This window comes from Schistocerca cancellata, chromosome 1, assembly GCF_023864275.1.
Source record: "Schistocerca cancellata isolate TAMUIC-IGC-003103 chromosome 1, iqSchCanc2.1, whole genome shotgun sequence".
Taxonomy (NCBI): Eukaryota; Metazoa; Arthropoda; class Insecta; order Orthoptera; family Acrididae; genus Schistocerca; species Schistocerca cancellata.
The window spans coordinates 136,239,207-136,311,295 of record NC_064626.1 but is presented as its reverse complement, the minus strand read 5'-3'; the positions used below and the strand labels follow the sequence as shown (position 1 = coordinate 136,311,295).

At 43.2% G+C, this 72,089-nt stretch overlaps 1 non-coding gene across 1 annotated transcript; it reads right to left on the bottom strand.

Moving 5' to 3' along the window:
• Positions 1-18,411: 18,411 nt before the first annotated feature.
• On the bottom strand, positions 18,412-18,530 carry LOC126101122 (5S ribosomal RNA). Its single transcript, XR_007522269.1, has one exon. It is a non-coding gene; the product is annotated as a 5S ribosomal RNA (ribosomal RNA).
• Positions 18,531-72,089: the final 53,559 nt, after the last annotated feature.

Here is a 72,089-nt window from a genome sequence, read left to right as displayed (position 1 = left end):
TCCATAAAGACAGCCCTGATCATTCATCATAAGAGTAAACCTGCAGTTTGTTTTCTCAAAGTCGGAGCAGTAAAAGACAATGCACACGGAAGTAGTGGATTTCCATGCAGTCGTGAAGAAGTAGTGTTGTCCTTCCAACGGAAAGACTGTGCTGACTCTTGACATGCAGACAGGTAATGGGCCACAACAGAGCAAACCCACAGCAGAGTCATTCGAAGTTTTGAAGAAGATTGGTAGGTAGGTCATCACAGAGCAGACCCACTGTAGTCCTGGTAGAGAGTATGGTATTGGTGGGTCATCAGAGATGCAGACCCACTGCAGTCCTTGTAGAAATTGTGGACAGGCCTACTGTAATCCTGGTAGAGATTGTGGTATTGGTGGGCCACCAGAGGTGCAGACCCACTGTAGTCCTTGTAGAAATAATGGTATTGGTGGGTCATCAAAGGTGTAGACCCACTTCAGTCCTTGTAGAGATAGCTAGCAGCCATCTGTTGCGACTGTGCAGGTGCACAATCACCATCGAAGAGTCTTGCAGAGAATATAGCAAGTCCATAACCACCACTTGTGCACTCACAAAGTTTTTGGAATTGTCCTTAGAAGTCTTGCAGACAATATAGCAAGTCCATAAACCACCACTTGTATACTCATGAAGTTTTTGGAATTGTCCTTAGAACCAGCAATGCTGTTATCCAGTCCCTTGCTGAATTATTGACACACATGTAAACACTATCAGTCCCTACTTCTCACATAGTGTCCATATAGTATGACCAACAGAAACGTGTGCAGTGAAATGGAACTGACAAGTTACTTAATTTGATGAACTGGTGTCAATTACAATTTTATAACATAAGAATACAATTACAAAGGTACAAAATACATAATTAAAGAACATAACAATACAGATAACATTTGTAGTACAGGCTTTACAAAAGAATCAAAATAACATATACATCAGTGTTACAGGAATTATGACATGAGTACATACATAAAAGATCAGAATAACTTTCGAAACATCAACTTCACACATGAGCATTAAAACAAAACAGAATAAATAATGTCTACACATCTTTACAATGTAAATAACATATTATTAATGCAAATTATATTCGAGGATAACAGTATTCCTCATCATTGTGAATGTAGCTTATTATTAGAAGAAGAAAAAATTCTCTGAAACTACACAGAGACAGGAAGAAAACAAATACACAAGGGTACACAAACACATAGTGGGATAACACAAAGAAAAGGACAGGGTTCGTTTTCAGTGTAACATTTGGTACTGCAGTCCAACCCAAAACTTCATTCCATAGATCTTTCGTCTTATTTCGATATTTTCTCCAGCCAAAAAAATCCTATCCAAGCATGCTTTCTGTATTTTTCTCGTACAACCTCTCAGTACATTGCTTCAAATTCATCGCAACTCATTCTCTTATAGGCTACCCCCTCTTAAGCTAACTTAAATCTACTGAGCTCAGATGCTAAACTAAGGGACGAGGCAATGCAGCAGCACAAAATAATTAACACAAACATCAATGACAAAAAATTCAAATTGGCAAAGTAAGCAACAATATTACAACTAATATGCAATGAGCAGCAAACAAGAAAAATAAATCAGTAATAAACTGGCTTAGCAGAGTAACACAAAGTCAAATTCAGTAACACTATGCCTGGCAAACAGCAGTAACTTATACCTAAACATGACATAGCTCAAGCAGAAAAAATATTACAGTAAAAATGGCCATGTTTAATAACTATGTCACATCTTAACACTAGAGTGATGCATCAAAATTGATTCTACAAAAGAAATTACCAAGTAGTTGAAAAGAAAATTCCGTATGCAATTCCTGTGAAGGGAAACGTCTTTTTATGCTCCTTCGTTTTTTTGAATAGATCATAAAATTATTTACTGGATCTGTAGGCATAAAATATTTATATTAGTACATCTATTAAATTTTATTTTAACCAATGTTGCTGCAGCTAGAAATATGATATTAAACAAAACGAGTAAATAAATACATAAAGCAAGCCATATGGCATTTTTCTCAACTAGCAAGACAATAGCCGTGAAATGTTTCTCATCGTTTCATCAGGCATTTTAGTAAATATCATAAATTAAGAGCTCCACAGTATGCTTTCAACAAGGAAATGTCAATAGCGAGGATAATGGCCTCCCCTTTCTTTTTTTCTACCTGTGCCTCTGAAATGCACACCCTAATGGCATTTTCTCAAGGCGGCTGGCACAGCTGGGTGCCCACGACACATTACGTGCAGGTGGTCCCTTAACTTTCTTACGGAAATATTTACGACAGCAGTTTCCGCTACAGTGACAGTCTCATATAAAAATATTTCACAGGTCAAGAATTTGCGTTGCAAATGTGTAGAAACAAAATCTTATGAATATAATAGTGTCCAAAAAATTTTCGCCGGCATTGTGATACATTCATGCATTTACACACATTTCATAACTCTTAAGGTACGATTCTTGGTTTCCAACAACCTTTTTCACAAACCGGAGTCCCTAACCACTACTCATTATTCCTTACCTCATTCATTGACACTTCTTCAATAATTCATCTTAATAAATATGTAGCATAATCAAATTCCTCATATAACATCGGCTTATTGATCATAAACATACCTCAACAGCATCATACACATCGTCGTCGTAAAAATATCATAACATCTCAGTCAATTCTCAAAATCGTTGTAGCTTCCTCCAATAATTTCAAAACCTAAAAAAATTCTCTGCTCATGTCAAAAGTGTCATCTGCCTCAAACGTACTTTAAAAATCGTGATCCCATACCAAATATATCATTCAAAGCTCTCATAATATCACAATGGGTCCGAAAAAATATGAACAGTTCACACAGTACAGACAAAATACAATTTCGTAAGTGTGAAGTTATCCAACTCTGTAATTGTGTAAACATGTGTCACTGATGTAGTAAAAAAATGTTTATCTCTCAGTTAAATGATCAGATAGCTGTGTAATTTATGTGTTAGAGAAATATGGTACCGATGTGTAAAGTTTGAAACGTCCCCTTTGAAATATTGTACATGACTGTGGTTAAACTGACACAATATTTTTAGCGCAACGCAATCTGACTATCAAAGATCCCTGCAAAAGAATGGCCCTGAGTAACATTAAACTACACCTTTCAGAAATCACTTACCTCACAAAAATCTTCATTACTCGAACTACTGCAATACAGCGAGCACCACTACTGCCAGCTAAATAAAAGATTCAAACTATGGAAGGCACTAACTACTGATAGGGATAGTTAGCAAATGAAAGATATTAATAGAGAACAAACAATGTATTTACCTTAATAGTAATAATATATATACAGCAGTTCATGACAAATTACAAAACTCCGCCATCTCTCTCCCCACATCCACCACTGCTGGCGGCTCACCTCCAACTGTGCAACGCTACGCGCTGTTCACATCCAGCTGCCGCTGTCTAACACTACAATGGCAGACAACAATGCAAACTAGACACAGACTGCACACAGCACAGCCAGTGATTTCATATAGAGCGCTACGTAACGTTGCCAATAAGAAAACATAAACAGCCTACTTACATAAAGAAAACATAAACAGCCTACTTACATAGCCCCCATGCTCCCCACAAAAAATTTTACAAAATATTTTTGGGCAGTGGTCAATAATGATTTGATAAAATTTTTCATAATTACAATAACAAAGAAATCAAATGCACACACTTATTGATACAATGTTGGTCAAAAGCTAAAATTTTCTCACAGTCCATAAAGATAGTCCTGATCAGTCATCATAATAGTAATTACAGTTTTTTTCACAAAGTCTCATTAGTAAATGAAATTGCACACAGAAGTAGTGGATTTCCATGCAGTCTTGAAGAAGTAGTGTTGTCCTTCCAACAGAAAGACAGTGCTGACTCTTGACATGCTGACAGGTAATGGGCCACAATGGAGCAAACGCACAGCAGAGTCATTCGAAGTTCTGAAGAATATTGGTAGGTAGGTCATCACAGAGCAGACCCACTGTAGTCCTGGTAGAGAGTATGGTATTGGTGGGCCACCAGAGGTGGAGACCCACTGCAGTCCTTGTAGAAATAATGGTATTGGTGGGTCATCAGAGATGCAGACCCACTGTAGTCCTTGTAGAGATGGCCAGCAGCCATCTGCCGTGACTGTGCGGGTGCACAATCACCATTGAAAAGTCTTGCAGAGAATATAGCAAGTCATTAATCACCACTTGTGCACTCACAAAGTTTTTTGGAATTGTCCTTAGAACGAGCAATGCTGTTATCCAGTCCCTTGCTGAATTAGTAACACACGTGCAAACACTAACAGCCACAACTTCTCACATTTTGTGCATACTGTGACCAACAGAAACGTGTGCAGTGAAATGTAACGTACAAGTTACTTAATTTGATGAACTGCTGTCAAACTGCTTATAACATAAGAATACAATTACAAAGGTACAAAATACATCATTAAAGAACATAACAATACAGATAAATTTGTAGTAGTACAGGCTGTACAAAAGAATGGAACTAACATATACATCAGTGTTACAGGAATTATGACATGAGTACATACATAAAAGATCAGAAGAACGTTTGAACCATCACCTTCACACGTGAGCAATAAAACAGAATACATTATGTCTAAACATCTTTACAAAGAAAATACCATATTATTAATGCCAAGTATATTTGAGGATAACAGTATTCCTCATCATAGTGAATGTAGCTGAGTATTAGAAAAATTCTACAACATAAGTCTTATCAGATAAACATATAAAGACAGGAAGAACATAAATACACACGGGTACCCAAACACATACTGGGATAACACCAAAAGGAAAGGACAACACACAATTACATATTGGGAAAAAGCAGCAAAGAGGAAAGGACAGGATTTGTTTTACTGCAGTATTTTGCATGGAGATCTCCCTTGGTTCATCATTATTTCCAAAAGTCCTATCTAAGCCTGCTTTCTGTATTCTGTTCACATCCTCTGTCAAAAATAGTTTTTCTCCACTGTACAGTATCCTTTTTTTTTTTTTTTTTTTTTTGCCCAAACCATTTTCATATAGCTTCTCAATACATTTCTTCCAAGTCATCATAGTTAGTTTCTTATATAGTCCACCCCTCTTAAGCTAACTTAAATCTACTGAGCTCAGATATATATACCAAGGGACAAGGCAATACAGCATCACATAAAACAATTAATATAAACAGCAATGAAAAAAAACGCAGATTTGCGAAGCAAGCAGCATTAAGAAATTAGCAAAGCAATTGTAATATTACAACTAATCTAAGGCAATGTGCAGCAAACAATAAAAATAAATCATTAGTAAAACTGGCTTAACAGAATAATACAAAGTCAAATTCAATAACACTATGCCTGGCAAACAGCAGCAACTTATACCTAAACATGACATAGCTCAAGCAGGAAAAATATTACAGTAAAAACAACAATGCAGAAAAGGAAAACGTATATTCACATCTTAATGTCTATGTAATTAAAGTGGTGCACCACAACAACTTATTGTAAAAAAAATATTACCATGCACTTGAAAAGAAAATTATGTGTCCAGTTACTGTTACTAGTCCCTTCTTATTGTTCTTTCCATTCCAAGTGCTCCTTTTTTAAAGAATGTCGATTACAAAATTATTATTTAATAGATCTGTTGACAGAAAGTGTTCACATTAGCAAATGCATTTAATTTTATTTTATGAAACCAATGCTGCAAGACAGCTGGAAACCAGATATCAAATGAAATAAGCAACTATGTACAAAGTAAAGCATAAGAACATCATAAAATCTCTCAACTAGAGAGACTATGGAACATCCCCTTAGAACAATTATACACGACTGTGCTGATAAACCTCTTACACTATTTGCTTTTCAAACAGCTGAGCAAAACTGAACGTACTCAAACATTCACTAAAGTGACACACAATATTTTTAGCGCAACGCAATCTGACTATCAAAGATCCCTGCGAAAGAATGGCCCTGAGTAACATTAAACTATACCTTTCACAAATCACTTACCTCACAAAATCTTCATTACTCGAACTACTGCAATACAGCGATCGCCACTATTGCCAGCTAAATAAAAGATTCAAACTACAGAAGGCACTAACTACTGATAGGGATAGTTAGCAAATGAAAGATTTTAATAGAGAACAAACACTGTATTTACCTTAATATCATCAAAAGTCATAATATATGTAATTTCAAAACTCCGCCATTTCCTTCCACACATCCACCACTGTTGGCGGCTCTCCTCTAACTGTGCAACGCTACGCGCTGTTCACATCCAGCTGCCGCAGCCAAACACTACAATGGCAGACAACAATGCAAACTAGCCACAGACTGCACACAGCACAGCCAGTGATTTTCGTATAGAGCGCTACGTAACGTTGCCAATAAGAAAATATAAACAGCCTACTTACATAAAGAAAACATAAACAGCCTACGTTGCGTTGTGCAGTTGGAGGTGAGCCGCCAGCAGTGGTGGATGTGGGGAGAGAGATGGCGGAAGTTTTGAAATTGAACTGCTATATATATTATGATTATTAAGGTAAATACATTGTTTGTTCTCTACAAAAATCTTTCATTTGCTAACTGTGCCTATCAGTAGTTAGTGCCTTCAGTAGTTTGAATCTTTTATTTAGCTGGCAATAGTGGCGCTCGCTGTATTGTAGTGTAGTTCGAGTAACGAAGATTTTTGTGAGGTAAGTGATTTGTGAAAGGTATAGGTTAAAGTTAGTCAGGGCCATTGTTTTGTAGGGATTATTGAAAGTCAGATTGCGTTGCGCTAAAAAATATTGTGTCAGTTTAACCACAGTCGTGTACAATTGTTCTAAGGGGACGTTTCAAGTTGTATAAGCAAATACCATATTAGCTAGGGCTCCTTGTGCTTGCCAAACACATGGTACACAAAGTAAGCGTGGACCCCCCTGAGGATTATTGTAATTATACCCTCAGGTGTTACAGATTACAGCAATGGAATGAAATGTATCACGGAAAACTTTCTTTGTAATTCAAAAATCTTTAAAAATAAATGTTTTAAGTACAAAATTAATCACTCAAATACGTGTCCTGTAGCGCTAAATGTGCGTCTTGCTGTAAGATAATCTCTGTGGGAGTGTCGTAGTTATCGTCCTCCGAAAGCTAAGTTCTGCAGAAGCCAATGTACTTACCTCATGATAAACAAAAGTGAAATGCTTTGCGTATAGATATCTTAGTTATTACGCTTATTGTTGTGATGAAGAAATTACTGTGCTGTAACGTATTGTTGTGCTACGGAAAAGGCTGTCTCATTGTAGCTATACCACACAAGTTACTATTAAACATGTTTTACTTTCCAGAAGAATTCAGAAAAACTGTGCAGATATAAAACAGATACACCGCAAAAGCAACATTGTAAATTGTCACTCATTAGTAACATCGTGATATAATCTTGTAGCTGTCACATAAACTAACCACTGTGTCTGGTATCTCTCAGAAAGTACTTTAATTCAGAATGTATTTTCAAGAGCACCAAAATGTTGCATTAAAATCTCATTAGCAGTACTGGTAAATGTTTTAAGTATGTGAGCCTTATAGTCGTTATGTAATCGTGCAACTAACAAGCAAGAATGTACACACACAATAACACTGTGTCGTCTGTTCGCAATAACAATGCATTCGTAATTTCTGTTTAAATAAGTTCTCTTGGTTCTTGACTGGATATTTAACTTCAAACATTGTTGCATGGTAACAGTTTCTAAAGCATACTAGTAACGTGAAGTGAAACGTTTTATGGCAAAGACAAAGTTAAAAAGCAGATTATCTTCAATAAATGGTTATACATGTGAAATGTGGTGTAAACCTTTGCTCTTTCTTCTCAGTCCGCAGAGTTTCAACTTGAATGCAATTATCATGCAGTATTCGTCCGTAAAGAATACTGGAATTTTGCTCAAGGTTAGCGTCAATGTTATTTTTCCCTGAGCCAGCGGGCGCAAGTGGCTGCCTGCGATGCGAGTCATTGCCTGTTTCTTTGTTAGCGCACGTCGTTATTGGGATTTGGAGACCTAACTTCTACAAATTCACCTTGCCGAGAGGCTCTGTTTAAATCCCGCCAGTTCTGATGCAATTCAGGTCTGTCGTTACGATCACATCGTCTGTCGTCATGTCGGTAGTTCATGTAGTTTCTTTGTTGTCGGTTAAGTGGTGGAGACTTTCTCCCTGAATCGAAACTGCGCGCTGGACCGTTGCGTCTGAAGTTATTCTGTCTCCCGTGATAATAATTGTTCTGGTTGCCAAATTGTCTGTTTCTATGAGTGTCTCTGTCATATTCATTACTACGGAAATGCGATCTCTCTCTGTAACTATTACTCTGCCAGTGGTTGTCATACGGGTGGTGTCTCTTTTGGTCACGATTTACGTTGTAAGAATAGAATTGTCATGTCCAGTTATTGTTTCTGTCGTCACGGAATTGTGACGGATGTGACCTGTAGTGATTGTTTTCCTGTTTTCGCATCCCGCGACTGTCTGTGTCAATTTCTAATTCTTGTAAGAGTCCCTGAAAAGCTTCAATGTCGTCTTTGGAACGTCCTGCCAAAATAATATGTCGTAAATGTTCAGGCAATTTGATTAAGCAAATGCGGATGAGCTCTGAGGGGCTGTATGGGTTTGAAAGATATTGATTCTTATGCAACATGTCTTCAAAATATTTCATAAGACTGGAAAATTCAGATTGTTCGAAATGTTTCATCATTATGATGCTACAGGGTGTTTCAAAAAGACCGGTATATTTGAAACGGCAATAAAAACTAAACGAGCAGCGATAGAAATACACTGTTTGTTGCAATATGCTTGGGACAACAGTACATTTTCAGGCAGACAAACTTTCGAAATTACAGTAGTTACAATTTTCAACAACAGATGGCGCTGCGGTCTGGGAAACTCTATAGATCCACGAAGAATGTCCAAATAGCGTGATGCAGTAATGGTTTCGGATCTGAAAAATGGGCCAATTATTCCTTTGAAAGAAATGGCGGCCCAGACCAGTACTTTTTGAGGATGCAGGGATGATGGGACTGCAACATGGAGCTTTTCAGTTCCCCATATGCGCCAGTTCTGTTTATTGACGAAGCCGTCCAGGTAAAAATAAGCTTCGTCAGTAAACCAAATGCTGCCCACATGCATATCGCCGTCATCAATCCTGTGCACTATATCGTTAGCGAATGTCTCTAGTGCAGCAATGGTAGTGGCGCTGAGGGGTTGCCGCGTTTGAATTTTGTATGGATAGAGGTGTAAACTCTGGCGCATGAGACGATACGTGGACGTTGGCGTCATTTGGACCGCAGCTGCAACACGGGGAATGGAAACCCGAGGCCGCTGTTGGATCACCTGCTGCACTAGCTGCACGTTGCCCTCTGTGGTTGCCGTACGCGGTCGCCCTACCTTTCCAGCACGTTCATCTGTCACGTTCCCAGTCCGTTGAAATTTTTCAAACAGATCCTTTATTGTATCGCTTTTTGGTCCTTTGGTTACATTAAACCTCCGTTGAAAACTTCGTCTTGTTGCAACAACACTGTGTTCTAGGCGGTGGAATTCCAACACCAGAAAAATCCTCTGTTCTAAGGAATAAACCATGTTGTCCACAGCACACTTGCACGTTGTGAACAGCACACGCTTACAGCAGAAAGACGATGTACAGAATGGCGCACCCACAGACTGCGTTGTGTTCTATATCTTTCACATCACTTGCAGCGCCATCTGTTGTTGAAAATTGTAACTACTGTAATTTCGAAAGTTTGTCCGCCTGAAAATGTACTGTTGTCCCAAGCATATTGCAACAAACGGTGTATTTCTATCGCTGCTCGTTTAGTTTTTATTGCCGTTTCAAATATACCGGTCATTTTTGAAACACCCTGTATGTTTTACTTGGTCTTGTGTAGCTTGAGACCAATATGCTGAGAGGAACGCATGGTAAATTTCTCCTTCACTGTGACAATCGTGGATGACCGATCGCATTCTTACAGCTGGTTCATTCTCCAAGTAGCCACACATAAATTCTAACCTGTGCTTCAATGACCAGTTGGGAGGAAAACAATGAGAGAATTGATGGAGCCACGCTTGTGGATGAATGTCGTTGGCAGAATTCTTAAACGTTTTGAATTTACGTGTAGTAATGAACAGCTTATAGTCAAAATTATCATGTCGGCGAGTCGCATGTCGCTCATTGTTACGTCGCTTCGGCGGTTCCATCTCAAAATTCGGTGCACATTGCCAATTTCTTTCATAACTTCCGAAATGTTATTATTTTGTGGCTGTTCCGTATTTCTATGTCCCTCTTCCCGTATTGGGGCGCGAGTGTCCTCTGAAATACGTAATTCTTGTATTACCTGTGTCAGCTGATCTTGTACTTCCCGGATTTCTCTTTGGTGTTGCGTATTAATTTGATTCTGATTTTGTTTGAATTTCCTAATGTGTTCGCACTCTTCTGTGTCATTAAAGACTACTGGTTTTGTGTCATTCAGATTATCATCTACCTTCGTAGATAAATTATTTAGCTGATCCGAAAGTTCAACTACTTTCTCTGATAATGAATTAATTTCCTCCATGTGTCTTTCTGAACCAATTTTCAGTGTATCTACTGTGTCCTTTAAGTTTTCTTGAGTTTTTGAAAGTTGCGTAACCAAATCGGTAGATGCAACTGAGTCAATTTTAGCTTGCAAGGTCTCATGATTTTCATGAACAATAGTTTGCAGTTCTTTTATGGCTGCTTCATGATTCTGTAATGCATTTTCACGACGCGAAAAAATAGGTTGGAAATGCTCACAAATTTGTGTTTTTACGTCATTACAGACTTTCTGACATTTCGATTCAATGTTATGTAACTCAGCAGTTAAATCTTCACGTGTTTGTTCGAGAGTTTGTTCCAATGAGTCTAACTTTTGAAGCTTTTGCTTTGTTTGCCTCTGATTTTGTTCAATTGTGTGTAACTGTTGCTGTGTTTGTCTCTGGTGTTGTTACATTGTGTCTAACTGTTGCTGTGTTTGTTTCTGATTTTGTTCCATTTGTTGCATTAATTGCAATAATAACGTATTAGTGTCTGGAATCTGTTTCTCTATGCTTTTTGGCAGTGCATTTTCACCGGCAACATTCACATTTTGACAAGCAGAAAATGTGTCTAGACTCATTTGAGAAAACGGTGAGGACCCAAAACCTAAGTCTACAGTATTTGCAATATTGTGTTCTGTCATTTCGGATTCCTGAGGCGAACTGTTGCCGACCGATCGATCGATAATGCTTCCCTGTTCACTAATTGTTTCACCGTCTACACCATTATTTGCCGCCCGCTCCATTTCCCTATGCACAGTTACCAAATTACTACTTTGAATGTATGTTAATTGACTACACAGTGGTGCTGATAAGCTACGCTCGTCGTCACTATTATTTCTCAGTTTACTTTGGAGCCTAGTGTTACGTTTTTCACACGCCATTATTGTCACAATATTTCACACGATAACACAGAAAAGCACAATTTGAAGAGCAAAAATAAGAGAACACATTAACATAGCACTGAAAATAATATGTAGTTAATTGCAAGCGCAGCTGCGAAATACTTGGTGCAAATCTACATGCATGCCACAACTGTTTTACAGTACAACAATGAAAGCCTGCAACTACAAAGGAGATTCTCTCTACAATTACGCGCTAACAATAAACAAAATCTACACTATTTACACAAACTACAAGAAAAAATCAGAAGATTCCAGTGAGGTATCCTCGGCTAAGGGTCGACATATGAAACGTCCCCTTTGAACAATTTATACACGACTGTGCTTAAACTGACACACAATATTTTTTAGCGCAACGCAATCTGACTTTCAGAAATCCCTACAAAGGAATGGCCCTAACTACTCACCAAAAATCTTCGTTACTCGAACTACTGCAATACAGCGAGCGCCACTACTGCCAGCTAAATAAAAGATTCAAACTACAGAAGGCACTAACTACTGATAGGCATAGTTAGCAATTGAAAGATGATAATAGAGAACGAACAATGTATTTACCTTAACAGTCATAATATATATAGCACTTCATGACATCCATTTTTACAAATTTCAAAACTCCGCCATTTCTCTCCCCACATCCACCACTGCTGGCGGCTCACCTCCAACTGCGCAACGCTACGCGCTGTTCACATCCAGCTGTCGCTGCCCAACACTACAATGGCAGACAACAATGCAAACTAGCCACAGACTGCACACAGCACAGCCAGTGATTTTCATACAGAGCGCTACGTAACATTGCCAATAAGAAAACATAAACAGCCTACTTACAATTATTCTACACCTGCATTTACATCTACATGGTTGCTCTGCAATTCACACTTAAGTGCCTGGCAGAGGGTTCATGGCGTGTGGGAAAAAGGAACACCTAAATCTTTCCGTTCGAGCTCTGATTTCTCTTATTTTATTATGATGATTTTTTCTCCCTACGTAGGTGGGTGTCAACAAAATATTTTCGCATTATGAAGAGAAAGTTGGTGATTGAAATTTAGTAAATAGATCTCGCCGCAGAGAAAACTGCCTTTGTTTCAATGACTGTCACCCCAACTCGCGTATCATATCAGTGACACTCTTACCCCTATTGCGCGGTAACACGAAACGAGCTACCCTTCTTTCCACGTTTTCGATGTTCTCCGTCAATCCTACCTGGTAAGGATCCCACACAGCGCAGCAATATGCCAGCAGAGGACGGACAAGTGTAATGTAGGCTGTCTCTTTAGTGGGTTTGTCGCATCTTCTAATTGTTCTGCCAACAAAGCGGTCCTTGTTTCGCGTTCCCCACAATATTATCTATGTGGTCTTTCCAATTTAAGTTGCTCGTAATTGTAGTTCCTAGGTGTTTAGTAGAATTGACAGCCCGTAGATTTGTGCGATTTATCGTATACCCAAAATTTATCGGATTTCTTTTAGTACCCACGTGGATGACCTCGCACTTATCTTTGTTTAGTGCCAATTGCCGCTTTTCGCACCATATAGAAATTCTCTCTAGATCATTTTGTAATTGGAATTGGTCGTCTGATGCTTTTACTAGATGGTAAATTATAGCGTCATCTGCAAACATTCTAAGGGAGCTGCTCAGATTATCACCTAGATCATTTATGTAAATCAGGAACATCAGAGGACCTGAGACACTACCTTGTGGAACGCCAGGTATCACTTCTGTTCTACTTTATGATTTACCGTCTATCACTACGAACTGTGACCTCTCTGAGAGGAAATCACGAATCCAGTCACACAACTGAGACGATACTCCGTATGCACGCAAGTTGATTAATAGTCGCTTGTGAGGAACGGTATCAAAAGCCTTCTGGAAATTTTGGAATATGGAATCGATCTGAGATCCCTCGTCGACAGTACTCACTAATTTAAGGGAATAAAGAGCTAGCTGTATTGCACAAGAACGATATTTTCTGAATCCGTGTTGGTTATGTATCAATAAGTCATTTTCTTCAACGTGATTGATAATGTTCGAGTACACTATATGCTCCATAATCCTACAGCAAATTGAGGTCAGTGATATGGGTCTGTAGTTTATTGGGTTACTCCTATTTCCTTTCTTGAATATTGGTGTGACTTGTGCTGTTTTCCAGTCTTCGGGAACAGACCTTTCGTCAAGTGAGCGGATGTGTATGATTGCTAGGAAAGGCGCTATTGTGTCTGCATACTCTGAAAGGAACCTGATTGGTGTACCATCTCGACCGAAAGACTTGCCTTTCTTAGGTGAATTGAGTTGTTTCGCTACACCTTGTAAGTAGGCTGTTTATATTTTCTTATGGGCAACGTTACGTAGCGCTCTGTATGAAAATCACTGGCTGTGCTGTGTGCAGTCTGTGGCTAGTTTGCATTGTTGTCTGCCATTGTAGTGTTGGGCAGCTGGATGTGAACAGCGCGTAGCGTTGCGCAGTTAAGAGGTGAGCCGCCAACAGTGGTGGATGTGTGGAAGGAAATGGCGGAGTTTTGAAATTATATATATTATGACTTTTGATGATATTAATGTAAATACATTGTTTGTTCTCTATTAAAATCTTTCATTTGCTAACTATCCCTATCAGTAGTTAGTGCCTTCCGTAGTTTGAATCTTTTATTTAGCTGGCACTAGTGGCGCACGCTGCATTGCAGTAGTTCGAGTAACTGAGATTTTTGGTGAGGTAAGTGATTTGTGAAAGGTATAGGTTAATATTAGTCAGGGCCATTCTTTTGTAGGGATTTTTGAAAGTCAGATTGCGTTGCGCTAAAAATATTGTGTGTCAGTTTAAGCACAGTCATGTATAAATTTTTCTAAGGGGACGTTTCAACCTAAGATATCTACTTTTATGTCACTCATGTTATCAGCTGTTATTATTTGTATTCTTGATTCACTGGATAAAATACTTTTGATATATTTTAGCAATAAATCAGATTGTTATAATGACCCATAGTTTGTTTTCATAGTTTGATGGACTGCATTATCAGCACGTCTGTGTGGAGTGTGTTAAATATATTTCATACTTAAATGGGCCACCACTGGTAATTTAATTAGAGAAGCTGTCTTCTGAAGTGCAACTTTGTTTTCTTTCGATTTGTATGATCTTAGTCATATATAACTGTAGGTCACTAAGGACGGAGGACGTAGCATCGCAGGGGTTTTCTAAATGTTCATCGGACATCTCACAGTGTGTGTTGATCTATAGGGTGAGTGCTCCTTAGCGATTTATTGAGAACATAGTTCCATAAAGATGAAAGGTCAATGCATATCTAGTCGTATCTTACATCGTGTCCTACAGTGTGTTACTTCGTAGCAAATGTCCCAATAGGAAAGATTAGAATTGTAGTTAGAATGCGCACTCTTACAGTTGATAAATCCACCAGGCTTTGTCTGAAGCACTTTGGCTCCCCTCCAAGGTTTATGTGGTGTCACCGCCAGACACCACACTTGCTAGGTGGTAGCCTATAAATCGGCCGCGGTCCGGTAGTATACGTCGGACCGGCGTGTCGCTACTATCAGTGATTGCAGACCGAGCGCCGCCACACGGCAGGTCTAGAGAGACTTCCTAGCACTCGCCCCAGTTGTACAACCGACTTTGCTAGCGATGGTTCACTGACAAAATACGCTCTCATTTGCCGAGACGATAGTTTAGCATAGCCTTCAGCTACGTCATTTGCTACGACCTAGCAAGGCGCCATGTTCAGTTACTATTGATATTGTGAATCATGTACCATCAAGAGTGACGTTCATCATTAATGGATTAAAGTTAAGTATTCCACCAGCTACGTCCGTTTTTTCTAAATTTTAATTTCCTTGTCCTGTTCCAGACCTCACACCAGCCTGCGTGAGCTAAAACGCGTGCCTTTCGGCCTCCTCTAGTAACTCGGTGTTGGCTCTCCTGCCAACCACAGCATTGGCGACGAGGCAAAACCACGTTCTTATCGATATTGCCCTGATTTACTTGTGTAATGGCTTCACCACAATCTCCAGATGTACTGTCCGAATTTTATCGCTTACAGAATCAGCAGACGCAGGCCTTATTGGATGCCCTTGGACAGCTCATCCAGGGTCAACGTGCGATGCAAAACGATGCGACAGCAGCCGCTCCACCGCTAACGCAGCCACAACACGCAGTTGCACCAACTTTTCGACCTTTTGATGCTGCACTGCAAAGCTGGACAGAGTGGTCACGCCAATTTGGATTCCATCTCGCCGCCTGCAGAATTCAAGGTAACGAGCAGCAGCCTTTTTTGTTATCATCAGTCGGGGTGAACACATACTGTGTGATAGTCAAATTATTTCCCTGACGCGACGTAGCAACTCTGTCCTACGAAGAAATTTTGTCTGCATTACATGCATATTTCAAAGAATCAGTCAATGTAGTTGCGAAAAGGTATACCTTCTTTCATACAAAACGTACGTGAGGTCAGACTAATTGGGAGTGGGTTGCAACGTTGCAAGGCCTTACTAGGGATTGTGCTTTTGAGTGTCAATGTGGACTCCCTTATTCAGATACTATGGTACGTGATGCAATTTCACAGAACGTTTCTGATGTTCGTATAAGGGAACAGATTTTGAAACTAGTCAATCCCTCCCTTCAACAAGTGATGGACATATTGGACCGGCAGGACACACTTGACTTTGCTCAGGACTCATCTGAAACTTCACCACCCGTGTGTCAGGTTAACCGGCCCGCCGGGCGAGCTGCACGGAACAGTAAACAGTCCTCGCGCCCAGCCGCACTGCTGCTGCCAGGCTCTCAGCCACGGGTGCTGCGGCGTAAAGCAAATGCAGTGCTAAAATCATGCCCGCGGTGCGCTACTGGACATTCGCGTGAGAATTGTCCGTCACACCAAACTATTTGCTTTTTCTGTAATAAAAAAGGACATGTTCAGAGTGTTTGCCAGAAAAAGTTCAGATCGAAAACTTACAACCATTCCAGGCCCTTTGCTTTGCGCCGAAATCGAAACTTCGCCGATGGAAATTCATGTAGTTCATTCCACTCCACCCAGTGCCACTCTCTCTAACAGTGACTGTGTTCGTCCCACAAATAGTGTGCGTCGACATCGCCGGGACTCCCGTCAAGTCGCAAGTGATTTTGTACCATTGTCAGTTCACGTTGCATGAGACAATCGCTCTTGTCGTCAGCAGGACAATAAACTTTTTGTGGACTTGGACATTAACGGCAAAGTGATACCATTCCAGCTCGATACCGGGGCTGCAGTTTCACTGATCAATCAAGACACTTACAAACTGCTGGGCACACCTCCGTTGCGTGCCGCAAATGTTAAGTTAACTAGCTATTCAGGTCAAGAGATCCCTGTGTTAGGACAGTGCAGCCTTCTTGCAACATACAAAGGACAAACAAAACTTGTCATTTTACGTCCTTCGTTCTTCTTCTGCAGTGAACTTGTTTGGTTTCGATTTATTTCAGTTGTTTAACTTGTCTATAGTAAATCAGGTCCTATCAGTGACCCAGACTGTGCCTTCAGACAGTGTTTCTCGTCTCTGTGAAGAATTTGCAGATATTTTTGCACCAGGCCTCAGTTGCGCTAAGAACTATAAAGCACATTTGGAACTGAAAGTAAACACACAATGTTCCCCACGCATTGCGTGATGAGGTCGCAAAAAACATTACATGATTTGGAATCACAAGGTGTAATTGAACGTGTGCAGGCTTCTCTCTGGTCAGCGCCCTTAGTAATTTTGCCAAAACCTTCCGAAAAATGGAGACTTTGTGTGGACTTCAAGGCAGCAGTGAAGCCACAACTAGTGATTCCAACTTTTCCTTTACCCCTTGTAATGTCCCCACAGAAAATACCCTCTACCACGCAACAGTCAATCATAGCCAATCAAACCATCCACATTCATTCACTATGGAAAAGTATCTGATCTGATTTTCTAGTAATATATGCGCCGACAGCTCGTCGACGCCAAAGTATTTTCTAGTGCGTTTATTCTTTGGAATAACAGAGATACATATATGTATTCTCCGTGGTTGTTAGACTGGTAACTAGGTCAGCTTCGGAAGTATCTGTTGAAAGATTGACGGGTTTCTAAAAGAGACATATTTGCTTTTCTTCTCGCTAAAGCGAGCTATTAACATTTGTGCCGCTAGCGGGTTGTTTGAAGAGAAAGAAACTGTAACGGAAAATAATTAAGACTTGGAACCAACAGAGATCTGGACATGTAATGGAGATAGATTGAATATACAATTTCCTTCATAAATAAGGTTTGTGACCCCTTTTATTCTGGAGTGAATGAACGAATGAGTTCGGTGTCTGAATCATTGATGATCGCGTTGGCCCTGTAATTAGTGGGGAAGTTTCAGCTGTGTCGAAGAGAGCCTGCAATCACCGAGTCTTTGTTAAATCGTCCAAAAAGGCTTCGTACACATCTGGAATTCGAAATCTTTCGTAAAAGGAACGAATTGTTCAAACGATTGATTTTCCCAACTGAATGCAGCGCTTAACAATAATAATAAGTGTAAAGATCTCTTACAGCAAGCCAGCCGCTGAATACTAAGACGAAGGGCTCCACCAGAGATTCTATTTGGCTGATTTCAAGTAATGAAATATTATATTAAAAACTGTACATAGATAAAGGAGAGATAGAGAGAGAGAGAGAGCGAATGAAAATTAGAGAAAATACTAATAATCCTCCATTAGTTTAATTTTTCGCCTGTCTTATCACGGATCAGCCTAAAGACAAAACGGGAGGCCCTTACTTACTGTATAGGTTTATGTGTGAAGGTAAAGGGATCTTAAAAGCAACAGATACACGTCGATACAGACAAGACATTACACAAAGTTAGCGGCTAGCTGCATTCATTCATCATATCATCTATTCTTACACGAGAGAAAGATTATAATGATTTAGAGCCAACAGCACCCGGTGTTCCCAGGCGGTCACCCATCCAAGTACTAACCGGGCCCGATGTTGCTTAACTTCGGTGATCGGACGAGAACCGGTGTATTCAACATAGTATGGCCGTTGGCCCCTCCCAGAAGATCTTTTTGACAAACTGTGCCTGGGTAAATATTTTTCAAAGTTGGACCTAGCAGATGTGTACTTGCAAATACCGGTGGACGAAGAATCCCAGCGCGTTTTGGTGGTTAACACGCATCTTGGGTTGTATCAATTCAAACGACTGCCATTCGGGTGTGCATCCGCCCCTGCATTGTTTCAGCAATATCTACAAACTGTGCGTCGGTCCCTACTGCAGCAAACTATCTGGACGATATTGTGATCTCCGGAAAGACGGAAGAAGAACATTTAGCCAATCTCAGAACATTACTTCAGGTCTTGCGACAAAATGGTCTTCGCTTGCGGAAGGACAAATGTGTGTTTTTTGCTCGTTACTTGCCATACCTGGGACATGTACTCAATGCCCAAGGCATACATCCCAGTCCCACGCACCTTCGTGCCATACAAGACTTGCCTTCACCACAGAATTTGAAGCAGCTACAGAGTGTGCTGGGAAAAATAAATTACTATAACAGATATGTGCCACATGCCTCTTCCATTTCAGCTCCGCTTCATCACTTACGCCGTAAAGGTGTTCCGTTCGTCTGGACGACGGAATGCGAACGTGCCTTTCGCCAGTTGAAATCGGCGTTGCTTTCCAATACTTGCCTTACGCCATTCGATCCCCAGAAGCCCCTTTTGTTGATGGTGGATGCATCGGATTTCGGGATCGGTGCTGTGCTTGCGCACAAAGATGGTTCGCACGATCGCCCTATTGCCTTTGCGTCCAAATTGCTCTCGTCTGGGCCAAGAAATTATTCACAGATCGAGAAAGAAGCATTGGCTCTCGGGCATTCGATTCCTCCGAACTTGCTTGCATGTTCATTGATGCGGAAACCGATGACGTGGTCGAATCGTTTCCGATCTATTTTCGTCGTGTAGCTACAGCCACAGCTGCCGATCCTGTCCTTGCTACCGTTCTGCGTTTTGTTGCTACGCAATGGCCCTTGTCAAAGTCACGGATCGGGGATCCGTTGGTTCGCCGATTTTTTGCTCACAAGGAGAGACTTTTTGTTCGACGTAGTGTTTTGCTGTTGCGTTCTGATAATGATCAGTCCAGGGTCGTGGTCCCACGTTCGTTACAGTCCTCTGTCTTACAGCTTCTCCACCAAGGACATTGGTGTATAGTGAGAACGAAACAACTTGCTCGTCAGCACTGTACTTGGTTCGGAATCGATGCTGCGATTACGAATATGTGCTCTTCTTGCATGGTGTGTGCCGAACAAGAATCAGCACCACCGCGGAAATTCGTTGCATGGCCAAAAGCCACTTCCCCTAGCAACGATTTTGCTGGTCCATTCTGGAATGCTCGATGGTTGGTTGTGGTAGATTCATTCAGTAATTTTGCTTTTGTTGTCCAGATGTCTTCCACGACGTCATCTGCTACCATCCAAGCGTTATCTGCTATCTTTTGCGTTGAAGGTCTTCCACAGACTATTGTTTCCGACAATTGCCCACAATTCATGTCCGCAAAATTTCTGCAAGGCCAATGGTATTCAACATCTGACGTCCGCGCCGTTTTCGCCACAGTCAAACGGTGCCGCTGGACGACTGGTCAGGACTTTCAAGTCACAGATTTGAAGTTGAAAGAGTCGCATTCTTGGGAGGACGCGTTATTGCTCTTTTTGTCCTCGTATCGCTCTCAGCCCCGAGATGGTCGCTCGCCGACTGAGTTGCTCCACGGTCGCCCTCATCGAACCTTGATGTCTTTGCTACATCCGCCGCATCAGGTTCCTGTGCAGCGGCAGACACCTGCTTTTGCTCCAGGCGACGTTGTCTACTATCGCCACTATCGAGATTCACGGCGTTGGCGCGAAGGGCGCATTCTTCGCTGCCTCGGCCGCGCTATGTATCTGGTTTTGGGGGCCTCTGGTGAAGTGCGTCGGCATCACAATCAGCTGCGCCTCTGTCGTCGCACGGGATCTGCCGCTCCCCGTCTGCTTTCAGCGACGGTGCCGTCCGGTCAGCGCCCTGGGGACCCATCTACTGGCTCGCCTCAGCCCCAGGTGTTACCGACGCTGCCTTCCATTTTGCCCCATGGCGACGCGCCGCTGCCGCCGCCGCCGCCGCTGCCTGTTCTCCCGCCGGCGATGCCCGCAGTGGACGCGTCGCTGATGCCGCCGGGCGCCTCCCTGGGTCACGCGCCACCGATCGCTTCCCGTGACCAGTTGTCCTCCGACATGGAACTCTTGCCCGCTCCGGACCATATGTCGTCTTCGCCCGTTGGGTGCCCCGGCCCGATGGAGGTCGACCCTTCGGCCCCTCCTGTCCCTCTGCGGGCGCATACACCGTATGTTGGCGTGCACCCTGGAGCAGGTTTTCAGGCGTTTCCTAGCTCCCAGCGGTCCAAATGGTAGGGTGCGGGTGGCACAGCCTCGCCTGTTGTTAGGCCCCCCACCTCGTCGCATACGTCAGCATGGGGTCCTCCCCACGGCGGGCGGAAGCCTTATGCCACAACCGTACGCCGATTTGCGGGGGAGGAATGTGGTGTCACCGCCAGACACCACACTTGCTAGGTGGTAGCCTTTAAATCGGCCGCGGTCCGGTAGTATACGTCGGACCGGCGTGTCGCTACTATCAGTGATTGCAGACCGAGCGCCGCCACAGGGCAGGTCTAGAGAGACTTCCTAGCACTCGCCCCAGTTGTACAACCGACTTTGCTAGCGATGGTTCACTGACAAAATACGCTCTCATTTGCCGAGACGATAGTTTAGCATAGCCTTCAGCTACGTCATTTGCTACGACCTAGCAAGGCGCCATGTTCAGTTACTATTGATATTGTGAATCATGTACCGTCAAGAGCGACGTTCATCATTAATAGATTAAAGTTAAGTATTCCACCAGCTACGTCCGTTTTTTCTAAATTCTAATTTCCTTGACCTGTTCCAGACCTCACGCCGGGCTGCGTGAGCTAAAACGCGTGCCTTTCGGCCTCCTCTAGTAACTCGGTGTTGGCTCTCCTGCCAACCACATCAGTTTACACAGTAGCGAAATTTTCCCTCGAATTGCTGCCCTTTGGACATTATGGGCCACCAAGTTTCGATCAGTCTGCACGCACAGTGAGGTGTCTGTGACTAATGCATGAGTTGATTGAGACAGTCAGTCATCAGTCTCACTGTGCAGTGGTTAATGCTAGTCGCATATGCAAAATCGTGCGTGGGCGGCGTAAGTACCTACTTGAAGCATAAAGCTTCCTGTATTTCTCCAACCAATTCAAATCATACAGTAATTTTTGTCATCAGTTTAAGATTTGTAATTATTTTGAGTTGATTAGGCCTTATTAGTATATAGTGGAACATCTTTTAGGTGTCCTGTTTGACATGGCTACAAAGAAAAACGAAATCAGTGACTTTAAAGCTAAATGGATCCAAATTTTCTCGCTTATTGAAAACTTAAATGGCCTTCCGGCTTGCCTGATTCCTCAGGAAAAACTGACTCATAAAAGAAACTTGGAGAGACTCTTTACAACTAAACAGACGTCATTTAGTACTAAACATCCTGTCAGTGAAGTACGGAATGATGTATTTAAGGAAATTCAGAAGAGTCAAGAAAAATGTTAATATTACAAGCTTAGTGGTTAGTCAAGGGATTGTAAAGAAATGAAAAGACATACATTAAAAGTTGTTTTATATGTGCATCTGAATAGCTATTTCAGGTTTCTGACGACAATGTATGTGTTCTAAAAAATTGTAGAGGTAGCATTTTCTGCTAAATCGGTGAAAGACAGCACAGTCCAAATGTCTTAGAATGTAGACAACCAACAAGTGGAAGACCTTAAATTCGTTTCAGCTCTATCAGCAGCAGCTGACGAGTCTTTTCATATAAATGATAAAGTGCAAATTTAATTTTTTGCACTATTTATTTCATCAGTAGGTCCTGAAGAAGAGCCTTTAGGATTAACTCTCAAAAATCAAAAACATAGAGACGATGTTGCAGATGCTGCAACTGAATGCATTGAAAAGCATTATATTCAAATGGTTCAAATGGCTCTGAGCACTATGGGACTTAACATCTATGGTCATAAGTCCCCTAGAACTCAGAAATACTTAAACCTAACTAACCTAAGGACATCACACAACACCCAGCATTATATTCCACTCAATAAAATTATTTGAGTTTCAACAGATGGGATGAAAACTATAAGTAGTGGAAGAAACTGCTTTGTTGCTACTTGGAAGAAAAAACTTAATTACGAGATATTTACTTAACATTGCATCATTAATCAAGAAGCATTTTGAATGTAGACATTTCCAGAAGAAATTTACAATGTTATGGAATTAATGATTCAGATTATTAACCTAATTACAGTCAAATATCTTAATCATCACCAGTTTCAAGGACTTTTAATTGAACTGGAAAGTGAGTACGATGATCTTCTGGTACAGAACAAGGAACGTTAGTTCTGAAGACAAAACGTTTTGAAACTTTTCACTTCCTTGTCAACAGAAGCTAAAGCTTCTCTTCCCAAGAAGGGTGTTCAGTATCCAGTACTAATGAAATACACTAACGAAATACCACTGACTCCAAGAATTTATTTCATATAGACGCTATGACTCATCCATATGAGCTTAATCGTAAATTACAAGAGAAATGGAACAATTTTTTCGATGTTAGAAGAAATTATTTAACTCAAAACCAAATTGTCTTCTTTCGCTTGGCATCTGAAACAGAAACTTGGATTCACTTTCCACGACCGTTGAAAATTCGTCGACAAAATAATTTACTATTTAAAAACAACACTTTTAAAAATGAGGAAAGGTTTCAGGAATATAGAAACAGCAGAGAGATGTCAGGCTTTGTTTTAAAAAAAAAACCCTTAATGTCATTGTAACAAAATCCAATTTTTCTCCATTAACAGTAGATACTGGCAACTTTGAAATGCAATTGCTGGATTTTGAAAACAAAGAACTATGGAGCACAAAATTTAAACATCTTTTGCTGATACTCCAATACTGGAGAAATACGAATGTGAACTTAGTTCACAGCTCAAGTGGTCTGGTTTGAAAGACCCCTACTTTTGTTACATTCCGATTTCTACAGAGAACTGTACCTCCATGGACGTGTCTCACGCTGGTCTAGCGGTGCTTCTGTTCCAAGTGGTGGAACAAAATGGAGTAATAATCAAACAGATGATCGCGTTTGGCAGACACATCCTGCATAAGGCCGAGAGAAACTACTCAGTAACTAAATTTGGGGCACTGGCTGTGGTCTGGTGATTTATTAAACTCAGAAACATTTTAATGGGTGGAATAGCAAAAATCTGTAGTGTCCACTAAGCTTTGGAATCCTTGATGAGTGCAGAACACACACTTGGACAGCTCTCTTGCTAGGCACCATGCCTTCAGGAATCCTGGCAAGGACAATGTTGTGACAGACGGCCTTGTTTGGAGCACACTCCGGGTTAACGCGAGAGAAAGACAATGAACATGAGGCAAACTTTGATATACTGTATATGAAGGGCGCAACATTCGAGAAATACGTAGAGATCATGCTTGCTGACATTGGCACAGAACAAGATAAAGATTCGATCTTGAAAGAAAACGAATTGAATTGGCAAGGTGGTGATGTGGCCAGTGTCAGGCTGTGCTAACCGATTAGCCACAATTTACTGTTCAAGAAGACCAGTCTGACTGAAAACAGTTTATTAGTGTATGTGCAAGATGAGTTTGTCAATAAGCATGTGTATACACTCACTTGAGCCTCATGTGTTATGGACCAAGTAAATCGTTAACAAGTTACAGGGATTTGTATATTTCAACAACATGGAGAGATATGTCCACCAATTCTAAATCAAAGCACTTGACGACTTCACCTACTTTTTTGCTGCAAATCAGTTACATTACTCTTCCTCTCGAAGCAACCGTGTCCCTGCGTAACATTGCTATCTATAAGACTGTTGTCTGCTTTTATAGTTTGTGGCAAGTCAATAGAGAGAATAGGTTCCCGACAACATTATTAATGCTACCCCTTTTATCTAACAACTCCTCCTCCTCAGATCCTTGCAAAACTGATTCTAATTCCCCTACGGACACTTTAGTCTTCAGAGTGCCATTTTTGTATATGATGTAAGCCTTTACTTCATCTTTGTTCTCATCTAATTTGAATTCGTTAACTTGTTCTTCCCTATTACCTCAAGCGTTTTCTTTCTCCTTCTTGACCCATCTTCCTATTGGGTCCAAAATGCTGTCAGCTAGATAATGAGCATGATTTAGCGCTTTACTGGTACTGTCTGTTCCTATTACATCATCCCTGTTGTCGGTTTGCGTGTGCTGACTGACTGTGGTCTGCGTTTTTGTTACTAACTATGTTACTGTTTACTCCAGGTGAGCGCCACAGATGGGACTTAGTTTCTCAAACGTGGCCTTTGGTGTTTATTCGATTCAGAATCAGATCGGGTAGCATTCGAACCTCCGTCTTGCCTCAACGGTACATTACTTATATTTTTGCCTTTGTCATAGTAATTAATACGAAAGCACGGTGGCTGTGTACCTCCTCTTCCTCTACCACAGCCTTGACCACGGTAATTAGATCGTGTATTGTGAACTTACATATTCTAATATTCACGTTCCCACTGTCATAGTTTCGATTGTTTATATCACTGTTACAGGACCTATTATTGTTTTGCACCTGCTCCTCGATAGCTGCTACTCTTTCCACAAGCTCCAGGTTCTTAGTGATCCTATACACATTATCTCTAGATGCAGAAATGATATTTTCCTGCCAATATCAAGGCAGCTTATCTTATTGTTCCACGACCATCATTTCCGGTTTCATCTTTTCTGTCAGATGTGACAGCTGTGAAATCAACTTTTAAGAGAACTCTTCAACTGATTCGCCGGCCGAAGTGACCGAGCGGTTCTGGGCTCTACAGTCTGGAACCGCGCGACCGCATTAAGCCTCTAGCCACAACAGTTAGATACATCTACCTCATATATTCCAAAACGCCGCGCTTAAAAACGGGATTTTTCCAGTGCCCTAACCTCGGGTTGTGTTGGTGAAGGAAAGATAGTCAAGTGTTCTGAATAGTCTTTGGGCTGGGGACCATTGGTATATCCAACAGAAGATCGTATAACTGTAACTATCCCACGATACAGAAGTTTGAATATTACACACTTCATCCAACTTAGGCAAAGGGAGCAAATCGATTGGTTCTTTTTGCATTAGATTTGATCTGAAGTGCACCGTTTAGTTTACGAGCGGTTTCTGAGAAAACCAGAAAATTATAGTTTCTGGACACCAAAACAGAGCAATGGCTTCCAAGACGGCTATACACAGCAAATGGCTGATCTAAGATCCCGATATCGAATAATCTTTAAAATTTTCATGATATATTTATCGGTTTCCGAGATACAGAGGTTTAATTTTACCCTACTTTTACACGTAAAATACGCACGTAAAATCTGATATGAGGCGAAAACCTAGTTTAAAAAATGACATAGCTGGAGAAATATGCTACGAAGTGTTCTCGGAGCGCTATGATACTGAAGCACATGCAAAACTTTTGTTCTCATAAAATCCGGTCTCAGGAGTAAAATTAGTCTTACACATATCAAAATATTACTGAGCCATGAAGTACTTTTCATACCAGTGACATGTCCTGCTGTAGCAGGAAAAAGAAGAGAACCAGCGAAAAAATTCTCCTAATGCGACAGAAAAATGGCTAATATGCTTCTCTTTACTAAGACTCTGTCTGAAAAGTGAGGTACGGATGCATCGTTCCACCTTCCTCAGCATTTTTAAAAAAGTTTCCAAAAATCTTGATCTGCGAATATATTCATATTTTTTATGCTTAGAGAGAAGAAGACAGCGGTAGTGAGAAAGAGTCGCAAAAGTAATAAATAATGGAAGATAGTAGACACAGTTGTGGTATAGGAAGAGCGACGAGCCGGCCGGGGTGGCCGAGCGGTTCTAGGCGCTACAGTCTGGAACCGCGCTACCGCTACGGTCGCAGGTTTGAATCCTGCCTCGGGCATGGATGTGTGTGATGTGCTTAGGTTAGTTAGGTTTAAGTAGTTCTAGGTTCTAGGGGACTGGTGGCCTCAGAAGTTGAGTCCCATAGTGCTCAGAGCCATTTGAAGAGCGAAGAAGACAATGGCAGTGTGAGCGAAGGGGAGGGGCTCACAAGCAACCGAATCACAGCTGAAAGTGACAGAAAAGTGCTAGGAAAAAAGGCGACAGTGACAATGGGAGAAGGATAAATAGAAGGAGAATGTGAAAGTGGGTGAGGACCAGTGATCCTGGGAGACAGTCTGTGACAATGATAGCAAGGAAGAGAGACGTAGTGACAATGAGAAGAGACCACAGCAGTGGGAAGCAATGACTGAGATAGCAGCAGTAAGAGATAACAAGACCGAGACAGTAACATTAAGAGGAGAATTAGTAGGACAGAACAAAGAAGACTGTCGTTGTGAGACGGGGGGCAGTGGCAGAGAGAGACACAAAGAGATAATAACAATGATCTGGGCCGAATGAGTGAGTGAGAAAGGGCAAGTGGGTATGGATTGATATGAGCGACTCACAGCGATGGATTAGTGGGTGTGAGCCAGTTACAGTTAGGGGAGCTTGTGGATGTGAGAGGTGATCTGAATGTTAAAAAGAGCGTGAATTCGTTCGCATGCAAAAATTTTTAGGAAAATTTTTAAAGGTGCCGAGCAAGGCAGAATGAGGGAGCTGGTACCACACTTTTCAGTCAAAGTCTTGTAATAAACAGAGCACATTCGCTTTTTTTAGCTCCGATAGGAGCATTTGCCTCTGGCCGATAAATACATGTCCTGTATGGTTTTCAAGGGAAACTTACGTCATTCATCCTGAAAAATAGGCGCAATCTTAAGTAACGATGATCGTGTTACATAATGATCACACATCATTCTCTCCAAAGTAGATATGTACTGAGTTTGATGAATGCGGTGGTCAGAAGATATGCGAAAATCCAAGCTCGTGGTCACAAAACCGGTCCTGGAAGACACGCGCTGCCTGACCATGGGCTCTGCCGTCTTGCAACAGAGCGTCATCACTGTGGAACAAATCCGGAACAATGAGATGGATCTGATCAGTTAAAATGGTCACATAATCGTTGCCAGTAATGTGACCTTGCAGAGTAACCATGGGGCCGATGGACTACCACGATATGGCTGCCCAAATCGTACCGAACACTGGTCACGTAAACTCGGCCAGAAGTTGGAAACAGTGTGAAACAAGACTCGTCCGACCAAAGGACATTCTTCCATTGCTTCATAGTCCAGGTTTTATGACTTCGGCACCAACGTTTCTCAGTTACGTGCATTTGCGTCACTGACGTGTCGTTTCCGATTTCAAGCTCGTCTAGAAATTTCCAGCTTCTGGAGCTCGCTTCGTGTTGTTTTGGCGCTGACAGTGTTTCCGAGAGCGACATTCGGTTCTGCAGTGACTTTCGCAGCTGCCGTCTTTTTGCTTTTCGTCACAGTCCCCTTCAATGACTGTCCGTTAAGATCATTCAACACACACTTTCATCTGCATTTTGACTTAGATGATGTTGAATCTTCTTTGTGTGAATCTACTGAAATAACTGAGTAGGTGAAACTTCTTAGTGTTTACTTAAACTGCTGAGTGAAACTGCTGCTACTGTCTTGTTACTTATTTTTATCAATTCGACGCTGACCTTCGTAATTTTCCCTGAGAAAGACAACACAACCTATTCATTTATTACCCACAATATACAAGTCAAACGCAATCTGACTGCTCTACAGTGACAACATGACTTCAAATAATTGACACAAAAAATGGCCCTGAATTGGAAAAAATCGTAACAGTAACTCATACTTTTCACAAGTCACCTACCTCAGAGAAAATCTTCAGAACACGAACTACAGCAATTACAGCAAGCAGCAACTACAGCCAGCTAAATAAAAGTATTCTAACTAGTATAGGCTCTAGCTACTAGGAGGCACTTGTTTAGCAAAAGAAAGTTTTTGTTGAAAGGGTAAACAATGTATTTAGCAAAAATGTTCAAATGTGTGTGAAATCTTATAGGACTTAACTGCTAGGGTCATCACTCTCTAAGCTTACACACTACTTGACCTAAATTATCCTAAGGACAAACATACACACCCATGCCCGAGGGAGGACTCGAACCTCCGCCTAGACCAGCCGCACAGTCCATGACTGCAGCGCCCCAGACCGCTCGGCTAATCCCGCGCAGCTGTATTTAGCAGATTTTACCTTATTCATTTGACATTCAATTCCAAAAATTATATAGTCGTCACTAATTCCACTACCCAAACAGCACCAACTACATCCATCCCCATTTCACAATGTATGTGCTACGAACACTTAGTCTCCCCAAAGAACACACGTAACAACTCGTCCACTCGCTAACTGCTAGTCCGTCCAACCACAGAGTCTCTTACTTAGGGCGCAGAACACTGTCAGCGATATTAATTACAGTCTACAGCGCTGCCAACATATAAATAGGCTACTTACAATGTTTTCCCGCTTTGGCTGTATGCGGTATAACTATTCGATACGGTGCCCAATGAAACACCAGTCACTTTGGATCCGTCGATTGCAGAATGTGAATGTAGCGGCCAAGGCAGAAATTCCTCAACTGGCGCGCGGGCGAAGAGCAGTCAGCACGAAGGGCCGAGTTCGTGTATGCCAGAGTTGTAAAACACGCGCTCCGCCTACGCCCCCACCCCCGCGCTGCGCAGAGCCCTCTGTCGGCAGCTACCAGCCTTCGCCCCGCGGTCGCCGTATGAACGTGTGGGTACCAGTTCCGCGTAGTCGTCGGCTGCAGCTGTCGCTGAAATTGTCTGGCGGACGTCGTGGCTGGAATCCTACTTCACGGTTGAACCTGCACATCTGGTACAACGCAGGGTATGACTTGAGACACTCGCAGTATCAGAAACTGCGCTCAGTAGTTCTACACATCTGTTCAGTAGCAGAGTTTCGCCATCTTCTTCGAATTCACCCATTTAACTATCATCTTAAGACTTATTGTCATCATTCATCTTACGGGTTTGATTGTTTGATAAGAGACGTCGGATTTCCTATTCTGGGCAGTCTCTTCACGCCAGAATAGTCATTACACTCTGAGCCGTGTCGGCTCGTTTTCCGAGCTGTTACATCGTTGCTTATTGGCGCGATCCATTTTCTGTCACGTCACCGGGTTGCGCTTCGGTCATCTTGTAGTAGACTCTTTGGTTGGAGGAAGCTGGAGGCAGAGTGTTGACGGACGGTGAGGCAGTGAGAGAGAGAGAGTAGCGGCTGACGAAGGATGAGCGTGCGATTACGAGGCCTGGTCAGAGGTCGTTCGTCCAAGTGTGCTACTTGTATGTGGCTGTGTTGGTGTGGACTGTTGGTCTCTAAGTTATTGGGCCCGGTTGACTACATGGGTTTGCGAGTGACCACCTGTTGATGTGGGTGTTGTGATCACGTTGATTTTCCCTGGTTACAGTCCGTCCTACTTCTGTTTGTGGATTTTGGCACCTAGACTTGCTTCCGTTAGTGTGGTTTGCCCGCTTGTCTCTGTCACTCCGTACTCAAGCTACTAAATTCGCCCTCCCTCTCTCTGTGTGGACTCCCCTTCTGCATAACATATGCTGAAGCGTCAAAGAAACTGGTGTAGGCATGCGTATTCAAATACAGAGATATGAAAACGTTGTCTTATGCAGGCGTTGCCGACCACAGCACCATATTCTGCCTAAGTGTCTGGCGCAGTTGTTAGATTGGTTACTGCCGCTACAATGGCAGGTTATCAACATTTATGTGAATTTGGACGTGGTGGTATAGTCGCCACGTGAAGTAATGGTACATACCATCTCCGAGGTAGCGATGAAACGGGGATTTTCCAGTACGAATATTTCACTAGTGTTCCGTGAATATCAGGAATCCGATAAAACATCAAAACTCCTTCATCGCTGCTGCCGGAAAAAAAAGATCCTGCAAAGACGGGACCAACGACGGCTGACGAGAATTATCCAACGTGACAGAAGTCCTACTGTTCCACAAATTTCTGCAGATTTCAATGCTGGGCCATCAACAAGCATCAGCGCGTGAACCATTCAACGAAACATCATCGATATGGGTTCGTCTACCTTTGATGACTGCACGACGCAAAGCCTTACGCCACGTCTGGGACCGTCAACGGTGACATTGGACTGTTGATGACCGGAAACAAGTTGCCTGGTCAGACGAGTCTCGTTTCAAATTGTATCGAGCGGATGGGACTGTATGGGTATGGAGACAACCTCATTAATCCATGGACCCTGCATGTCAGTCAACCTGGTGGAGGGTCTGTCTGTAATGGTGTGGGGCGCGTGCACTCAGAGTGATGTGGGGCCCCTGGTACGTCTATAAACGACTCTGACAGGTGACACGTACGTAAGCATCCTGTCTGATCACCTGCATCCATTTATGTCCACTGCACATTCCGACGGACTTCGGGAATTCCAGAAGAACAACGCGACATCTCACATGTCCATAATTGCTAGAGAGTGGCTGGTCTCCAGACACGAACATTATTGAGCATGTCTGGGATGCCTAGCAACGTGCTGTTCAGAAGAGATCTCCACCACCTCATTCTCTTACGGATTTATGGAAAGCCCAACAGGATTCATGGTGTTCATTCCCTCCAGGACTACTTATGACATTATTTGTGTACATTGCACGTCATGTCGCGGCACTTCTGCGTGCTTGCCGGAGCCCTACACGATACGAGGCAGGTCTATCAGTTTCTTCGGCTCTTCATTGTATTTGACTGTATTTAAACTGTATTTTCGTTTTATTGAAATTTGTTCAAGTGTTTGATGATTTTGTCCCTATTGCTTGCGTGTGTAATTATTTTGGTAGTAATGTGTTCTGTGGCATGTATTAGTGACCAATGAGATCGAATATCGAGCCTCACCTTTAAGGTGGTAAGTTCCTCCTTGCCCACCTTCCGCACCAATTGTAACATCGGGTATGGTTGTGAAAGGAAAACTCTAGCGGCCCGATGAATGTTGGCTCGTTTATACACTCACGCTGTGAGATCCAGCACCTCTCTTAATAGAAGGAATTCACTTTTTTACCCTTGTATATTTATTACTACTGTGACATCGTGCTTAGGTATTAGCGTTTAAGCAATTCTTCTTACTTTTGAGCTTGCTTAAGTGAATTTGTCTTTTTGGGGGTCTTCTTAACAACTAGCTGTTTAATCACATGAATTCCTGTGTTTGGTCATTACTGTTAAACGATTAACCTCTTAGTCTTTGTTTTAATTATGCAGCCATTGTAACACTTAGATTTTGGTCGGCGTCTGGGGCAGAGTCTGCATTTGCTATTGTTGTGCCTGGAAGTGGGAATTTACTTACTAAATGCTCAGTTTTGCATGAATTACACTGAAGCGCCAAAGACATTGGTATAGTCATGCGTATTCAAATACAGAGATATGTAAGCAGGCAGAATACGACGCTGCGGTCAGCAACGCTTACATAAGACAAGTGTCTGGCGCAGTTGTTAGATCGGTTACTGCTGCTACAATGGCGGGTTATCAAGATTTAAGTGAGTTTGAACGTGGTGTTATAGTTGGCGCACGAGCGATGGTAAACAGCATCTCCGAAACAGCGATGAAGCAGGATTTTGCCGTACGACCATTTCAAGAGTGAACCGTGAATATCAGGAATTCGGTAAAATATCAAATCTACGACATCTCTGCGGCCGGAAAAAGATCCTGCAAGAGCGGGACCAACGACGACTGAAGAGAATCGTTGAGCGTGACTGAAGGGCAACCCTTCCGCAAATTGTTGCAAATGTCAACGCTGGGATGAACTTGCGAACCGTTCAACGAAACATCATCGATATGGGCGTTCGGAACCGAAGGCCCACTCCTCTACCATTGATGAAAGCACGACACAGAGCTTTGCTCCTCACCTGGGCCCGTCAACACCGATGTTGGACTGTTGCCTGGTCGGACGAGTCTCCGTTCAAATTGTATAGAGCGGATGGACGTGTACAGATATGGTGACAATCTCATGAATCCATGGACACTGCATGTGAGCAGGGCACTGTTCAAGCTGGTGGAGTCTCTGTAATGGTGTGGGCATGTGCAGTTGGAGTGATGTCGGACCCCTGATACATCTAGATACAACTCTGACATGTCACACGCACGTACGCATCTTGTCTGATCACTTGCATCCATTCATGTCCATTGTGAACTCCGGCGGAGTTGGGCAATTCCAGCAGGATAATGTGACACCCCACACGTCCAGAATTGCTACAGAGTGGCTCGAGGAACACTCTTCTGAGTTTCAACACGTCCGCTGGCCACCAAATTCCCCGGACATAAACATATTGAGCATATCTGGGGTGCCTTGCAATGTGCTGTTCAGAAGAGATCTCCACCCCCTCTTACGGATTCATGGTGTCAGTTCCCTAACACTTCTTCAAACATTAGTCTTTCCATGCCACTTCATGTTGCGGCACTTCTGCTTGCTCGCAGGAGTCCTACACGATATTATGCACGTGTTCCAGATTCTTTGATTCTTCAGTGTATTCGACTGTATTTAAACTGTATTTTCCTTTCATTGTAATTTGTTCAGCATTTTGATGATCGTGTCCCTATTGCTTTACTGTTAAATTAATTTGGTTGTAATACGTTCTAGGGCATGTATTAATGACCACTAAGGTCGAATATCGAGCCTGACTTTCAAGGTGGCAAGATCCTGCTTGCCCAACTTGTACATGAATTGTAACATCGGGTATGGTCGTGAAAAGCAAATGCCAGCGGGCCTATGAATGTTGGCTCGTTTTCCGTACTCACGATGGAAGCTCCTCGTGAGATCCAGCACTTCTCTTGAAATTTATCATTTTACTGTTGTATATTTATTAGTACTGTGATCTCGTACTTAGATATTAGTGCTTAAGCATTTCTTCTTACTTTTCAGCTTACTTAAGTGCAGGCGTTTAGCTCACGCAGGCTGGCGTGAAGAGGGAAGAACTATACTGACGTGAGGTCTGGAACATGACAAGGAATGAGAATTCAGAAAGCGGACGTAATTAGTTTCATACTTAACTTTAATCCATTGGCTCTGAGCACTATGCGACTTAACTTCTGAGGTCATCAGTCGCTTAGAACTTAGAACTAATCAAACCTAACTAACCTAAGGACCACACACATCCATGCCCGAGGCAGCATTCGAACCTGCGACCGTAGCGGTCGCTCGGCTCCAGACTGTAGCGCCCAGAACCGCACGGCCACTCCGGCCGGCGGTCTGCTTAACAGGTAGCTGTTTAATCAAATTGATTTCTGTGTTTGGTCATTACTGTTAAACGATTAACCTGTTAGTCTTTGTTTTAATGATGCTCTCATAACAGTTAGATTTTGCTCGGCGTCTGGGGCAGAGTTTGCATTTGGTATTCTTGTCTGGCCGTGGGAATTTACTTATTAGATGCTCAGTCTTGCATGAATTATATGCCTGTTTGTTTACCCTCGACTTCCCAAATTGTTCGTAGCGTTGGAACCGTTGGCTCCGGCGTGTTATCCACTACCTGCCGATTCACCGGGGATGGCTAGTCCACGTCGGTTGTGTACGTGTGCGATATGGTGTTCCGCCTCCTGTATTGCGGTAGCCGTTGAGGCGGCGCGGCCTCCTCGCTTACCACGGCCTCTGTCCACAAGTTAAGTTCTTAATTTTATGTCACTCGAACTTACGTTTACATCAAGATGTCCGCTACGCTAAGCTATCCTAGCCAAGCCTTTCCTCCCCCAGCCCAGCCTTGTATTGCTGCTTGATTTGTAGTTCTTTCAATTCTTAAATGCGGATTGCTGTAAATTTTAAAATCCTTATTACCTTCTGTTCCAAGATTGTTACTGCCCAGAGGGTGTTCCAAATCATTAGTGTAATCCTGGACCTGTAAATTTTAAAATATTGTCAAATGGCGAACTTGTAAAATTTTGAATATTGTTACCTTCCTGTCTGAAAAGTTGCTGAACTACTAGCGCCAAAAGCTCCCTCATGTTATTTTAATAGTAACCCTGCACTTGTAAAATTTTTCTAAATAAGGGCCACCTTCCTTGTCTGAAGTTTGCTATTTAAGAGTGGTTTTCAAGTAGTTATGCTAATACTCTTTCTATAATTGTAGTGAAGTCAGATATGCCTGGTTGAAATCCTACGGATGCCTAAAGAGTTCTCGAGCTGTATTTCAATGAATGTTGAACTCGTTATTTTGAAGAGATATTACTTGTCTTATATAAGAAAAAAGTCATTATAAGTTTGGTCCATTTAGTTCGCCATCCTGAAATCAATCTGACAGTTTCTATCGATTTAGATGTTATTGATGTTTTTAAATATACATTGTTAAATAACGGATTCCCAACTATTGTGAAGCAACAAATGGCCTTCCGTAAACGCAGCCTACACCTTCCTCCCAGCCGTTAAGTTGTTGTCACATACTGGGGCGTCGACTGAGATTTCACACTCAACGTTCTCAGTTATTTCTTGGATATATTCAAATCTCTGTCCTCCCCACCAATTTTCGTCGTTTGCGGCTCTCTCTAGGACAGTGAAAATTATTCTTTGCTGTTTTAACACATATCTTCTCCCTTCTTCTAGACCAGGAGTGATCATTTGTTTCACCCACAGCCCACTTTTGCAATTCTGTTGGTAGTAAAATTCTCTAACTATCCACCGCTTCCACAGTAGTGGTGACTTATATAAAGTGTGGAAGTAACTTTACTTTAATAAATTTATAAAGCAGAGACAAAGGAAGCTAAAGCATATAATAAGTTACTTACTAATACTTTTGAGCCGTAGTTGTGTCCAGCTCTTCGAAAAGCGCGCCAGGCGGAGTGCTTTCGCTTCATGTCTAGTGTTTGTGGTGGCGCTTTCGGTTTGGCGCGCTGTTTGGATCGCTACAGCCCTCTGGCGGGAGGTGGAGCAAGTGTACGGTCGCGTGACGATCGAGGATTACGTACTGGGCTGTGACCGAGAGAGGTGGTGGCGCGAAAGGGGCCCTGCTGTTGGGAGTCGTCAACTGCTCGCCACGTGCTTTGGCCGACCTCTTGGCTGTCAGGGGCTAAGTCTGCCTCACCCGCATGTACGTGGCTTATGAAGCTTAGAAGCCGTGGTGCAGGAGATCAGCACGTGGGACCGTACGTCTTCTTATCGGCCGTTGAAACCACTGTCATTTTGGAAGTGCAACGTGTTCCCAGTGCTGTGGTGGAGTGTGAGGAGTACTGTTTTTATGTAATGCAAGTTTTGGGGCTGATTTGCTGTGACCCTGTAGACCACCAATACTATTCCGACTGTTGTGATCTGAGTCCCTTTAGACGTGTCACTCCCTCACTGAGCTAAGGAAATTTTTTTTTGGGAACTGCCTTTAATGTGAAAGTTTGTGTCCTGGCTTATTTACATTTATCTTGTAACAACTGATAGGTGTAATGTAAGTTATTTAATTGTCAAGAGACAACTATTTTAACTTAAGGACAAACTAGCTACTTAAAAGTTTTTTTAAGGAATTGTTCTCTTATATATACAGGGTGTCCCAGCTATCTTGTCCACCCAAAATATCTCTGGAACAATAACAGCTATTGGAAAACGACTTTCACCGGTATCAATGCAGGGCTAGGGCCCATGAATGTACATATTTGGAAACATTCTAAAACGAAAGCATATGTGTTTTTTAACACAAACTTATGTTTTTTTAAATGGACCTCCTATATTTTTTCTTCAGCAATCCATAGCATGAGAAATCACATACACAATGGCGTTGATTGCATTGCAATATTACCATTACATCCCGAGATATTAAGACGCGAAGTTGACGCTTGAAACACCCGACATGCGCTGCTAGCGCACGTCCTGAGGCTCAGGCGTGAACCCCATGCTGCCCGTAATCGCGATGTGATTGACATGCGTAATCACACTTCCATAGTTATCAAGAGGTCCGAAACGAATAATACGGTCTGCTGCCATCCTGCATTAACGTCGTACATTCCAGCAGGTATTTATCCCATAGGCTAGGGGTGATGCGGTTCTGTAACCTATCTGTGTACCGCAACGTTAGTCACAAAGTTAACTTCGCTTATCGTTAATCCGTTACTAAAAAGGTAATGCCGTTCATGGTTAAAACTTTACTTTACTGTAGATCTAGCGCAAGTGACAGTTAATCATTCACTCGTAATAGTAAAATTCATGTTGATGGTTTTAGTGAAACGAGCAAGTGGACTAAAAGTTTCATCGTTGTTTAGGTAAAAATGTTTTGATTTGGGAAGTTCAGGTAGGACATAGATGTTTCTTGACATCACTGGGTAAAATGGACCTTTGTAGAAACTTACACCGTGATACCAGCACTAGATACTAAACACAGCGTTCACATCTCATGCTCAAATTGATGCCCATTGGCTTGCATACATAGGGTCACTCTGCGGATGAAGGATGTCTTACTTCGTGCTACTGTTTCCTCTTTGATGGCTGTACAAGCTTCAATAATGCGTTGCTTCATGTCCTCTGGTGTTGTTGGTTCATGTTGGTAAACAGCATCCTTCACTGCTCCCCAAAGAAAATAATCCAGCGGTGTAAGGTCCAGAGATCGGGCAGGCCACGTAACTGGGCCACCTCGTCCAATCCACCTACCAGGGAACTTACGGTTCAGAAGTCGTCGTGCTCGTATAGCGTTAAGTGCAGGGCATCCGTCATGCTGATACCACATGACCATTCTCCGGTTCAGAGGTACGGTGTCCAAGAGAACAGGAAGATTGTGTCGTATAAATCTGGAGTATTGTCTGCCATTTTGGATGCCATTTATAAAGAAATGTCCGATAATGGTATCTCCAATAATCCCACACCAAACATTAACTTTCCACGGACGTTGATGCTCTACCTGACATTTTGGATTGTCTGCGGACCAATAATGCATATTCCTCATATTGACAATTACTTTGTTGGAGAATGATGCCTCGTCGGTAAAGAGAACATCTGCAAAAAATTTGGATTAGTCAGAAGTTTTTGCTGAGCCCACCGACAAAATGTTACCCTATTGCGGAAGTCATTTCCGTGAAGATCCTGGTGTAAATGAACATGGTAAGGATGAAATTTATGACTTTTAAGAATACGCTGTGCACTTGATTTCGACACACCAATTTCGCATTCAATTTGACGTGTGCTGATTTGAGGATTCACAGCTATGGTAGCGAACACAGCAACTTCAGCACGTTCATCTGTGCGTGTTCCAGGACGATGTCGAGGTCTTGGATTTAAGCTTCCCGTTTCACGTAGACGAGCTGTGAGACGACCAAACATCCGGCGCGAAGGCGATGGCTTGTCAGGGAATCGTCTTCTGTATGGTCGTTCTGCCTGAACAGCATTTCGTCCACCTACAACAGGGTACAGTACAGGTATGTAGAGTAGGGTAGAAAACAGACATATTAACTTAATAATTATAATGTTCGCTAACAGTATTATCAACAAACAAGCAATCTCATAACGTATTTCCCGTCGACGTACATTCTCCATAGATCAGCAGCATTTCTACCGTATCTTCATGTGTGTACACTATACTGTACAGTATAAGTTCCACAACACAACGTTTATTCACAGTGTACTACCTCCGTGCCGTCACTAGATTACTCTGATGCACGACTACACTGGCAAGCGGTGTACTGCACGCCAAAGCAACAACAAATGGGATGCTCGGAGGGTGGTGGAGTACAGGAGTTTGCATGGGTCGCAAATCATAAACAAGGCGAAGTGGTAACTGTGGCAGTAGTGGGAACTACGTTGGACACTTGACTAGGTAGAGCCAGGCCCTGCGCGACAGGCACAATGGGTCATATAATGCATTAGATAAACCTTATTTTGGGTGTGCAGGATAAATAAGACAACCTGACGAGTGTACACCGATCGGTACTGGTTCATATTGTGTACGTAGATACGTAAAACGTGCAAGAGGGAAACCATTATGTGCTTATGAGAGTTGATGGCAGCAGACCGTATTATTCGTTTCGGACCTATTGATAAATATGGCGGTGTGATTACGCATGTCAATAACATCGCGATTATGGGCAGCATGGGATTCACGCCTGAGCCTCAGGACGTGCGCTAGCAGCGCATGTCGGGTGTTTCAAGCGTCAACTTTGCGTCTCAATATCTCGGGATGTAATGGGGATATTGCGATGCAATCAACGCCATTGTGTATGTGCTTTCTCATGCTATGGATTGCTGAAGAAAAAATATAGGAGGTCCATTTAAAAAAATATAAGTTTGTGTTAAAAAACACATATGCTTTCGTTTTAGAATGTTTCCAAATATGTACATTCATGGGTCCTAGCCCTACATTGATACCGGTGAAAGTCGTTTTCCAATAGCTGTTATTGTTCCAGAGATATTTTGGGTGGACAAGATAGCTGGGACACCCTGTATATACAGGGTAAGTCACCTAACATTACCGCTGGATATATTTCGTAAACCACATCAAATACTGACGAATCGATTCCACAGACCGAACGTGAGGAGAGGGGCTAATGTAATTGGTTAATACAATCCATAAAAAAATGCACGGAAGTATGTTTTTTAACACAAACCTACTTTTTTAAAAAATAGAACCCCGTTAGTTTTGTTAGCATATCTGAACATATAAATACGTAATCAGTGCCGTTTGTTGCACTGTAAAATGTTAATTACATCCGGAGATATTGTAACCTAAAGTTGACGCTTGAGTACCACTCCTCCGCTGTTCGATCATGTGTATCGGAAAGCACCGAATTACGTAGGGATCCAAAGGGAACGGTGATGGACCTTAGGCATGTTAACACCTGTTTATTGGTCTTTTCCACTGACGCACATGTACATTACCATGAGGGGTGAGGTACACGTACACACGTGGTTTCCGTTTTCAATTACGGAGTGGAATAGTGTGTCCCGACATGTCAGCCCAATAGATGTTCAATGTGGTGGCCATCATTTGCTGCACACAATTGCAATCTCTGGCGTAATGAATGTCGTACACGCCGCAGTACATCTGGTGTAACGTCGCCGCAGGCTGCCACAATACGTTGTTTCATATCCTCTGGGGTTGTAGGCACATCACTGTACACATTCTCCTTTAAAGTACCCCACAGAAAGCAGTCCAGAGGTGTAAGATCAGGAGCCCGCATCTCGTGGTCGTGCGGTAGCGTTCTCGCTTCCCACGCCCGGGTTCCCGGATTCGATTCCCGGCGGGGTCAGGGATTTTATCTGCCTCGTGATGGCTGGGTGTTGTGTGCTGTCCTTAGGTTAGTTAGGTTTAAGTAGTTCTAAGTTCTAGGGGACTTATGACCACAGCAGTTGAGTCCCATAGTGCTCAGAGCCATTTGAACCATTTGTAAGATCAGGAGAACGGGCTGGCCAATTTATGCGTCCTCCACGTCCTATGAAACGCCCGTCGAACTTCCTGTCAAGGGTCAGCCTAGTGTTAATTGCGGAATGTGCAGGTGCACCATCATGCTGATACCACATACGTCGACGCGTTTCCAGTGGGACATTTTCGAGCAACGTTGGCAGATCATTCTGTAGAAACGCGATGTATGTTGCAGCTGTTTGGGCCCCTGCAATGAAGTGAGGACCAATGAGGTGGTCGCCAATGATTTCGCACCTGTCCGAGCCAGCGAGGATTGTCCACGGACCAGTAATGCATGTTCCGTAGATTCACTGCCCCGTGGTTTGTGAAACCCGCTTTATCGGTAAACAGGTAGAACTGCAACGCTTTCTCTGTTAATGCCCACTTGATGTTTGTCATCACCATGTAATTGCTGATGTAGCGACACATGAAACGGGTGAAAGCGGTGACGATGCAGTATGCGCATGACACTACTTTGACTCAGTCCACCGGCTCTCCCAATGTCCCGTGTACTCATGTGAGGGTTCATGGCAACAGCAGCTAACACAACAACTGCACCCGCTTCTCCTGTGACGGGCCTGTTACGGACCCGTTTGCGTGCTACGACCATACCTGTTGCATACAGTTGGAGGTAGATGTTTTGCAATGTGCGGCACGTTGGATGCTCTCTGTCCGGGTACCGTTCTGCATACACCCTGCAGGCTTCAGCTGAATTTCATCGACACTCGCCATAGATGAGTATCAGCTCCGTCTTTTCAGAGTTCGAATACACCATGGTCACAGTTCCTACAACACTACACTATCACAGACGTCTGCTAACACGGTGTACTGCAGTTGGTCTGCGTGCGGAGACGAATGCAGAATAACAATAGCAGCAAGCACTACATGCGGACACTGCAACAGCTAGACCAAACCACAACAGTGCACTACAGCCACACTCGTAAACACAGTCGTCATCGTAAATATGTCCCTGCAGATGCTGCTCGCCGACTGTGGCCCGTGTTTGTTACAACACGCAACTGAACGTCGGAGGTTTCAAGCGTCAACTTTAGGTTACAATATCTCCGGATGTAATTAACATTTTACAATGCAACAAACGGCACTGATTACGTATTTGTTTATAAGTTCTGATGTGCTAACAAAACTAACGTGGTTCCATTTTAAAAAACGTAGGTTTGTGTTGAAAAACGTACTTCCGTGCATTTTTGTATGGTTTGTATTAAACAATTACACTAGCCCCTCTCCTCACGTTCGGTCTGTGGAATCGGTTCGTCAGTATTTGATGTGGTTTACGAAATATATCCAGCGGTAACGCTAGGTGACTCACCCTGCATATATATATATATATATATATATATATATATATATATATATATATATATATATATATGATAAGTTTAAAATCTTACTATTGGGAAATTATCATACCTTGCAATATCCTTTACATAGAGAAAATTTTCCAGCTATTTAAGAGTTTTTTTTTTTGGGAAGTTGTTAACGTCTTACCTTGCAATCTCCTTTTCATAAGGAAAATTTGTCAGCTATTGGAAATTGTTTTGAATTTTTTTTTTTAAAAAGCTAGACTTAAAAATTTATTATTGAGAAAGTCTTTAAAACAAAAAAAGGTATCTTTAGCAGTTGTGTTATTTCACCAGCACCTCCTGGCCCCTACTTCCACGATAATGCTTTGGAATAATATGTGTACTTGCGTTGTTGTTTGTGAACCGCCCTAATTGATGGTTCAACTTTACTTCAAAATTTTATGAAAACTTAATCAAAATGTTTTTAAAATCCCTATCGCCTACGGCCCACCATGAGAGCTTGAACACCCACTAGTGGAGAGTGGAGAACAGGTTGACTGCCACTGTCCCACTCACTGTTTTCCACATACTTCTTTATTAGCCGAATATACCGAGAACCACCTCGTTTCTCTTTTCTCGTCTCCTCACAATCCATGATTCCCTTATATACACTGATCTGCCCTAGACGTATTAGGGGCAATCAAATGAAAATCGAACACCTGTCACAATGGAATCATGGAATGGCTTCTTCCAAAAGTAACCGCAACACGCGTTAAGAGATTTATACTTCGTGGAGATGATCAATTCCTGCGTCGCAGATCGCGATAGGCCGCTGACGGATCCACAACCGCACCCACTCTTGTACTTCCTTGTCCGACTGAAATCGACGTTCAAACGTCGCCAAAGGCTTGAAAATCACGCGATGAAGAATCCGGGCTGTACGGAGGATGTTGCAGTGTTTCCCAAGCAAATCGCTCGAGCGTAGCCTTCGTTCGATTAGCAGCGCGTGGGCGGGCGCCACCGTGCGACAAGATGACTCCGTCCGACAGCATTCCGACAGCTCGAGGTCAAAGGGCAAAGCCAGTGGTGGAAACATTCAACATCTCCCCCGACAAAGAAATCCGCTGCAGGGGCCCCTTGTTCATTGAGTTCCTCGAGTGTGGAACCACAATCAACGTGCAGAGCTGTGAGGACACTTCGCAGAAACTGCGACTCGCTATGAAAGTCAAAACGCCCAAGGAACGCTGTCGATCGGAACCATCCTGATGCATGACAACGCCCATCCCCACTCTGCCAATAGAGCGAAGGCTACGCTTCAGCGATTTGGTTGGGAAACACTGCAACATCCCCCATACAGCCCGGATCTTTCAACGTGTGAATTTCACATCTTTGGTGACCTGAAGAACGACACGCGTGGACGTCTGTTTCGGTCTGACGAGGAAGTGCAATAGTGTGTGCGGTTGTCGATCAGTCAGAGGCCGATCGTGTTCCTCTAAACATGAACTGATTGTCTCGTCTCCTATTGCGATAAATCTCTTAACGCGTGTGGGGATTACTTTTGAATGGAACCATTTCGTAGTCCCGTTGCGGCGGGTTTTTCTTTTTCATTTGACTCCCATAAATGTATCCTCCAATTAAGGCCTATCCTTCATGCAGTACACATCTTTTATCGACGATTGCCTTCTTCAGCTATGATAGTCTGCTTCGTATATCCTAACTGACTCGTCCGCCAGACGTTCTTTTCCTTCTAAGGGAGTACAATTCCTTCACTTCGACTACTTCATGGTCCGCAATTTTAATTTTAAGTTTATCGTTAATCTTATCTCTGCAGCTCCTCATTACATTCGTCTTTCGTCGGTTTACTCTCAGTTCATATTCTTTTCTCATCACACATCTACACCTACATCATATTCCGCAAGCCACATAATAGTGTGTGGCGGAGCGTACTTTTTGTACCACCAACTGAGCGCTCGAACCCTGTTCCACTCGCGAATAGCGCGTTGGAAGAATGACTGTCAGTAAGCTTCTGTATTGGCTCTAATTTCTCGAATTTTCTCCTCATGGTCATTTCGCGAGACACTGTTCGTTACGGTCAACAGACCCGATGAATCTTCCTCGACAAGACCGTCAGCGAATGTTACCATTGAAATCCTTTCACACTGAATCATTACGCCAGTCCTGAATCTTTTATTTCCATGGTTGCTTCTTCGATGCATAGGCTGAACGCTAGGGATGAAAGACTGCAATGCTGCACTAAGCCCTTCTTAAACCTAGAACTCCTCACTTGGTTTTCCATTCTTATTCTTCCATCTTGGTTGCCGTGTATACTGTGTCTTTGCCGTCTTTCCATACAGCTTATACCTTCTCTTCCGAGAATTTCAAACATCGTACACAATTTTACATTTTAGATCGCTTTTTCTAGGTCGAATTATCCCATAGAACTAACTGTATTCATCTTGGGAAAACCATTCTAGTGCAGTAGTTACATGGCCCAATTCGTAACGTATGAAAGTTCTAGCGTTACAAGTGCAAAAAAAAAAAAAAGAAAAAAAGAGAAAAAAAAACAGTTTTGATTGATCGAAGTCACTGAAGAATTACAATCTGCGTCTGCAAAGGTCGGGCTGGCCGGGGTGGTCGAGCGGTTCTAGGCGCTACAGTCTGGATGTGTGTGATGTCCTTGGGTTAGTTAAGTTTAAGTAGTTCTAAGTTCTAGGGGACTGATGACCTCAGAAGTTGAGTCCCATAGTGCTCAGAGCCATTTGAACCATTTTTTTGCAGAGGTCGGTGATTGGTCTCAGAAAATAAAGGAAACAAGAGTCACCAATGACATACCTTTACTGGCCTTCAAGGTAATCACCACATTTCTAACAACGATTGTAGAAGTGCTGGAAACTGTCAACAAACGCTTCTTGTGGAATCACTCAAACCACCGTGGTCACATGTTGTTGAATATCTACATCATATGAAATGATCCGGAGACCAAGCGACAGTCAATGGCTTGGTGTTCATGATCCCCGCTTCCTCGGGCGGACATTCATGATCGATCAAGCCCTTGCTGTAGAAAAAGGCCACCAACATCGTCATAATCTTGGATTTTGTCAGACGACCCTTTTTGGGAAGCGAAGAAGGCGATGAACGGCATGCCATTGACTTACGATTGGTCTCTGGATCGTATTGGTAGCATCAATTCTCATTTCTTGTAATGATGAGGATAGCCGGCCGGTGTGGCCGTGCGGTTAAAGGCGCTTCAGTCTGGAACCGCGTGACCGCTACGGTCGCAGGTTCGAATCCTGCCTCGGGCATGGATGTGTGTGATGTCTTTAGGTTAGTTAGGTTTAATTAGTTCTAAGTTCTAGGCGACTGATGACCTCAGAAGTTAAGTCGCATAGTGCTCAGAGCCATTTGAACCATTTGAGCCAATGATGAGGATATCCAGCACGCGAGACCGCCGTGCTTAGAATGATTCCACAAGACGCTTTTGCTGACACTTTCCAATAGCTATACAAGCGATGTCAGAAGTGTGTTGTAGCTAAAGATGATTACTTTGAAGGACAGTAAAAGATACTTTGTTTTTAGCTCTTGTATCCTTTACTTTCTGAAACCATTTACCGAACTTTTCAGACGCACCTTGTACAACGGCTGTAAGGTTGGAAGAAACCTAATTCTCACAAGCCTTATACATAAAGACTTAAAACAATTTGCAGAACTAAGTTTTTTATTGAGTTCGAGAGTTATTACAGATAACAGAGACTAAGGAAAGATGACAGAAAATTATTTTCTGGGAGTTTTTCTGGCGACAGATAACGTACCAAGATGGGAATGGTATGTCTCAGCGCTACGAAAGTTTTCAGGCCCTCTTGTCTGTTATACATACAGTATGGAATGATGAGCTTATCAAGCATACTGCTCGAAGTTATAATGTTGGAGTACGAATAACATATAAAAATTACATCTTTAGAGTTTCTTGATGCGGATGTCAAGGATAATATGAACCAGAAAAATTGAGTTGAAGAAAATATTCCTTAGCTCTGAAGAGGTTAGTTCCGAAGAAAGGAACGGGAAGTACGTTATACAGGAGATTTGAGAATACAAAGAGATCCTCTTTCTTGAAACTCAGACATGCGTGTGAGGTTATCTCTTTTCAGGGTCTTGGAAAGGTTCCAGGTCAGTCTCTCCTACGTAACTGCGCGATAGCTTGACTGAAAATGGAATTCTTGTACCTAACGGTGTTTAGGTAGCTTACAGTTTCAAAAGGGATTTATGTTCATGTACGATCTATTATGAATCCTTCAATTTCCTTTGATTATTGTCGATAGGTCACTTTCAGTGGAAATGAGGAGATGCTTAGGATTAATCACGTCTTTATTTTTCTCGCTGTTAAAGGTTTGTAATCTGTTCTCGAACGTAGTGGACGGATACAGTGGGTATAAGACTGTATGAGTTTTAGTCGACTTCTTCATCGAGGAAACAGTAACGAGAGAAGATGCCTAAAGAAAGTCAGTGAGTGAACTCAGGACAATCATTGACAATGTAACGGTACGCGTTTTTTTGTCTCACGGAAATATAACAATTTACTACAAAACAATTTCACTTAACAGTTTGAAAACTGAACACTTACAAGATATGTAAAAATAATCAAGGAAAGGGGACGAAATGAGAGAGCGAAAATTTAATTTTTCGAGAGATTTACAAAAAGAAAAGTCCAAGATAGTGTGTCCCGGAAAACGTCGCAGGCACAAAGGCCACAAAATTCCAAACTATTATGAACGGATTGTTAGAGGTCGAGCCACTATGGGCAGAGATAATTGAATACTCGTGTCAGATGTTTAGAGCAGTACTCGTTGCCATGGGATGCATAAATTTGTAACAGGATCCTCCTACCGACCACCAGACTCACCCCCACATCTATCTGAAAACTTCAGGTAAACTTCCACTTTGCTAATAAATATGTTCCCCAGTTATACTGTCATCATTGGAAGAGACTTTAATCACTCAATAATCGATTCATATAATTACAGTGCTGTAAGTAATATCCGTGAAAAGTCATCTTGCAAAATAATACTAACTGCTTTCTTTGAAAACTGTTTGGAACTAATAGATGGGAAGCGCACTCATGGTGGATATATATTGGATATACTGTGCACAAATGGATCTGACCTCTTTGAGGATGGTACTTGTGACCACGCAGCAGTTGTTACAATAATGATTACCTCAGTACAAAGCGAACTAAAACACTAAGAAAAATTTTTATGCTGAACAAAATACACTCCTGGAAATGGAAAAAAGATCACATTGACACCGGTGTGACAGACCCACCATACTTGCTCCGGACACTGCGAGAGGGCTGTACAAGCAATGATCACACGCACGGCACAGCGGACACACCAGGAACCGCGGTGTTGGCCGTCGAATGGCGCTAGCTGCGCAGCATTTGTGCACCGCCGCCGTCAGTGTCAGCCAGTTTGCCGTGGCATACGGAGCTCCATCGCAGTCTTTAACACTGGTAGCATGCCGCGACAGCGTGGACGTGAACCGTATGTGCAGTTGACGGACTTTGAGCGAGGGCGTATAGTGGGCATGCGGGAGGCCGGGTGGACGTACCGCCGAATTGCTCAACACGTGGGGCGTGAGGTCTCCACAGTACATAGATGTTGTCGCCAGTGATCGGCGGAAGGTGCACGTGCCCGTCGACCTGGGACCGGACCGCAGCGACGCACGGATGCACGCCAAGACCGTAGGATCCTACGCAGTGCCGTAGGGGACCGCACCGCCACTTCCCAGCAAATTAGGGACACTGTTGCTCCTGGGGTATCGGCGAGGACCATTCGCAACCGTCTCCATGAAGCTGGGCTACGGTCCCGCACACCGTTAGGCCGTCTTCCGCTCACGCCCCAACATCGTGCAGCCCGCCTCCAGTGGTGTCGCGACAGGCGTGAATGGAGGGACGAATGGAGACGTGTCGTCTTCAGCGATGAGAGTCGCCTCTGCCTTGGTGCCAATGATGGTCGTATGCGTGTTTGGCGCCGTGCAGGTGAGCGCCACAATCCGGACTGCATACGACCGAGGCACACAGGGCCAACACCCGGCATCGTGGTGTGGGGAGCGATCTCCTACACTGGCCGTACACCACTGGTGATCGTCGAGGGGACACTGAATAGTGCACGGTACATCCAAACCGTCATCGAACCCATCGTTCTACCATTCCTAGACCGGCAAGGGAACTTGCTGTTCCAACAGGACAATGCACGTCCGCATGTATCCCGTGCCACCCAACGTGCTCTAGAAGGTGTAAGTCAACTACCCTGGCCAGCAAGATCTCCGGATCTGTCCCCCATTGAGCATGTTTGGGACTGGATGAAGAGTCGTCTCACGCGGTCTGCACGTCCAGCACGAACGCTGGTCCAACTGAGGCGCCAGGTGGAAATGGCATGGCAGGCCGTTCCACAGGACTACATCCAGCATCTCTACGATCGTCTCCATGGGAGAATAGCAGCCTGCATTGCTGCGAAAGGTGGATATACACTGTACTAGTGCCGACATTGTGCATGCTCTGTTGCCTGTGTCTATGTGCCTGTGGTTCTGTCAGTGTGATCATGTGATGTATCTGACCCCAGGAATGTGTCAATAAAGTTTCCCCTTCCTGGGACAATGAATTCACGGTGTTCTTATTTCAATTTCCAGGAGTGTAGATACAAGAGGCTGTAGTGACGTATTTCGAAGAGGAATTCCAAACATTAGGTTATGTAGTGTGTAAGCTTAGGGACTGATGACCTTAGCAGTTAAGTCCCATAAGATTTCACACACATTTGAGCATTTGAACAAAAAAGACTCTCCATGGTATACAGTCACGGTAAAGAACGTTCTAAATAAACGGTAAAGACAGTTCTAAATAAACAGCAACACAATGGTAACTGTAAAGCGAAGCATAGGGCTACAGGTAGGGAGATGAATGAAACACGTTTGGCTGCCTTTCTTTATAGCTTATACCTTTTCTTCTGAGGATTTCAGTCGTCTCACACAGTTTTAGGTTTCTCTAAGTCTAATTCTCCTATAGACCTGTACTTATCTTGTATATATATATATATATATATATATATATATATATATATATATATATATATATATATATATATATATATATGCTTGGTTAACTACTTCATTCCCAAGATAAGTACAGGTCTATAAGAGAAACCTAAAACTGTGTGAGACGACTGAAATCCTATATATATATATATATTAACGACGCGAAAGACGATGTTAATAGTAACCTGTGACTTTTAGTAAATGATGAATCCATATTTATAAAAATTAATGTTCGTATGCATGTGTAAATGTATGTTACTCGTCGCGTCGTAAACCACTGGACCGAATTCAAATGGTTCAAATGGCTCTGAGCACTATGGGACTTAACTTCTAAGGTCATCAGTCCCCTAGAACTTAGAACTACTTAAACCTAACTAACCTAAGGACATCACACACATCCATGCCCGAGGCAGGATTCGAACCTGCGACCGTAGCGGTCACGCGGTTCCAGACTGAAGCGCCTAGAACCGCACGGCCACATCGGCCGGCCTGGACCGAATTCAACGAAATTTGGTACATTTATCACTCACTGTCTGGAAAGCATCACTGTGGAGGTAAGAACCACCTACCTTTCGAGGCGGTGGGGGTGGAGAACGAAGTGTAGCCCACGACACAAGAATACCCGGATTTTATTCGTCCAGTGCGTGAACTTTGCACATCATTTCAAACCTTTAGGAAACTTTTTTTCGCTGACAGGCCCCATAAAATGACTAAAGAGAAAAAGTGTATCCTTTACAATGCTTTCAATGTTCATGCAGTAAAACTGCTGCATCTGGCGTGACGTTTTAGTTTAACAGTCATTTACTGTTTACTGTATTCGCGACACATTTTGGAGGCAGTATTGAAATATATACCCGAATATGCCTGAAAAATTGTGTCGTTGTAGTACATAAAGGTTCAGGAGATATGACGTCATAAACAAGGAGGTGCATGAAAACGAATGTTTCGGGGGAAATTTGCTGGAGGTATAGGTGAAAGACGTGTCAGTACAAGGACATATCAGGATTGTGTCAAAGAGTGTAAAGTTTGTAAAAGGGGATCTTAAAGAGGTTCATGGTTTTTTTATACTGTAAACACATATACTGATTTATTAATTTTTTGTACCATTTTCGAATTATCTGTGAAAAGTGCATAGTCTGGTATAGTACTTAAAATTTGAAAGTAGATAATTTGACGTAGTGTAGAAATATGGTATGCTATGTACATCAGGTGGTCTTGATATCTTTCACAAGATGTGCACGACGGAGGCCCGAATTGTCGTGAATGAAGACGAATGCCTCGCCAATTGCTGCCGATATTGTTGCACTACCGGTTGGAGGATGGCAGTCACGTATCGTACAGCCGTTACGGCGCCTTCCATTACCGCCAACGGCGTACGTCAGCCACACATAATGCCACCCCAAAACAGCAGGGAACCTTCACCATGCTGCACTCGCTGGACAGTGTGTCTAAGGCGTTCAGCCTGACCGGGTTGTCTCCAAATACATCTCCGACGATTGTCTGGTTGAAGGCACATGCTACACTCATCGGTGAAGAGAACTTGATGCCAATCTTGAGCGATCCACTCGGCATGTTGTTGGGTCCATCTGTATCGCGCTACATGGTGTCCTGGTTGCAAAGATAGACCTCGCCATGGACGTCGGGAGTGAAGTTGCGCGTCATGCAGCCTATTGCGCACAGTTTGAGTCGTAACACGACGTCCTGTGGCTGCACGGAAAGCATTATTCAACATGGTGGCGTTGCTGTCAGGGTTCCTTCGAGCCATAATCCGTAGGTAGCGGTCATCCACTGCAATAGTAGCCCTTGGGCGGCCTTAGCAAGGAATGTCATCGACTGTTCTTGTCTCTCTGTATCTCCTCCATGTCCGAGCAACATCGCTTTCGTTCACTCTGAGACGACTGGACACTTTTCTTATTGAGATACCTTCCTGACAAAGTAACAATGCAGACGTGATCGAACCGCGGTATTGACCGTCTAGGAATGGTTGATCTACAGACAACACGAGCCATGTAGCTCCTTCCTGGTAAAATGACTGGAACTGGTCGGCTGTCGGACGCCCTCCGTCTAACAGGCGCTGCACATGTATGGTTGTTTACATCTTTGGGTGGGTTTACTGACATCTGTGAACAGTCAAAGGGACTGTGTCTGTATTACAATATCCACAGTCATTGTCTATCCTTAGGAATTCTGGGAATTAGGGTGATGCAAAACTTTTTTTGATGTGTGTATACATCGATGTCTCAGTTGCTGTCACACTACTGTATGAGTTTGTCCTTTGATGATGGTGGAGCTATAGTACGTGTTAAACTTTAGCTGGAGCGGTTGTTTGTGAAGTTGTCGAATTATAAAAGTTTATTTCATAATGACGTTGCTGAACAACTGTACTGACAGTTGAGTCAGCGATATGTTAATTGGCTGTGTGTTTGTGTAGGTAATATCTTTGTTCTACGAATTATATGATGTTGCTTATACGATTTGTGTTTGTGTGGTTCTTATATGCAATATAATCCTACTGTTCTTGGAATTGATTATGCCAGATCTGTAGTGTACGAGGTTCATGGCAATTTATCAATGTTGTTTTATTCTTAAACGTATGCTCTCCAGTGCTTATTTTTAATTTCATCGCAAACGAACTCTGGTATGCTTGCAGTTTTTGTTTTTTACTACTCACCTCGTGTTTGGGAGGTTAATTACAATAAAACTTTCTATGTAACGATTCTGTTTCAAATCGATCTGTACATTTAGAATCTGTGGAGGGTAAGTGCGCGCGCGCACGCGCGCGCGCGCGCGCGCGCTTGTGTGTGTGTGTGTGTGTGTGTGTATGTGTATACACCACCATAACCAACTGAAAAAAAACGTTAAATTACATTTGAGAGTAGAAATAACCTAAGTACGAATAATATAAGCAATAATATAAGCAAAGTTCAACACCTACTATAGCTCCACCAACGCCAAAGGAGCAAACTTATATAGTAGTGTGACAGCAACTAAGACATCGATGTCATATAGATATCAAGACCACCTGATGTACATAGCATACCATATTTCTATATGTGATATTATCTACTTTAAAATTTGAAATATTTTGTCAAACTATATGTTTTTCACAGGCAGCCTCAAGATGACAGCGTCTTGGTTTCATGTTGTTGTTGTGGTCTTCAGTCCTGAGACTGGTTTGATGCAGCTCTCCATGCTGCTCTATCCTGTACAAGCTTCATCATCTCCCAGTACCTACTGCAACCTACATCCTTCTGAATCTGCTTAGTGTATTCATCTCTTGGTCTCCCCCTACGATTTTTACCCTCCATGCTGCCCTACAATACTAAATTGGTGATCCCTTGATGCCTCAGAACATGTCCTACCAACCGATCCCTTCTTCTGGTCAAGTTGTGCCACAAACTTCTCTTCTCCCCAATCCTATTCAATACTTCCTCATTAGTTATGTGATCTTCAGAATTCTTCTGTAGCACCACATTTCAAAAGCTTCTATTCTCTTCTTGTCCAAACTATTTACCGTCCATGTTTCACTTCCATACAGAGCTACACTCCATACAAATACTTTCAGAAATGACTTCCTGACACTTAAATCTATACTCGATGTTAACAAATTTCTCTTCTTCAGAAACGCTTTTCTTGCCATTGCCAGTCTACATTTTATATCCTCTCTACTTCGACCATCATCAGTTATTTTGCTCCCCAAATAGCCAAACTCCTTTACTACTTTAAGTGTCTCATTTCCTAATCTAATACCCTCAACATCACCCGACTTAATTCGTCTACATTCCATTATCCTCGTTTTGCTTTTGTTGATGTTCATCTTATATCCTCCCTTCAAGACACCATCCATTCCGTTCAACTGTTCTTCCAAGTCCTTTGCTGTCTCTGATAGAATTACAATGTCATCGGCGAACCTCAAAGTTTTTATTTCTTCTCCATGGATTTTAATACCTACTCCAAATTTTTCTTTTGTTTCCTTTACTGCTTGCTCAATATACAGATTGAGTAACATCGGGGAGAGGCTACAACCCTGTCTTACTCCCTTCCCAACCACTGCTTCCCTTTCATGTCCCTCGACTCTTATAACTGCCATCTGGTTTCTGTACAAATTGTAAATAGCCTTTCGCTCCTTGTATTTTACCCCTGCCACCTTTAGAATATGAAAGAGAGTATTCCAGTCAACATTGTCAAAAGCTTTCTCTAAGTTCACAAATGCTAGAAACGTAGGTTTGCCTTTCCTTAATCTAGCTTCTAAGATAAGTCGTAGGGTCAGTATTGCCTCACGTGTTCCAACATTTCTACGGAATCCGAACCGATCTTGCCCGAGGTCGGCTTCTACCAGTTCCGCGTTAGTATTTTGCAGCCGTGACTTATTAAACTGATAGTTCGGTAATTTTCACATCTGTTAACACCTGCTTTCTTTGGGATTGGAATTATTATATTCTTCTTGAAGTCTGAGGGTATTTCGCCTGTTTCATACATCTTGCTCACCAGATGGTAGAGTTTTGTCAGGACTGGCTCTCCGAAGGCCGTCAGTAGTTCCAATGGAATGTTGTCTACTCCGGGGGCATTGTTTCGACTCATGTCTTTCAGTACTCTGTCAAACTCTTCACGCAGTATCGTATCTCCCATTTCATCTTCATCTACATCCTCTTCCATTTCCATAATATTGTCTTCAAGTGCATCGCCCTCGTATAGACCCTCTATATACTCCTTCCACCTTTCTGCTTTCCCTTCTTTGCTTTGAACTTGGTTTCCATCTGAGCTCTTGATGTTCATACAAGTGGTTCTCTTATCTCCAAAGGTCTCTTTAATTTTCCTGTAGGCAGTATCTATCTTACCCCTACTGAGATAAGCCTCTACATCCTTATATTTGTCCTCTAGCCATCCCTGCTTAGCCATTTTGCACTTCCTGTCGATCTCATTTTTGAGACGTTTGTATTCCTTTTTGCCTGCTTCATTTACTGCATTTTTATATTTTCTCCTTTCATCAATTAAATTCAATATTTCTTCTGTTACCCAAGGATTTCTACTAGCCCTCGTCTTTTTACCTACTTGATCCTCTGCTGCCTTCACTACTTCATCCCTCAAAGCTACCCATTCTTCTTCTACTGTATTTCTTTCCCCCATTATTGTCAATTGTTCCCTTATGCTTTCCCTGAAACTCTGTACAACCTCTGGTTCTTTCAGTTTATCCAGGTCCCATCTCCTTAAATTCCCACCTTTTTGCAGTTTCTTCAGTTTTAATCTACAGGTCATAACCAATAGATTGTGGTCAGAGTCCACATCTGCCCTTGGAAATGTCTTACAATTTAAAACCTGGTTCCTAAATCTCTGTCTTACCATTATATAATCTATCTGATACCTTTTAGTATCTCCAGGGTTCTTCCATGTATACAACCTTCTATCATGATTCTTAAACCAAATGTTAGCTATGATTAAGTTGTGCCCTCTGCAAAATTATACCAAGCGGCTTCCTCTTTCATTTCTTAGGCCCAATCCATATTCACCTACTACGTTTCCTTCTCTTTCTTTTCCTACACTCGAATTCCAGTCACCCATGACTATTAAATTTTCGTCTCCCTTCACTATCTGAATAATTTCTTTTATTTCATCATACATTTCTTCAATTTCTTCGTCATCTGCAAAGCTAGTGGGCAAATAAACTTGTACTACTGTAGTAGGTGTGGGCTTCGTATCTATCTTGGCCACAATAATGCGTTCACTATGCTGTTTGTAGTAGCTCACCCGCATTCCTATTTTCCTATTCATTATTAAACCTACTCCTGCATTACCCCTATTTGACTTTGTGTTTATAACCCTGTAGTCACCTGACCAGAAGTCTTGTTCCTCCTGCCACCGAACTTCACTAATTCCCACTATATCTAACTTTAACCTATCCATTTCCCTTTTTAAATTTTCTAACCTATTTTCTTGGTTTCATAGCATAATATAAAATGTCCTTAGGTGACATACGACTCAATGGGCCTAAATAAGTACAAATATTTCTTTATTTGACGATATAATAACTTCACTCTACCTGGAAATGAATTAAAATTCGAATATAATGTATTACTTCTTTGCTAACAAAGCACAGCTCAGTCTTCTAATATAAGGTTCACTGCCGCAGAGGAGAAGAATCTTAACATTGGGATGAATAGCTTATAACGTTAAACGAGTTCACATCTCTTTTGACAATAGGTACCTTTCTCCTGCTACAATCTTGTGTTTAAATTTACGATCTATATGAAACCAAATCATAAAGCATCCTAAGTTTCTTACAAGGGAATGGTCAGACTTGTCATATCGAAACCTGTATTGCTATTTTTACCACTGTGAGTTAACATTACAAGAAGTCTGTATGCAGAATTTTAGCTGCTGACATGTCCTGGAAGTCTGTAAACAATTTTATGAAGTAAGACATTATTGTCGCTTGGTTTCCGCGCTTTTAACTGCCTCTTGTACAACCCTGACTTCTCTCGCTACGTTATACCAACGCCATCTAGGGACAAGGTGGCGTTAGCTACGCGCCGCTCTCTTGCCACAGCAGTGAGAGAGCTTATTCCCCAGTGAAAGCGATCGTATGATAATTAAACATTCGTTGACAAATATGGCTGATATGTTATCTACAACATTCTTTCCAAATAGCTGTGAAATAGACAAAAATAAATATACGGTTTAGAACACGTACAAATTTTATTTCTTGCAATTACCGCAAAAATGCGAAATATTGATACAATGTTCAAAACATACAAGCAGACGACATAAGACATTGATACAATGTTCAGAACATACAAGCAGACGACATATGACAGCCCTGCGAATCACAGACGTTGTTAGATGTCCGTAGACAAAACTGGGCTGGTGTTAGGAATGAATCAGGCTTGGTATCAGTATATTTCGACGAGTGCCACGCATATTTAATCAAATTCTGAAACCGTGGGGAGGAAAATTGATAATGTACTACTGATTGCAGCTTGAGAATATTGTCACGGTGATAGACAGGAAACTGCAGTGATCTGCACACAATAATTTTCTCTGTTAGTTTTCTGTAAAATGTCTTCCACTGAAGGAAAAATTCTCTGTCTAAAGGTTGAATTACGTTCGTCGTGCCGGGTGAAATCCGAAGTATCTCTACTTCTTTGTCAGGGTGGGCTCGAAATACAGCTTTTAATGAATCAGACCTTTTATGACCGACCACCAATCTAGAAGGAGAAGAGATTTGTTCCCGCAGAACGCAAGAAAAGCATGACGCATGAAAAGTGTAACGTTTTCATTTCCCATTTTTCCAGACTTCGATGAGTCTACCACAAGATTTTTTGCGTAGAACATCGTTCTTTTGACACGTGGTCCGAAACGTCCAGTTGGTTCTTGAAGACACACATATAGCTTAGGCAGCAATGAACCATCCAGACTAACTATGGGCATTATAGTGTATGAATGGGAGAGTGCAGTCGTGGACTGCGCAATCGCTTCAATATGTTTTTCCCCTTTGAATGACAGTGTTCTTTTCGCACGCATTTGTTTTTGAAAACTTGACTGATCTGCATTGTACACATTCACTAAAACTAGCGATCTTATTTTTTGCATTTGTAAGAAAAGCTTCTATCATTTCGATTTGTGTCACTGCATTTTCCGACCAGTTTCTCGATACAAATTTTGTTATTTTTCTTGCCACAATTTTATGTGATCTTTTCAAGCGACTGATCCAACTTTGAGAAGATGTAAATTCTTTAGCGCCTATCGCGTTGTCAATCTCTAACGCCCAATCACACAAAGTTGTATCGCTGACACTAAATGACTGTTGTCTGGCATCGGTAAATAGCTCAACAAGTCGCGCATTTATCTCCGTCGTAATTTCCAGTCGACTCTTACGTCGTCCAGCGACTTCCTTTTTCCATCTATACAATTCACGTTCAGAACGGACAAACCGTTACTTATTTTGAACAGTACTGACACGTAGGCGTTTCTTACCACTTTCGTTCAACCAATACGTCACAGCTTTTTCTTTGTCTGATAAGGTAATTGTAGTTGCTGGTGTTACTTTCGGAGATAATTGATGATGGTACGTGGCACTATCACTCGAAGAGTCTTCATGAGTGCAACTTTCGTCGGTGTCTTCGCCGTCTGTAGATTCACAGTCTGCAATATCGAGTGTTTCAGTTGTTTCTAGCCACATGTCTGCGCCATTTACATACTCGTCTAGAAGTTTAACAACCATGTCGCACAATACAGTCTTCACGCGTGTTTTCTGTTGATTGCTTCATTTGGCGTCTGTGGTATATCTCCATGGCAAGCAGCATAACATTTACAGGGTTCGCCATCACCTGTGAGGGGAGATTGAATGTTCACCGTAAAGTGGTTTGCGGAGTATAGATGAACATGTACAGTGTATCTTTCACATCTCTAACCAGTTTCAGGACGATATGTTTCGAAATACGTACCAGAAATTAAAAGGACGTGCATGCCACAGAAACGAATATTCGTTTCCCCTTTCCACCAAAACCGTGCAGCGATATTCCTCTTTAGTGAACGCCGCGATAAGACGGCCGCACTTCCCGACCATGCGCACAACGCTCGCGACTCGCCATTTCCAGGGGTGGCCAGCCGTCACTGCAAGCGCCAAGCAGGAAACACAGCCATGTTCGTGATTTTTTTTAGGTGACTTCCAGTTCATATCAGCAGCTACAATTTTGCATACGAACCTTTTGCACAGTTAAATAACAGTGCTAAGAAAAGCAATACATGTTTCGGCATGACAAGTCTGACCATTCCCTTGTTAGTTCAGTCTCAAATTTTATTAAAGTATCTTTCATTTCATTAAAATTCTTCAATTTCTTTAAGTGATGAAAACTTCTTTTTATAATTATTGTTTCAACAGTCAACTTGAAACTGTAGCATTTAAATTTATTTAGTAAACAAAATGATATACACAGATGCTATGAGCTACAGTTTTGGGACCTTAACATTGATTCACACATTAATTTCAACTTGACTTCTCATTTATTCGACCTCATAAATGCTTTTGTATTTATCCATGGTAATTGAACCCATTCCCCCAAGAATATTTCTACTAAGACATTTCACAGTAGAACTTCATTGTTGTAGTAAAAGTTGAAGACATGTTATATTGCCGTTCCACGAGGAAGCCATCTTTATGAACAGATACAAAGTACAAAATGAAGATCGTTAACAGCCTTCCAATCTAAATATGGCTTTTAGTGCTGGGAGTCTCTGAAGAGATGTTCGGTTCGCTTTCGATGCAGCTCTTTCCATTTAAGCAGAGAGGCTGCATCATTAAGGAAATTGGAATCTGCCAGTAAGAAAGGAATTCAGAAAGAATTGGCTGTGGCCTGTAGTAAGGGACCATCCGTGACATTTGCCCAAACTGAGAATAGAAAACCACAGAGAACCATTTTTAAGGTTGACGGTGGATGTATTCGAACGACCTGGCCCTCAGAATCAATGCGCAAAGCTACCCCGCTCGGCGTAGAATGTGGAAATACTGGTTTTTATACGTTGCTCCCAAACAAAATAGAAGGCATCACAACAAAAGATGGAATTCTGATACTGCATGTTTTTCCTTTAATTATACACGTTTCGTCATCTGGTAGTGCGCGAATGCATATACATTTTAAGACTTAATTGTGTATAGAATTCCTGGCTTCAGTTAATATAGCATTACAAGAGAGTAAATAAATTTTGGATGAAATGAAGAGAGGGCATGTAGGGCCCAGTCGGCTCGAACGAATTAAAGCAGCCCGACGAAAAAATCTTTTAGAAACGAACAAACCATGATATATGCTGTAGTCCAGTACTCATTCCGCTCTCCGAAAATCCGTCCCAATCGCTTCGTATCGGAACTGGTTTTCTTAACTGAGTACCGCCTGGCTAACCAGATGGGCGATTTTTTGCCGTTTGGACTAATAATGATAGAACTTCGAGCGATTTTTTAAAGAAATGCATCCATCGCTCTTTGGAGGAGATTTTTCTCGATGAACGCGATTTTTTGGCGACACAACGAATTCAAGTGTATTTTAATGCATTGATTTTAATTCAATGTTATTTGTAACGATGTTTACTGCTCCGCTGCATTATGAAATACTGAAATATTGCAACTAAAGTTCCACTCGTCTCCAAATAACGACTACAATGCTAACATCAAACTGCTATAGATAGGTAGTTAGGCTATTGCGTAGTGCGTACACATTTCGAAGTTATCATAACGCTAGTGGGCTAACCAAAATCGGTTTTCATCTTCTTTCTTAATACAAACTTATTCATAATTAGAAACTACGAGAACAACACACAGCACAAAACCAAAAAAGGGCACCATTTACATTAAATTCAAAAGCAGTACTAACAGAACTGATTAACAAAAGCACTGATGAGACCTGACAGTCAACGGAAGGCAGGATTTGGTTACGATTGTGGACGGGGCTGTAATCAATACTATTGGTTGCCTTTTATAGTTACAAACAATTTATTTTGAACTAGTAATTCCAGACTCAACAACAATAAAATACCACACGTTATTAATGAAGGAATAAACAACTGTGTAAATAATAGTATTTTCAGGACTTACAATTTAGCAAATCACCATTAAATACAGATACAGCAGATAATGCCTTAAAAGCAAGCCACTGTGATCTGGCCAGAAGGCCTTACACGCCAGGAATCGCAATAAATTAAGAATTGTTTAAAACTCGCTGCAACTTACAAATTACAGGTATTGAAATATTAAAGGTAAGTCGCCACAAACACAGCAGAAGGCATCAGACGCCAGGAATGTCAGTAAATAAGGTTTTAAGCTTACTGCTAAAATACAGATACCAAATTAGAATTTTTAGGCAAATGACCACAATCATGGGTGATGGTCTTACATGCCAGGAATGGCAGTAATATAAAAAAAATTAGAAACTTGCTGTAAAACAGCAAATACAGTAGCTAAGGTTAATTATAAAAACAAACAACTGATCACCAAACGGGTGATATAAGATGATGGTAAACTTTGTAAGAAAAGGGGCCACAGACAGTGCTACAGGAATCGACCTCTAAAAAGGTCCGGCAACAAACACTTTTGCGAATGATGAGATAGCCAAGAGTTGCATTCAGAAAATGGTTCAAATGGCTCTGACCACTGTGGGACTTAACATCTGAGGTAATCAGTCCCCTAGAACTTAGAACTACTTAAACCTAACTAACGCAAGGACATCACACACATCCATGCCTGAGGCAGGATTCGAACCTGCGGCCGTAGCAGTCGCGCGGTTCCAGGCTGAATCGCCTAGAACCGCTAGGCCACACCGAGTTGCATTCACTTCACAAGATGATAACTCAGACTAGAGGCAGTCTCACGAATGACTAATGATAATCTTGCTGAAGCTACCTGACGTCCAATTAACCAAATGCAACGATGGAACAATATGCGAAAGCCGGAACCGGCGGTCTGCACTAAGTCCCCAGAATACTGTGTTTAGAGCGCCCTGAACGAGAAAGGAACCACTACCACCAGAGTAGAAAGCACTCCGCTCGCTGCTCTTCACCTCGGCAAAATTATGACCAGCAACAACTACCCAAGTCACTGGAGAATCGCGAGATATCACAATGGTGGAGGTTTCTCTACTTGGATTGAAATGCACTCATCTTAAAGCTTCCCGGATCCGGTTTACGACGAGGTCGTGCACCCTCGTGACCACAGCCCTTTCATCCGGCGGTCCATGCGTGCCACCAGCGGTCCCGGCGTGTTCTGGCACCGCGCGGACCTGGATCCTGCTGAGTCCCCAACTGAACTGGCCCACTCACACGACCCAGAAAAACAACGACGTCGTCCCAAAGATAGGGCAACAGTTACCACATATCGATAACTACAACTGCTGCCACTGGCGGAGAAGCAACGCTTGCGAAAGCGAGTGGCGCCAGTCAACACGAGAAGAAGACAAACAATCGCAACCATGCCAACTAAATTATGCCGTCTGGCCTCGAACAGAGGGCAGAAATCTAGAAACAGCATCAACGCGAGCCGCAGCACGGCACAACTGAACTCGAGAAAGGCGAACAATGTACAACAATTAGTCTCAGTGGCTAAAGAAGGCATAGGTGACAGCCGACAGTGCTATTATCTACTGTTTAAATCTACTGATGACTTTGTTGACTATTGGTAGTGTGTATCCATTTTTCGGCATATGATTGAAAATCAGAATGTAACTGGTGAACAAAAAGTTTTCCTTCGAAGGCCGTTTAGTCCAGAATTGGTATGTCACTCAGACAAAATCTCCGTGGGCATAAAGGCAATCGTCCCACCGACGCACCAGTTTGAAGATGTTCATTCGGTAAGACACAGTGTGCTGCTGTGTGAAGAAATCTGTAACAGCCTGCTGTACATGCTCGGCCGTCGGGAATCACCGACCCTTCAAGGCCTTTTTTAAATGGACCGAAAGAGTCACTACCGCGTGGGGAGGGATCATGACTATAGAGTCAGTGATAGAGTGTCTTCCACTTGAGTTGTCATAACTTCCGCATTGCGACATTTGCGGTATGGGAACGTGCGTTATAATGAAGCAGCAGCAACCGTTGGCGGTCCATTTCACAGCGGTTCGTTTCGACGGACATGCTGCCCCATACAAAATCTTCACTCTTCGGTGGATGTCTACTAGTGTTTGTTCTTTGGCAACCAAGAAAATATAAAGAGCACGTTGATCCTCTTTCTACGCCTTTGGTAATAGCGTCACCATAGTTCGTAATCCCACATTTACTGCATGCACGTCGGAAGGACACGAATGACATACAGATTCCTTGCTTAAATGTCGTTTCTTATACACCCACAGCGCAGTCGCGCTGCGTTGCGTATACAAACAGAAAGTTTTTGGTCGTCCCTTGCAATAAAAAAAAAAAAAAAGTTCAAATGGCTCTGAGCACAATGGGACTTAACATCTATGGTCATCAGTACCCTAGAACTTAGAACTACTTAATCCTAATTAACCTAAGGACAGCACACAACACCCAGTCATCACGAGGCAGAGAAAATCCCTGACCCCGCCGGGAATCGAACCCGGGAACCCGGGCGTGGGAAGCGGACCGTCCCTTGCAGATCTCAGTTTCACTACAAGGCGACTGGGTCGTTTGTAATTTCATTTAGGTGATAAAGTAGCCCAGAACCCCCAGACCCTCCCCCCCCCCCCTCTTTGCCTACATCCTGGTCCGTATATGTGTGAAATATTTTAAATGTATGTGACATGTGCACGTCTAGCAAAGCTTGGGGGAAAAAGACCCCTTCTAAGCTCCTGGAACGTTTTTAACCGAACTTGATACACATACACTCCTGGAAATTGAAATAAGAACACCGTGAATTCATTGTCCCAGGAAGGGGAAACTTTATTGACACATTCCTGGGGTCAGATACATCACATGATCACACTGACAGAACCACAGGCACATAGACACAGGCAACAGAGCATGCACAATGTCGGCACTAGTATAGTGTATATCCACCTTTCGCAGCAATGCAGGCTGCTATTCTCCCATGGAGACGATCGTAGAGATGCTGGATGTAGTCCTGTGGAACGGCTTGCCATGCCATTTCCACCTGGCGCCTCAGTTGGACCAGCGTTCGTGCTGGACGTGCAGACCGCGTGAGACGACGCTTCATCCAGTCCCAAACATGCTCAATGGGGGACAGATCCGGAGATATTGCTGGCCAGGGTAGTTGACTTACACCTTCTAGAGCACGTTGGGTGGCACGGGATACATGCGGACGTGCATTGTCCTGTTGGAACAGCAAGTTCCCTTGCCGGTCTAGGAATGGTAGAACGATGGGTTCGATGACGGTTTGGATGTACCGTGCACTATTCAGTGTCCCCTCGACGATCACCAGTGGTGTACGGCCAGTGTAGGAGATCGCTCCCCACACCATGATGCCGGGTGTTGGCCCTGTGTGCCTCGGTCGTATGCAGTCCTGATTGTGGCGCTCACCTGCACGGCGCCAAACACGCATACGACCATCATTGTCACCAAGGCAGAAGCGACTCTCATCGCTGAAGACGACACGTCTCCATTCGTCCCTCCATTCACGCCTGTCGCGACACCACTGGAGGCGGGCTGCACGATGTTGGGGCGTGAGCGGAAGACGGCCTAACGGTGTGCGGGACCGTAGCCCAGCTTCATGGAGACGGTTGCGAATGGTCCTCGCCGATACCCCAGGAGCAACAGTGTCCCTAATTTGCTGGGAAGTGGCGGTGCGGTCCCCTACGGCACTGCGTAGGATCCTACGGTCTTGGCGTGCATCCGTGCGTCGCTGCGGTCCGGTCCCAGGTGGACGGGCACGTGCACCTTCCGCCGACCACTGGCGACAACATCGATGTACTGTGGAGACCTAACGCCCCACGTGTTGAGCAATTCGGCGGTACGTCCACCCGGCCTCCCGCATGCCCACTATACGCCCTCGCTCAAAGTCCGTCAACTGCACATACGGTTCACGTCCACGCTGTCGCGGCATGCTACCAGTGTTAAAGACTGCGATGGAGCTCCGTATGCCACGGCAAACTGGCTGACACTGACGGCGGCGGTGCACAAATGCTGCGCAGCTAGCGCCATTCGACGGCCAACACCGCGGTTCCTGGTGTGTCCGCTGTGCCGTGCGTGTGATCATTGCTTGTACAGTCCTCTCGCAGTGTCCGGAGCAAGTATGGTGGGTCTGACACAAATGTGTTCTTTTTTCCATTTCCAGGAGTGTAGTTGAGAGAGGACAAGTTACTCGCTCACCTATTTTTCGTAAAGATTTTGTTACAACGTTATGCAACTTGAGTAACACTCTAGAAACTTAACGGCCTGAGCAGGCGTTGATAGAGCCTGGTACGGCGCTAAAGGTATGAGGTATTTTATGGTTCTTAGTTCATAGAAACGGTATGTTGGAAGTTGAAAGCAGGTAACGGCGAGCCCATCCCTAAATAAATCTTGTCGGACAGGCCCACAGCAACACAGGGCAGACAGAGCACCCCCAAGTTGGGACAAGCCTCCAGCAGGACAATGCTTCTATACCTACATTGGCGCCAGCCGAAGGCTGGGCTGGGGGAGACGAACTGAAGGTACGCGCCTACACAGTGGGATCGTAAACCAGGTATTGTGTGCAGCGCCACGCCTAGTAAAACTCAAAAGTTTTTGTGTTCGCTGATACTGCAAGTAGGCCTGTGACGCACTTCCATCGGCCACCTGGTCGTACAAGAAACTGTGGCGTCTGAGAAACGTTTACGGATAGAATCTTTATGACATCTCTAGCTATGCTCCAAGGCATAGGCGATTTAGATAAAGATCTTCAAGATTGTACGTATCTGTGCGCTTGTTGTCGTGGGAAGCGACACGGCTTTGGAGAAAATGATCTTCTCCCACCGCGAAAACTTAAAAAAGCCAGCAATTGGCGGTTTCTTTTTTTTCCCACAGACTCAGGTTTCGTAACTCTTGTGATGGTTCGACACGAATTTGTGCTGTCATTTAGGAGGGGATATTTAGGACCTCTAAAGCCCTGTGATTGGCTCAAGATGGAGTGGAGACGGTGTCGTTCATGCACTTGCTGGAGAAAACGGAATTGTTTTCTCTGGGAGAGGTGCAAGGCAATAGGCTTCTGGACTTCAGTCTGGAAGCAATTTCTGGTCCAAGCTCTGGCATGTGTGGTTGGTACTTGGGACCTGTTCTAAGACTGACTTCACTTGCGATTAGTTAGACTGGAGAGTCTGTGGTGAACTTCTTACTGTACCGAAAGTGTGACTTCAAATGTCTCAGACTACTCGTAAGGCGAGGGCACACTTATTCTTTTTTTAGTTTACCATTCTTGACGTTTGGTATCCTTGAGCACTCTGTCGTATAGATGAGCCAAATTGGTCCTTGGTACGACCAGTGAATGGGTGTGTCAAACACTGAAATCTACAGCGATTTCAGGGCTCTGGTAGAGAGTAAATTTCGATCTGTCTGTCTGATCACTAGACCATGACATTTTCCATTTCTTTCATGGCTGCAATCGATTCACAGGTGCCGCCTTACACCTCGCCCCCGCCACACACACACCTCGCCAACTGCAAGTTACATTGCTGCACGAAGCAAATTGGGTAATGTACTGCTGCTCTGGCCTTGCCAGGGCGCACAAATCAACATCGCTACTTGTTCTCAGCTGCACCTATATAGACTTCTGTAGATTATCGATCAAAGCCTGCTCAGCGTCAGATCCATTCAGATTGTGTTATCCACATTTTTAGGGCCAGAGCACTCACTTTTGCCACTCAGGATCCTTGTCCATTGTGGTCTTAAATCAGCTGTAATTTGTATATAATATTCTATCATAACGTGTTTTACATAAATTACGTCAGTCTTTGTTTTTGGGAAAATAAATGTTGTCAGTAAACTAGCTTTTGTATGTATTCTCAATCAATCATTTTTTGTATATAGTTACCCCAAGCGTTAACTTTCATTGTGGCGTCCCATGCCAGGATAACTTTCGTTGTGGCGTCCCCTACCAGGATAACTTTCTTTGTGGCGTCCTATAACAAGTTAACTTTCATAGTCCGTGTTAGCCTCACTGCTGGTAAAGTCCCGCTAAAATTACTGCTGTGGTCACTATACACCCACGCAGCCGGTTATGCGAACTGATAGACGCCAACTATGACAGTGACTGAGTCAGAGACTGAGTCCTCCGGTCCGTAGTGGCGATCTAAATATTTGCCGTCGAGAGGGCGTTGGTGGCACGTTTCTTGGGAGTTTGTCTTTGGCCTCTTTCCTGATAGGCACACTTGATCCTGCGCCTACTATCGATCTTCTCGCAACCTCTTTGCCAGCCAGTATGCTGGCGACACCTTACACCAGCAGAGAAAGCCTCCACATGGCAGTCAAAATTACAGCAACAAGTAAAAGTATTTTTTCCAGTGAGTTAACGGAGTCAAATCAACGAAACATGTAAGGTGGTCAAAATGTAACCATAGTTCCAAATACAGTTACCAAGCAGGAAATTCGACTGCCAACCACAAATTGTATCAAACTCACGCCATGTGGGTGAGGGGTAAACAAGAAACCGCCACGTGGAGCAGAGCAATAAACTCAGAGCTAACGCATTCGGTTGGCTAACGAACCAGTGACTAACAGCAGATAGAACATAATTTACTGAATAATATTACAGTCATGTATAAAACAGGAGTAGCAAACGCAAAATAAAGTCCTCACTCAGGGAGACTTAATGTCTTCCGCAGTCGGTGACGAAACGTCAGGGGAGAGTTTTATACTTCGACCATGGCCTATCAGCCCGGAAGTTTTAAGTGAAGACAATACCGGCCGTGAAAGCCTACACTGTATGATCGAATACTGTGAAACTCCGTAGTGTAAACATCCAATAAGACCATAAATGCAACTGTGTGCTCCAGTAACAGTACATTCAGGGCGTGACCCATGGTATGAACCTTATTAACACACAAATGCACATCCTACAGCAGCCAACCAGGATGTTGAGACCATACTTCGCAAATAACACTCAGATAGGAACGTCAAATAAAGAAACAAATTCAGTAGTTTTATAAGGGTGTGCAAGGAACTTCCCTGCCCAGAGACGGGAGCTGACTCGATAAGCAGAAGTCTGATATGGAACCGCACCTGAATATCAAACAAACAAGCAGAAAACTACCCAACTAAACAGCCACAGTATTGGTACAGGAAGTGACAACTACAGCTATGGTTACTGCTGATGCTCGGCTCACTCACATCCGATAAACCAAATAGGAAGCTCATCAGATACATCCATACAGCGATCCAGAAAGACAGCGTGCAGCCGACAGGCAACTCCAACGCAGAGGCGGTTCGCCACCTACTTCCAGGTCTGGTCGATCGCTGAAGCTCACAACACACGAAAAGAATTGCCGAGGCTCTCCATGTTCTGGAATAGCACCTCTGCAGCGAACCTAAATGGGCGATCCAGCCTGAAATCCAGGTGAAATTAAATGACACAGTTTCAGAGACATTGCTGGACTAAACAAACGTGATTTTGTGTGGGAGGTAGGGGTGCCAGGGTAATACGTGCAGCCATATTAACAGCTGTGCCAAGGTGGCTTGGTGGCTAACGCAGCTGCCTAGTAAGTAGAAGAACCGGGTTTCGGTTTCAGCCTTGCTACAAATTTTTACTCACCACTTCATTCTATATACATAAAGCGATAAGCATAAGCTGCAGACGCTTGAATAAATACGTCAGTAATTTACAGAATGACTACTTTTAACTTGTTAAAGCACACCGTCTTCAGGCTTTAAGTGGCCCATCGGGACCATCTGACCGCCGTGTCATCCTCAGTTGAGGATGCGGATTGGAGGGACGTGTGGTCAGCACACCGCTCTCCCGGTCGTTGTGATGGTTTTCCTTGACCGGAGCGGTTACTGTTCGGTCCGGTAGCTCCTCAATTGGCCTCACGAGGCTGAGTGCATCCCTAAAAATGGCAACAGCGCATGGCAGCCTGGATGGTCACCCATTCAAGTGCCGGCCACGCCCGACAGCGCTTAACTTCGTTGATATCATGGGAACCGGTGTATCCACTGCGGCAAGACGGTTGCATTATCACTTGTTAAGAACTTATATTATGTGAACAATCGAGGAGTTTACTGCAGTCTCTCACCTATCGTTCTTGTAGAGATCGCTAATACAATATTAGAGTAATTATAGCAAGCACAGAGACATTTAAACAAGTATTCTTCCCGCGCTCCAAACGGGATGATAGAGAAAGGAACACTGACATATGTCAGGGTTCTTTCTGTCAGACACTTCACAATGGTTTACAGAATTTGTATTAAATGTACTCATGGACAAGATGTAGAAGTGTATTAAGTGACAACTAAACTTCCCACTATAAATTACAATGAAATGAACACCCGGTCGGGCCACACATTTTCATCTGTCCCCGTTGACGTATGTCAACGCCTGTAAGCAGCTAAGGGTGTTCATTTCATTGTAATTACATTCTAACGAGCTGCATGGTCACCGATGGTATCTGTTCTTTCGGACATTTCCGAAAGAACAGATACCATCTTACTATATTCCCACTGTAAAATAACAAGGTACCATCTTAGTATATTCCCACTATAAAATAACTAGAGCCGGGTGTAACAGTGAGTACACATCACGTACCAATAATAATTACCTCTGTCCTTGTCTCTGAACGCTGTGTGTCTCGAGAAATGGTTTAAGAAGAGTTGTTAGCTCCTCAATGTACTGACGTAAAAAAAGAAACTATGTTCAGCAAAACCATTTACTGCGCATTTCAGTCAATTCGCTGTCGAATGTTGCCTAAATCACACTCACAGGCGTCTATGCAGTATCTACACTGATGACCATTACAATTTCAACACCAGACAGGCTGGCTAGAAACGAAAGGTTACTTACTGTTGATACACAGTGTTGTAGGCAGGACTAAAACTGTACATTATTTAGGGGTGGACTGGGCACGAATTGTAATACACGTGTCTGCCACCTCTAGCTGCCTGAGTTGCTTAAACTTGGATGGGGATCGAGCCGAACTGAGCTTAAATGACAGACCACTCGTACACAGGAATGGCGCCACAGCTTCTCAGACGTTGTCCTGGTTCTGCATACAGCTTCAAGATGGGTGCGTGTATATGTGAAGGTTCCTAGAAGATCAAACGTTGGCAGATTACATTCGTCACTGCCATACAGTCACAGTTGGTGAGCCTGTATTTGGTGCCACGTCAAGGAGAGTCGCAACAACAGTAGCCGCTCTGAATCTGTGGTGTTCCATACGTCATCACACTGTGTATGCGGATACTTCTGCTTCTGCAAATAATCCCATTTCCTCACTCAAGATGTCATGTGCCAGGGCTCAGTACATACAGATAAGACGACAATACCACAGACAATGTGGGGTCTTGCACTTCTGCAGCTTGCATTATACACTTTTGTTGTTTTACTGTGGGAAGTTTAGTTGCGATATCTTGTTGGAAGGTAGCGGTACAGAGATCTCGTCGTTGGCGAGCTTAAATGACAGATAACTCGTCTGTAATTCTATGTCGCTTCAACTTATTGCCACATGTCACTAGGCATAGTCATCTCTCAGCAACCTAAGACCTGATGTTATCAGTGGTAGAGAGATCTGGATAACGTGTTGGCCAGGACAACAGACGAACAACATCTGTATCGAGGCAGGTGAGCATACAGATAAAACAGAAGTCAAACAGACACGAAGTAACAACACGTTTATTAGGGATGCAGCTGCAGGAAGAAATAATACTATCAAGCAATAGTCCGCTTTGTGTGGCTTACAGACGTTGCACTTACCAAGTAGCCACCTAAGGAGTTATTAGTGAAAACGTCATCCGGCAGGTACATGATGGAGCCCTCACAGTGAGACAGAGTCCAACGCCTAGGCCTGCGAGTCTGTGTCCGCTGAGAGAAAGATTTGTCAGATTGGCAGAGGCTGGCATTGGTCCGGCATTACTGTGAATGAGGAACTGTAGAACGATTGGCGCAATTGCCGGCCACCTGTCGGCGAGAGTAGTGCCTACAGTGACAACAAGCTGTGCTGTATTTTTGGTTGTTCTGCTGACTTGCTAGCTAGAACTGTTGTGATCATAGCTAGCTAGCCAGCAGACAGCTTTGCACGAAAAGGACGACACCTAAAGTTAGGCCACCTGCAGGACGCAGGTGTGTATGCGGTTGCTGACCAGATGGAGAATAGGTGTGGATACAACATTAATTTTTCCTTAGGGAGAAGACGGCTGTCTTTCTCATGACAGAATATCCTTCACAAGATATGTGACGTGGCTGTACAGCTCTGCACGACCGAATGAAGAATATTTCCTTCCTGTTAGGTGTTATTTGTGGGCCCACTGAGATCCTGCATGATGATGAGTATAAACCGCAGCAGTCTCCATAGGTCATGATCCAGTGATACAGCGGCTGTTGAATTCCGAAGCAAATGGTGGTAAACATCACCCCCCTCGCCCCCCCCCCCCCCTCACCAACACTCAACATCCAAATGCGATTTCTGAAAGAGAAATGACGTGTAGTGTTGTTATCTTTCCTTCCATACAAACTGATGTCGCCACCCCCACCTACTTTGTTTCATTGCAATGACACGCTAATAATTCACATACCAAAGCATGCACAAAACGTCAGCAGTGTAACGCACATGCTTCCAAAGTCTGTCATTGTGAAGAATATTTGAAGATTATAATTTTTTGAAATGGCTTGTTGTATCTTTTGTTACCATAAATTAATACCAATGCCCTTCATATGTCTTCAAAGTAGTCCATAAAATTAGTCGCAACTCTCTAAGCGGTACTCTTATACTTTTTGGCTAAGCTACTCATGGCAGATGGTTTCTCTACAAGAAATTACTTTTTCAAGTCAGCACTCCTCTGGTTCGAAGCGTTTCACCACTACTCTCTTGTGCCAACCTCTTCGTGTGTCCCAACTTCCTCAATTACTTGTTGTATATATTACAGACTCCGTTGTTCTCTATAGTTTTCGCCATCTACAGCTCCCTCTAGTACCTTGGAAGTTATTCCCTGACGTACAATGATGAGACAAAACATTATGACCACCTGTTTAATAGCTTGACTGCCCGCCATTCGACAGAAATGCATCACTGATTCTGCTTACCAGGAGTCCGACGCTTGTTGGTAGGTTTTTGGAGGTATGTAGCATTCGATGCCCACGCACAAGTTACGTAATTCGCGTAAATACGAGGGCTGTTCAGAAAGTAAGCTCCGATTGATCGCGAAATGGGAACCACAGTGAAAATTAGAAATGTTTTATTTTTAACAGTTAGCTACACCATCCAGCTACTTCTCTACGTAGTTGCAATTCTGACTAAGACATTTGTCGTAGCGTTGTACCAACTTTCCAATACCCTCATCATAAAAGACAGCCACCAGTGCTTTCCGCCAATTCTCTACGCTGGCCTACAGCTCGTTTTCTGTGCCAAAATGTTGTATTCATAGCCAGCGGTTCATGTGAGCAGAAATGAAACGCAGGGGGAGTCAATTACGGGCTGTATTGTGGGTAGTCAAACATTTCCAACTGAAAACGATGCAGGAGCATCTTCATTGCCCCTTCAGAATGCGGCTGAGAATATTGCCTTGTAGAAGAAACTGTACGACAGTTATGTAATGTTGGCTGTATAGCTTCAGGCGAAATTTCTCACCAGGTCCTCGTACTTGGCGGGAGACACTATTCTCTAGACAACTTTACGCGATCACTGTGAGCTCAGAAATGAGAGGAGTGACGTGATGCTATCTAGGGTCATACTAGAGACACTGCCCAACACATCTGTGCAAAGCTTTATCGGATTATCATAGTCGTTTCCATTTCGCGATCAATCGGAGCTTACTTTCTGAACAGCCCTCGTAATACACCGTTGATTTGCGTTCGCAGTGGTGGCGCCCGATGTCGACGCGGATGGGTTTCACAGGATTTACGTCACGTTAATTTGGTCACCAAGACCTCGACGTGAGTTCACTATAACGCTCCTATAGCCACGGAAGCACGTTCGGGCTTCGAGACACGGACAATTATACTGCTGAAAGATGACAGCGCCGTCGGGAAAGACATCAAGCACGAAGGGATGCAGTTGGTTCACATCTGTCAGCGTGTCTTAGATTACCGCTACCATAAGTACCATGCAAGTGCAGGGGAACGTCTCCCAAAGCATAATACTGCTCCCTGCGTCCGTGGTGCGCTGCACGTTTCGACCTGCCGTTCACCTCGATGACGGCATTTATGGATTTATGGAGACGAACATCGACCTAGTGTAGCGAAAATGATTCGCCCGAAGGGCCCACTGCAATTGACGATGTCGTTGGGTCACCGTGTGAACACGTCGGGGTGGTCTGCTGCTGAGTTCCATGTTCAACAACGTACGATGAACGGTGTGCTCCGAAACATTTGTGCGTTCACCAGCATTATGCTCTTTCAGCCAAGATACCACAGATCACTATCTATCCTACTTTACAGGGAAGACAAGTCTCCGAACCAAACGTTCTGCGAAGAGTTCTGGACGCCCAGCTATTTAGCACCTGGTGGCAGTTTCATTGTCGTTCTCTTTCCGTAGATCCACACGACAGGAGCACGTGAACATTCCACCAGGTTCGTCGATTTCAATATACTCATTCACAGGCTCTGCGCAATAAGCTCCTCTTCGTCGAAGTCGCTTATCTTAATACACTACTGGCCATTAAAATTGCTACACCAAGAAGAAATGCAGATGATAAACGGGTATTCATTGGACAAATATGTTATACTAGAACTGACGTGTGATTATATTTTCACGCACTTTGGGTGCATAGATCCTGAGAAATCAGTACCCAGAACAACCACCTCTGGCCGTAATAACGGCCTTGATACGCCTGGGCACTGAGTCAAACAGAGCTTGGATGGCGTGTACAGGTACAGCTGCCCAGCTTCAACACGATACCACGGTTCACCAAGAGTAGTGACTGGCGTTTTGTGACGAGCCAGTTGCTCGGCCACCTTTGACCAGACGTTTTCAATTGGTGAGAGATCTGGAGAATGTGCTGGCCAGGGCAGCAGTCGAACATTTTCTGTATCCAGAAAGGCCCGTACAGGACCTGCAACATGCGGTCGTGCAGTATCCTGCTGAGATGTAGGGTTTCGCAGGGATCGAATGAAGGGTAGAGCCACGGGTCGTAACACATCTGAAATGTAACGACTGCTGTTTTAAGTGTCGTCATTGCAAACAAGAGGTGATCGAGACGTGTAACCAATGGCACCCCATACCATCATGCCGGGTGATACGCCAGTATGGCGATGACGAAAACACGCTTCCAATGTGC